The following is a 72,089-nucleotide window of genomic DNA, read 5'->3' on the forward strand; positions in this document are numbered from 1 at the left end:
TATTTTTTCCCTAATATTTTAATGAGATATTCATATTCTTTTAATTTAAAAAAAATGACTAGCAGTTAATTATTATAGCAAGCTATTTAAAGATACTATTTTAACAAGAAAAGTGCTACACAAAAGAATTATAGTAATTCTCAAGGCAATTTGAATAGCTGGAATCTGAGAACAAACATTTGATTTAGTAAGGCTCATGCATTCTCTAAAATATACCAGAAATAAAAATATTTTAAATGATTAACAGTCTGTAAAATTATAGCTAATATTAACTAACCTGTCTCTAATCTTTATGATTCAGGAAGTGTCCCTTGATTTCACCAACAAAGCAACCCAAAACAAAAAGCACAACTTCTACAAACCACATTTCATCCTTCTCTTAAACTTGACTCTTTAATGTCCTTTAGCCATATCTCTTTACACTCCTCTCTGTCAGGACATATCAGGTTCCCTACAACATTACTGAGACTTGAATTCAAGGGTCTGTGGTATATTAAGAGTAAGATATACTCTTTGGAAAAATGGGTAAAGAAGCAGTAAAGCAAGGAAGGAAATGTACACTGAAGAATGATGATTTTCAGATAAAGTCTAGCCTTAGTCTGGTCTGCAGGGGGAGGATGCTAGACCATGAACCAGAGTTGTGCCTTTTACCCACTCATCTATCCATCAATTTCCTACTAAGTGTGTGGTGTGAAGAAATCTTAATTTCTGTTAGCTGTATTTATGAATGTATTTGTAAGTATGTTGTTAAAACTTAATGAAATTTAGTATACATATTTCTTGAGATTTTGCTTTCAATACTTTCTCAGTGTGGCTTGGGGACTGTTACCAGTATAGAGGTTTATGTCACTCTTTGTAAAAGTTGTATAATATTCCAAAACAAAGTGTCATCATGTTATGGTTATAAATTCTCCACTGTTGTAAAAATTTTACAAATATTTAAGTACAAAAATTAAAGCAATAAACAAGATTCTAGCTTCCCTTTGTGTATATTTCTATGGAGGGGTGCTAGACTGTTAATACACTGATGAGGGTAGAGGAGATGAAGGGTAAGTATATTTTTTTTAAAAAAAATTCTTATTTCCCCCAACTGTTTTTTTTTTTTTTGTTCAGTTTTCAGAACAAGTATTCTTTTTTAAAGTAGAAATAATACTAAGAATAAGAGTTGACCAAGGGGTAATAAAACCACAAATTAGTAACAAAGCCAGATAACAAACCCTCCCTAGAAAACTTTGAAACTATTAAGGCTTGCATCAAAGAAACTGAAATTGAGGAAGTTCTAAAGATAATGACAGTGAAAGCCTTTGTGTCACAATCTAGGGAATACAATTAAGCAGAGTACAAAAGAAAACCAATAGTATTAAGTGCTTATAGGAAAAATGAATAAATGGATTAATGCATAAATAAAATATTTTAAAAGAAATAAAAAGTGAGCAAAACAGATGATAAAAAATAAAATATTAGGAAAAGAAAAATAACAAACCAATAATTGAGCGGAAATAATTTAAAATCATTAAAATGTAAAATCCTAGAGAAATTGAATCAAGAAGAAGGGGAAAGAAACATATATATAAAATAATAAGAAAATAATCTACTTAATGTCAGAAAATTGTTTAAAACATTTTTTTAAAAAAATTTATTATAGTCAGAGAGAGAGAGAGGCAGAGACATAGGCAGAGGGAGAAGCAGGAAGCAGGCTCCACGCACCGGGAGCCCAACGTGGGATTCGATTCCGGGTCTCCGGGACTGCGCCCTGGGCCAAAGGCAGGCGCCAAACCGCTGCGCCACCCAGGGATCCCTGTTTAAAACTTTTTAAGAAATTACTTTGTAGCGTTAATTAAATTTGAAAATATAATGTAATAGATGGTTTCTTAATAAAAATAAAATTCCCAAGATCAATCTCTAAAAGAAAGTTTAGTTATATCAGTTTCTATACAAGAAATATAAAGTTATCAATTGACAAAAAAAAAAACCACTAGGAATAAGAGGTTACACAGGGGACTTCATTTTTGTCAAAATTTCGTCTTGGTCAAAATTTTCAGTGAACAGTAGCATTGCTTTACATTTTGTTGAATATAAGTTGGGTGGGCAATCTTTTCCTGTGTGTCATGGACAACTTTGTTTTTACATATACTATTTGTTGATTAGGTATGTTGGCAGTATTTTATTACAGTCTGTTACATGCTTTTTAACTCTGTTATAGCTGCTTTTAAACAGAATTGCGCAATGTTAATGTAATCAACCCTGTAGTCTTTCTTTATGGTTGAGTTGTTGCTCTTTATCAGTAAAGACTTCTTCACCCCAAATTAGAAGCAAAAGAAGTTCCCCTTGTGTTTTCAATACTTTAAAAGTATTCTTAAAAAAATAATTTCTGGGATCCCTGGGTGGCGCAGCGGTTTGGTGCCTGCATTTGGCCCAGGGCGCGATCCTGGAGACCCGGGATCGAATCCCACATCGGGCTCCCGGTGCATGGAGCCTGCTTCTCCCTCTGCCTGTGTCTCTGCCTCTCTCTCTCTCTCTCTGTGACTATCATAAATAAATAAAAAATTTAAAAAAAATTTAAAAAAATAATAATAATTTCTGAAATCTGTCTGGGATATATTATTGCATATTATGTGACATAGGATCTAAACTTAGGCTTTCCTTCATATATATCCCATTGTCCTAATATTATAATTAGTATTTTCAACAGAGAAACTCTTGGCTTTAATACAATCATAAATGTTATCCTTATGTATTTCTCTGGAGCTCTGTTCCATTTAATTATTTGTCAACTTCTGTACTCACTGGCTGACATTTTATATCTTTGTAGTATCTCCATTAATTTTTCTAACATCTATGAAATACATGCATAAAAGGTAAATTAGACATTAGAGTAAGATCATAAGGAAATACAGTGTCTCCTGCTCTGTTACACTCAACTGCCAGAGGGAGGTATCACTTTCAACTGTATTTTTATTGTTTCTTAAAGTGTACTTCTAAATTATACAAATAAATTTCAATTTATCGATATATATATATATTAACCTTATGTATTAATTTTATTTCCTGAATAGTTAGTTTGCTTTGATTCTCCTTGTTTCCTCTCCTTCATCCCAATGTATTCACATCACTAGTTTTAGGTATTTTATTGTTTTGGGTAGATATCATTTTTGGAACCTGAAAAGATATAGTTACTCCTTTATTTTTGTTCCATTCATCATGAAGTAATCTCTTAAATCTTACACTACGATAGAAGGGTATCAGCATTTCTAGAACTCATCTCTTTCATTTTTCAATTGCTTTCCCTTCTTAACTGACTTTACCCCTTAACTTTATAAATTGATACTAAGTCAAATATCAATAAACAGTATTATGGCTACATAAATATTTCTTACTGAAGATCAAAGTAGTTGATAGTAATGCATTTTATTTCTCATGCATTTATTTCTCATTCTCATAAATTAAAAATAAGGTTATTTTAGCTACTTTTTTTTTACTTCTTTATTAGAGTCCAGTAGTTACTCTAGTATTTCTAGAATAATGTCAATGTGTAAAATCTCTTTTTTGCTTGCAAACACTTCTTCAAATACTCTGCCTCCTGTCTTGGTATGTATCTAGTACTCACTGGACCTATTGTTTATCCCAAGATGTCTCATAATAATTCTTGCTCAGTGGATTCTGTTTTTGTTTTGTCTCCTATATTTTACTTTGTTTCAATTCTCCTACTTTTACATTAATTTATGTGGTAAGAAACTTCTTGCATGTCTGAAATGTTTATATTTGCTGTCATACCTTATTCTGCACTATATTCTATATTCCAGTGGGGCTTTTCAAATTGTTAATGTCATTGTGATTGCAAAACCTTTATAAGTGATGAATTTCTTTCTTCTCTTTTTCTCTATCTTTTGGAAAGTTTTATGACTTTTCCTTTGTTAGACTTCTGAAATATTGTGTCAATGTATTTTGATGGAAGCCTTTGTTAGTATATTTTTATTTGGGTTACTGAATATTGAATGATTTTCTTAATTTTTAAAGTTCATGTATTTCCTTTAATAAGAAAACCAGTAACAACAACATTAATAGAATTGGTATTTGCATAGCACTTAATGAAGGCATAGACATTGTACAGTTTATTGAATTTTTATATAAGCCTATAAACATATTGAATACTGTGCTTGCTCTTGAATGTTCCCTTGTACTTCTTTCTAGTCAATTTCCCTACCTGGCTACACATAACTAGTATTCTGATTTCTATCTCTATAGAATACTATTGACTCCTTTGAATTTCATAGGAATGGAACAACAAAACACACTTTTTGTGTCTGGCTCTTTCCATTATCACATTTTTTGTGACTAATACAGTTAGATTAATCATTATCCATGTTTATTACTGAGTGGTAATTTACTGCATGGATATACCATGGATTAGTCATTATTTTCTTGGTGGATATTTGATTTTCTTCTAATTTTTAGTTATTTAAAAAAAATGCTTCTATGTACATTTGCGGTAAGTCTTTGACCATGTGCTTTTCCTTACCTTTGGTAAATAACAGTAGAAAGTTTGAGATATATGGTGGGTATATGCTTAACTTTTTAATAAATATGCAAACTTGTCCAGAATGATATTACTATTCACATTTTGTCAAGTAGTGCGTGAACACTACATTGTTTCAAATCACATCAACACTGTGGTCATCTTTTTAATTGCAGACATCCTAATAGGTAGTTACTATGGTACTGTGGTTGTAATTAAACTTAATGGTAACTCTTTTTTAATGGGCTTGCTGGGCATTCATATATCTACTTTGATAAAGAATATGTCTAAATCTTTTGGTCATTATAAATAGTGTGTTATCTTTTAGAACAGTTTAAGGTTCACAGCAGAATTGAGGGAAAGGTACAGATATTTCCCATATACTTCTACTTCACATATGCATAGTGTCCCCCATTATCGACATCCCTTACCAGGGTGATGGATTTGTTATAACTGATGAGGCTACATTAATGAACATCAATAATCACCCCAGTCCATAATTTGTTTTTGAGTTTACTCTGATGTTTTATGCTCTATTTGGTTGGGAAAGTATGAAATGATGTGTATTTATCATCTTGGTATCATGAAAGAGTTTTGTCACTTCTCTAAAAATCCTCTGTGCTATCACTTACTTACCTCTACCCACCATCTCCAAACACTGGCAACCACTGGTCTTTTTATTTTCTTCATAATTTGCCTTTCCCAAAATACTATGTGTTTGGAATTATACAGTATGTGGTCTTTACAGATTGGTTTATTTCAAACTCATAATATTCTCTTAAAGTTCTTCTATGTTTTGTCATGGCTTGATAGCTCAGTTCTTTTCAGCACTTAATAATAATAATTAATCAGTTTTGTGGATATACTACTGTTTATTTGTTCATTCACCTACTGAAAGGCATCTTGGTAACTTCCAAGATTTATCAAATATGAATAAAACTACGAATATTCATGTGCATATTTTTATATGTACATACATTTTCAGTTCCTTTGGTTAAAAACCAAGGAGCATGATTTAGGTCTTTCTCGATCTGTATCGTTTTTATTTCCTTTCCCTGTCATATGGCATTAGCTAGAACTTCCAATATGATGTCACAAAAGGATTTGTGACAGAGGACATCCTTACTTTGTTACTGATCTTAATGAGAAAGCATGAGTTCCTTATGTATGATGGTAGCTCTAGGCTTTTTGTGGATCTTCTTTTGAGTTGAGTAAGTTCTCCTCTATTCCTACTGAGTCTTTATCATGAACAGCTATTGGATTTTATCAAATGCTTTTTCTGCATCTATTGATACGCGGCATGTGATTTTTATTTTTTAGGTTATTGGTGTGATGGTTTATATTCATTCATTTCAAGTGTTGAAATAGACTTGAATATTAGGGATAAACACCACCTGATCGTGATTTATAATTCTTAATATACTCTTAATTTCAGTTTCCTTTTCTTTTGAGGATTTTTATATCTGTCTTCAAAAATCCTCATGTCTTTGAGGATTTTTCATCTGTCTTTCTTTTGAGAAATTTTATATCTGTTTTATAATTTTTTTCTTTGTTATGTCTTTGATTTTTGTATGAAGATAATGCTGAACTCATACAATGAGCTAGGAAGTATTGCCTTTTTATCCTATGAAAGAGATATAGAGAACAAGTATAATTGTTAAATGTTCATTAGAATTCACTATTGAAACTAGCTAGACCTTGTACTTTCTGTTTTTGAGGGTTATTATTTATTTAATTTCCTTAATAGATAGAGGCCTATTCAGATTGCCTATGTGAGTTTTGCAGGCTATGACTTTTGATAAATTCCATTTCCTCTAGATTATCAAATTTGGATTGTTCAGAATGTTCCTTCATGATTCTTTTATTGTCCATAGGATCTTTATTGGTCCTTCCTCTTTCAACTCTGATATTAGTAATCTGTGCCTGTCATTATTTTCTTAACCTGACTGCTGCCTTATTTGTTTGATATTGATATTTTCAAAGAGCTATATTTTGGTTTTATTGATTTTCTCTATTGATAATCTGTTATCAACTTCACTTATTTCTAGTTTTTTTTCCAGCTTACTTCAGATTAATTTGCTTTCCTTTTTTTCTAGTTTCCTAGTTTGCCTTTTTTTTTTTTCTAGTTTCCTTTTTTATAGTTTCCTAGTTTGCCCCCTAAAGGGGACACTTAGATTGTTGGTTTTGGATCCTCTTTTCTAATAGATGAATTATATGTTATAAAGTTCTCTCTAAGCAGTGCTTTTGCTGTACTCCACACATTCTGATAAATTATTTTTATTTTCATTTAGTTCCTTCAATTTTAAATTTCTCAGTATTTCTTCTTTGACCATATGTTATTTGGAAATGTGTTGTCTAATCCCATGTGTTTTGGCATATACTAATTATCTTTGTGTTATTAAGTTCTAGTTTAATTATTTTGTGGTTGGAGAGCACATGCTGTTTTCTATAGTTTTAAAATTTTTAAGGTGTATTCTCTTGCCCAGAACATGGAATATCTTGGTGAATATTTTTTGTGAGCTTGAAAAGAATGTGTATTTTTCTCTTGTTGGGTGAAGTAACCTATGGATGTCAATTATATCCAACTGATTGATGGTATTTAATTCAACTACATCTTCACTGGTTTTCTGCCTGCTGGGTCCAGTAATTTCTGATAGATATTGAAATCTCCAACCATGATAGTGAATTCATCTATTTATTTTTGTAATTTTATTAGCTTTTGCCTCCTATAGTGTGAAACTCTTAGGTTTGTTGCATACTTGCTTAAGGATTATTTTGTCATCTTGGAGAATTGATCTCTTTATTATTACCCAACACCCTTCTTTATTCCTGATAGCTTTCCTTTCTTTGAAGTGTACACTGTCTGAAATTAATATAACTATTTTTATTTTCTCTTGATTAGTATTAGCATAGCATATTTTCCTTAATATATTTACTTTTAATCTGTGTTTCTATATTTAAATTTGGTTCCTTGTAAGGAAACATATAGTTGGGCCTTGTTATATTTACCCTGTTAAACTCTTCAAATTGTTAAATTTATACTGTTGATTTTCAAATTGAGTATTGATATACATGGACTAATATCTATCTTATTCATACTGTTTTCCAGTTTCTGCCTTTGTTTTTAGTTTCTATTTAGTCTTCCACTTTTTTAAATTACCTTTGTGGTTTTACTTTTATTTTCTTTAAATATATATATTTGTTTTATTTGAGAGAAAGAGGAGAGAAAATACAAGCAGGAGGACAGGCAGAGAGAGGAGCAGGTTCCCCACTGAGCAGGGAACCCAATGTGGGGCTCAATCCCAGAACCCTGGGATGACCTGAGCTGAAGCAGACACTTAACTGACTGAACCACTCTGGTGCCCTGACTTTTGTTGTTTTAAAAAAGAATTCCATATGATTCCATTTAACCTTCTTAGCACAGAAGTTATATTCCTTTAAAAAACAATAATTGCTCTAGAATTTGCAATATATATTTACAGCTGATACAGGTCTACTTTCAGATAATATTATACTACTTCCAAGGTAGTTTGAATATCTTAACAAAAATATTCTAATTCTCCCCTTTTGTTCCTTCTATCATTGTTCATTTCACTTATATATAAGCATATATAATAAGCATGTTATGTACATAAGCATACATAATCAAATACATTATTGATACTACTTTGAACAAATTGTTTTCTGTTAGATTAATTAGTAATAATAAAAATTGTTTTATCCTCATTAACTCTTCAATATTTTTCTTTTGTTTATGCAGATCTGAGTTTTTCACCTATATCATCTTCTTCCTCTCTAAAGGTCTTTAAAAAATTTCTTAAAGATTTTGAGAGAGAGCCAGGGAGATAGAGCATAAGCAAGGGGAGAGGGAGAGGGAGATGAACAAGCAGACTGCCCAATGAACATGAATCCTGATCCAAGGTTTGATCCTAGGACCCTAAGATCATGACTTGTGCCAAAGTCAGATGCTTACCTAGCCAAGCCTCCTAGGTGGCCTTTAAGATTTTCTTTTAACAGTTCTTTCAAAGTAGGTCAACTAGCAACAAATTTCCTAGATGTTGATTTGAGGAAAAAAAATATTATTTTTTAACTCACTTAGGATAATCTTGCAGGGTACAGAATTCTACTTTGGTAGTTTTTCTCTCACCAATTAAAATACTACTACTCTCTTCTTGCTTGCATGATTTCTGGGAATAACTAGGGACAATTACTGTCTTTGCTCTGCTATGTGTAAGGTGTTTTCTCCTCTGACTCCTTTTTGGATTTTTTCTTTATCTTAAATTTTCTCAAGTTTGAAAATGATAGCCCTAAGGGTAATATTTTAGGATATGTATTTTGCTTGTTGTTCTCTGAACTTCCTGGATCTATGTCTTGATGCCTGGCATTAATTTGAGGAAATTTCTGTGACTATTGTTTGAAATACTGTATTTGTTCTTTCATCTCTTTTTTTCTAGTATTCCCATTATACATATGTTATACCTTTGTAGTTGTCTTGCTGTCTTTGTTCTTCTCTAAGTCTTCTGTTTGCCTTCTGCTTTCAAAGATTCTATTGATATATCTTCTCACTCAGAAATTCTTCATCAGCTGAATCTTGTCTATTACTATTCCCACAAAAGACATTGTTTGCTTCTATTACAATCCTTTATACTTACACCATTTTTTTTAGTTATTTCTTAGCATCTCTGCGCCTATGCTTACATTACCCATTTGTTCTTATATGTTGTTTATTTTACTCATTAGAGCTGTTAACATATGAATTATAGCTGTTTTTAACTTCCCACTCTGATGATTTTGATATCTCTACCAAGTCAGGTTCTGATACTTCCTCTGTTCCTTCATGTTCTTTATTTTTCTTCTATCCTTACAGCTTTTACTTTTTCTTGGTAGCTGTGCATGATATACTGGGATATAAAGGAACTTTTATAAACAGACCGTTAGTAATATGGTGAAGTGTAGGGATATGAAGTCCTTTTTTTTTAATGAGTCCTATGCCTCTGGACTGTGAACTTGACAAGAGTTTTTCGGGAATTTTCTCCCATCTTACTTGGGGCAGGATGGATAGAACTGACTGGGTATTTCCCTTCCCCCAGTACAGTTAAATTTTAACAGTAGTCCAGCATATTACACTCTGGTTAAGTAGTTTACTCTTGGGGCAGGCCTTAAGAATAAAGCACGCTGGAGTATTTAGAAATAGTTCTTTTTCTCATTTCCATGCCAGATGCAGAAAGGAATTTTTCTGTGACATGTGCTATGAAAACCTGGTCAAGTTTCTGTAGTGAATTTGACAATATTTTCCACCCACCCTTGACTAGGCCTACTGGTGTTTTTAATTCTAAGATTCATTTGCATTAAGCCTACGCCAATTTTTTAATTACATTTTAGTGTTTTTTTGTTTTTTTTTTTCTACAGTACTAGGTGATTCCATGGTTTCTGCTTATGAGTTCTGTGGTAAGTTGAGACTTCCTGTACATCCAGTCTGTAAGCAGTGGTTTTCCCTGTGTCCTCTTGTCTCGTGAATCCAAGAAGAGTTTATTTTCCAGCCTGCTCAGTTTTTACTTGTTTTTCTGGAAAGAGTGATAACCTCTAATTCTTCACATGTGGAAATAATAAGGAATTCTGCTCATTATTTTTTTCAAACTGGGTTGTGTGCTTGTTTTATTTAGTTTTGGATTTTCTTTATATACAATGAATAGATTTCTCTTACTAGACCTCCTATTTATAAGTACCTCATACTTTCTTAAAACATAGGGCTTGTCTTTTTGTTAAGAATTTCAAAGATCAAAACTTCTTAATATTGATAAAATTTAATAGTTTTATGTATTTGTGTTATGGAGCATAATTTGGGTACCACATGGAAGATCATTTGTCTTAAGGTCAGGTTAAAAATACTTTCTCTTTTCATCTTCTTTATAGTTTTTGATTGACACTTTAAAGTTCATTTCAAGTAATTTTAAATAAGGCAATAAATATGGTTTAAAATGATTTTGTGCATATTTGTATCTAATAGTTTCAGCAGTACATTTGAAAAGACTGTCTTTTCCCACTGAATTTTCTTTTCTTATGATTTTATTTATTTATTCATGAGAGACACAGAGAGAGAGGCACAGACACAGGCAGAGGGAATAGAAGGCTCCTTGTGGGAAGCTTGATGCAGGACTAGATCCCAGGACCCCAGAATCATGACTTGAGCCCAAGTCAAATGCTCAACCACTGAGTCATGCAGGTGCCCCTCCACTGAGTTTTCTTTGCAACTTTTAAACACAACCATTTGCCATATATGTGTGGGTCTATTTCTGAGCTCTCTATTTTGCATTAGTCAGCCAAAATCACATTGTCCTGATTATTATAGTTTAAAACACTTATTGAAGTAGGTAGTATAAAGTATCCAACTTGTTTCTTCTTTTCAAAGTTGTTTTGGCTATTATAGACCTTTAAGTTATTTTGCCTCTTCCAGATGCTGTGCATTTTCATTCAAATTTTAGAATCAGTTTCTCAATTTCCTCAAAGACAACTGCTGAGATATTGATTAGGATGATATTGTATCCATAAGCTAGGCAAGAAAAAGGTTTTATTTTTAAAATTTTAAGAGTTCAGATCATGACCACAATATGCCTCTGCATTATTTGGGTCTTTTATATTTCTATAAACAGTGTTTTCTATTTTTTGGTATGTGGGTCTTGCACATCTTTTTTTTTTTTTTTTATGATAGTCACAGAGAGAGAGAGGCAGAGACACAGGCAGAGGGAGAAGCAGGCTCCACACACCGGGAGCCCGACGTGGGATTCGATCCCGGGTCTCCAGGATTGCGCCCTGGGCCAAAGGCAGGCGCCAAACCGCTGCACCACCCAGGGATCCCTTGCACATCTTTTATTTGGCTTATCCTTAAGAGATTTTTACTATTATGTTCTTAAAAAATATATTTAATTTTAATATAATTGTCCTTTGCTAGAAAGAAAATCGCCTCCTCTATATTGATCTTGTATCCTGTAATGTTACTAACCTCACTTATTAGTTCTATGTTCTACTTGATTTTGTGACAAACATGTCATCTGGAAATGGTTGTACTTCATCTTTTAATTTTATCACTTACCTAGGTTTGAATAAGAAAGTACTCTAAAATGTGATTACGTAAAACAGTGATTAATTATTGCTTATAGTTTGCATACTGGTGGAGTGGTTTTTCTACTGGTTTTGCTTGGACCTACCCATGTAACTGTATCAAAATTGCCTTTGGATTACAAAGTTTCTATGGACAAGAGTAGACTAAGAAAATGTCTTAGCTGGTAATAAGATTTATTTATTAGTGAAGAGAAGATAAGTTTAAGACCTCTTGATAGGAGAACCACAGAGAATATTTCTATGTTTATTAGAATATTCATATATTATTTTCTATATATTCGATTATATTATTTTAAACTAATAACACTCTATTTTTGAGGATTCTTGCCTAATAAATGAGCATGTTCTGTAGCTCTAAAAATATATGTTGATAAACTAATGAAATATCAGTGGATATTAATGATCCAAGATTAATAAATCTAAGGATATATAGAGATAGCCCAACCTTTTTGTTGACATTGGTTATTCTTTTTTTTTTTCTACCTAATCAGTCTTGGAGGGTGGTTATTACTTTTATGAATCTTTATTAAGAATTTTTTGGCTTTCTCAATTTTCAGTGCTGTGTTCTATTCCAATGACTTGTGGTCTTTACCTATGCATTTATTCCCTTCACACATTTGTGTTCATTTTGTTCTTTTACTATACCCTTTTACGAAGGATAAATTTATCTTTTAACAAAAACATTAAAATCACAATTTTTATTTTTAGCAATTAGCAACATTTCAGATTTTTATGCATTGTCTCTTTAATATAATTTTCGTTAAAGTAGTTCCCAGTGGATTATTAAGAATTGTGTTGTTTAATCTTTAAAATTTGAGTGTGTCTAGATATATTTTGTTATTTCTAATTTGATGTTTTTTAAAGTCCAAAAGTATATTCTTTATAACTTCAGTCCCTTGGGCTTGATTGAGACTTGTTTTATGGTTCAGAATATGGTCTATCTTTATAAGTATTTCATATACACATGGAAATAATGCATTTCCTGCCATAGTTGAAAATAATGTGCAATAAATTATATGATAGTTAGGCAGTTTCTTACAAAACTAAACATATACTCACCACATGATCTAGCAATTGTATGCCTGGGTATTGACCTGAAGGATTTGAAAACATGTCCATATAAAAAAAATGCACAGTAGGGGCACCTGGATGGCACAGTCAGTGGTGGTCTTGAAGTCATGGGATGAGCCTCTTTTGGGGCTCCACACTCAGCATGGGGTCTGCTTAAGACTCCCTCTCCATCTACTCTTCCCTGCCTCTCTCTCTCAAATTAATAAATATTTTTTTAAGAAATGCACACTAATGTTTATAGCATCTTTATTCATAATTGCCCAAATCTGGAAGCAACCAGGATGTCATTCAGTAGGTGTACAAATAAATAAACTGATATATCCAGGAAACAGATTATTATTACTTGGCAAAAAGAACTGACCTATCAGGCCATGAAGACACATAGAAATTTAAATGCATATTGCTAAGTAAAAGAAGCCAATCTGTAAAGGTTATATACTGTATGATTTCAACCATATGGCATCAGGGCAAAGCAAAGTATGGAGATAATAAAAAGTTCAGTAGTTGATGGGTTGGGGAGAAGATCAGAGAGAAATGAATAAGCAGAGCTCAGAGGATTTTTTTAGGGAAGTAAAAGTACTCTGTATGATGCAATGATGACTATATATCGTTATACTTTGCCCAAAACCATAGAATGTAACACTCAAAGATGAACCCTAAAGTACTGGACTAGGTAATTATAATGTGTCATTGTAGATTCACTCTTGGTAAAAACGGACCATTCTAGTGAATGATGTTGATAATGAGGGAAGGTATGCCATGTGTAGGGCAGGGAATGAGTAGGAAATCTCTATTTCTCCCAATTTTGTTATGAAACTAAACCTTCTCTAAGAAAATAAAATCTTAACAATAATACATTGAGTCATGATGGCTGGAAGAGTTTCATCCATTTTATATCCTCACATTCTTGAGAGAGAAGTTAAAATCATAGGGTATGATAAGATTTGTCTATTTTTTCCTATTCGTTTGTTGATAAGTGATTATATTATAGGTATATTTTAAATAGCCAATAGGAATTAGAGTTGCCATTTACTAAGTTGAGATAGAATGCTGTATATCTGATGCTGATATCTCCTGATATCAATGGATCCAAGAGAAAAAGTGGTTTAGACCACGTTTATGGGTAATACATGTGGAGAATAAAAAAAGTTATTGAAGTTGAAAAGTTAGAGGGATTGGAGTTTGGGAAGAATTAATGAAATTTATTATTACTGTGATGAACTCAAAATTCTCCTTTGAAATATTTATTCTTAGCTTTTTAGTATTTTATTTTATTCATTAACTATCTTTGTAAAAATTTTTAAAAATAAATAGTTATAAATCTATTTTACAACTATCTTTGTAAAAATCTCTTTTGCATTTATTCAGCTAAAACATATTATTCAATTTGTTGACATATTACTTTGATTTACTTTTGTACTGTTTTCTATTTGAAGTCCACTTTAAATGTTAAAGCCAAGTATTTTGTCATGATTTTTTATTTCTGCCTGATACCTAGACAGCTCTCTAATCTATACAAACTATAAATTTATTAATCAAGAAACACCTTTATTGAATATCAAAGATCATCTAATCTGTCATCTATAGTGAGCATCCCTACAACAAAATACAAAGGGTTGATTAGCCTTTACTAATAAACTTCCAGAAATGAGAATGCATTCTACCTTGTGGCAGGTAATTCCCATATTGATCTACCAAAAAAAATATTCAACATTGACTGAAAATCTTTTAATTACTTTGTAAAAGTAATCAAAATGTAAGTATCCATAATTTTTAGAAAATACTACATGTAGTAAAATCTGCTATACGAAATAGTGAATGACGGGCCTGATAATTTGCTATGTCTTTGAGTATCTACCCATACAAGTAAATGTATATACATACAAACTAACAAATTTAGGTATTAGAAAGAATTCTGTTTCCAGGGCAATTGGACAGGATTTATCCAGCAGCATGGGAGAATATTGTCAAGATTCAACTTTAATTCAATCAGGAACTTGATAAGCAAAATCAGTGAATGAATGCATGAATGGATTGAGTGAGTGAATGAATTCTTTATCGGCTCAAATAACTTATAAGTTTATTGGTCATGTAAACTACAAGGATTACAAATAAGTTTGGGTGGTTGTCCAGAAAACATGTGCTTTAAATATTGTTTTTTTGCTTTATATTCTCTTATCAGAAGGGAGAGTGGACAAGGAAATATAATAAACCTCCACTAAAGTGAACAAGAATTTATTATAAGGAGTGGATAGAAAATTAATTTCAGTAACAGGAAGCAACAAGATCAAGTCTGTTTTGTAATAGAGCTTGTTCCAAGTTGGTTCCCTAGGGCCTTGATAAAGTGATGGAGCAGCAGCAATGGCCATGGCCCTGTTCTCAAATTACTTTATTAAGACAGTGACCAGAGTTTCAGACAGAAATAAAGAAATTCAAGCCATATAGTTCAGCTTATCATTTCCAGTATATGATAGCATTTCATTATTGTTATGAAACAGTATACACACACACTGAATCTGTAAAAAAATCTATTCAATATATTTTATCATATAATACATTATGATAAATAATTTACTGCACTATTTGTATTAGACCAGATGCTCCAAGTAGTATAGTTACTGGCAAGTTAACTTCCATTGATTGTATAGTGGTGTTAAAACAATTTTAGTAAACCTCTTTTGTCAAGAAAATTTGTTACTTTTTTTAACTTTTAAAGAATAGTCATCCATTAAACTAACAATATGATCCACTGGTTCAAGATTAAATATTTAGTATTAGTTTATTTTTACTGTTCTACAACTGTTTGTTTTTTTTTTCTCAATGTAGGTTGTTTTACTTGACAATAATCTTATTTAAATAAGCAGTCTTTCTTGTGTTCATATGGAATGGTAGTCTCTAAGCATTTCTTATGGTTCCTTGGTGGGATGGTCACTTAATGATCAAATTAGAGCTCATTCAACCAGAGCTGTGGTAACAATAGTTACTAGACTACAGTTCTCCTTTTCAGACTTAAAGAACATCCAGGTGGAGTTCATTATTGTGAATCACCCAGCATGGTCCCCTGGCAGCAGATTAAGAAAACAGTCTAAATTAGAGATGGCTGCACTGCTAAACTTATTCCTCGTTCAAAATGTAAGGCTACCCCTACATTTAGCCACATACATCTTATTTGTAGTAACCTTCTATCCAGGGAGGTCTCTATAAGTATTTGCTGCTGCATGTGTACAATACCTAAAATATTTATGAATCTGAAAGTTGAAAAATTACAGATTTGTAGCTAATACATTCTGCAGCTGCACGTCCTGGTTTGCAAATTTATAACTGGGAATTTAGTACTAACAAATTCCAGCTTTTGAACAATTGGATGTATTTCTCCAACTGTGTTGCCCAGCCTCTTTTTACTCTCATTCCCCAGGCAGGACGGCTGCAATGGTGGTACAGCCTCTGGGGAGGTAGGGAGGAGGGATGGATGGAACTCTTTGCCATCAGTCACCAACAGCCCCTCTGGCTGATTAAGTAGCAGGTGTTAATAGGAACCCAGGGGAGTGCTCTCCAGTTCCCTTTAGCTGGAATGATAGTGACATGATTCAAGGCCTGAAGGGTTTAGGGCCCTTTTAGGGAGTAGAGGAGAAAAGTGGACTTGTAAAGTGGAAAATAATAGAAGGGTATGTTGTTTTGAAATACTTTTCTTAATGCTTGAATAATACACAGTTTTTGAAGATTTGAACATGGAAATTTCTGATACTTATGTGTCTAACATTAAGAAAAGGAATGAGAGAACATACTAACCTTTAAACCGACTGCTCACTCTATAATTTTGATTTCATTGGAGTTGTATAATGCACAGTAAGATTTCATTGTTTTAGATATTAGGTAGATAGACAAGGAAATAGATCTTATGAAAATATGGTGGAAGGATACCACAGCTTCTGGAAAATTACAAAGCATAAGCTTATACACACAAAGCGCACAAAATCAATAGATGTGGTTCATAATCCAAATCAGTGATGACTGTTAAAATCTGGAGTTTATTATGGTTAATCTGTATATTCATTTGAATCTTGCATCTGTCTCAGAGGAGGTTTTTTAAGAACATGACTTTTAAATTTGATATGCACAATATTAAAATATTTTAAGGACTTTATCAATATTAGCACCACCAAAATACCATCATACTTACTTCTGCTCAACACATGTCACCCCCAAGTAGCTATTAATACTGTTAGCTGTATTGATCAATTTTTGTATTTTATAGGAAATTTTATTCTTTACATAATATGTTACATACTCCTTTGTGCCTAGTTTAGTTAATATATTTGTGAGACCCATAAATATTGCTGTGTGTAGTTATAGTTCATTATTACTTTTATATAGTATGTAATTGGGTGAATAAGCATATATCACACAATTGGTGGTTATTGAATCCTTCCCAAGTGGATATTTAGTGTAATATTGATGTGAACATTCCAAAGCATGTCTTCTGGTAAGGATAGGCACACATTTCTACTTGTTATAAACCTAAAAGTAGAATTGCTGGATTGTAGCGTACTTTAGCATTGAAGTAAAACACATAAAAGAAGGATAAATGGATATTCTAGAATTTGAAATTAGGTTATCTTATAATTTAAAAAAATAAGTGAATTGAAAAATAAAGGTGGCAAATGAAAGTGTCAGCGAAATTGAAGATAGCTTAATAGAAATCATTCTACTCAAAGCAGAGAGAGATGAAAAACTGAAAAAAGGTTAACAGAGCCCAATGTCTGGTGAGACAATATCAAGTGATCTAACAAACATGTTACAATGTCAGAAGGACAGTATAGATAACAAAAAGTATTTTACAAAATAATAGAATGTTCCCAAATTAAGGGAAAACATCTAAAGATTCAAGAATTTTATCCAAATACATACAGACAAGATAAATACAATGAAATCACACCGAGTCATCCCATAAACTCCTAAAACCCACAACTACAAAATCCTTGAAAGTAGAAAAATGATAAATCACATACATTTGAGGAAAGCTATGAATGATGGTTGATTTCTTCTAAAAAATACTGAGGTCAGTAGACAATGAAACAACATCTTCAGAGTGCTGAGAGAGAAATGTCAGATTTTTATAGCCAGTGAAAACAATACACAAAAATGAAGGTGAATCTAGTAGTTTTCTACTGCTGTTGTAACAAATTACCACAAACTCAGTGTTAAAGCCACACAAATACAGTCATTTTGGAGGCCAAAGTCTGAATAGACGTCACTAGGCTAAACAAGTTGAGTGTATTCCTTTTGGAGCCTTCAGAAGAAATTCATTTCCTTGCTTTTTCCAGCTTGTATAGACTGCACACATTTATTGGCTCTTGGTTTTCTTCAAAGCCAGCACCCACACTGCTATAACCTCTCCTAGTGACATCATATCTCCTCTGGTTCTAATGCCCATTTCACTTCTAAGGAGTTCTCTGATTACAGAATGTGTAATAAGACCCCTTTGGGAGCCATAATTCTGCCTTTTCCACATCTAACGTTGAATTAAAAACTTTTTCAGATATATACGTAAATCAGAGCATTCCTGGCCAGGATAGTAGGAATCTCTGGCCTGTTTACCAGAATCTGGGCCTCTAAGAAAACAAAACCAAAACGAAAGCAAAACAAAACAAAGCTAAAGAATTCTTCAGGCTGAAAGGGAATACCACTACAAAGAAACTCCTATTTAGAAGAAGGAACCAAGAGCATTAGAAATGGCAAATATTTACTATGTTGGCAAACATCTTAATTGATTTTGTGATTATCATCTTTTATACCATGTTTAAACAATCTTTGGCTTTTCCAAGGTCATGTATTTTCTATATGAACTATATATTTTTAGATTTAGCTATCTATATAGAATTCATTTTTAGGTATAGTGTGATATCATGATTAAAACACACTTTTTTCATGTAAATATTTACTTGACTCAGCAGTTATTAAAAAGACCATCTTTAAAAGAATTATCTTTCTTTACAGATTCCTATTTTCCATTTATGCTCTTTATATTTTTCTTCTATTTTGTCCATCTTTTCTTATATTTTAGTTAACACATGGGCAGATATTTCAAAATCCCTTGCTGCATCTTTAATATCTCAATCATCTAATGGGTCTGTTTCTATTCTGTTTTTTCACTTGAATAAGTCAGTTTTTCTTTACTTTTCACAGTTACGGGAATTATTAGGTATATGCTAGAACTTGCCTATAAATTAACCATGGGCTTCAGATGATCTTATCTATAACTAGAAAAATTTTTCTTACATTCTCTATTAGGAAGTTGGGGTGTGGGATAGATATCAATCCACAATCCACGTAGTGATTGATGTAGTTGGGGATATTTTCCAGTAAGTGAGATTTGGTGTTTTTATGGTCATTTGGAATCCTAGAATGCATCCTTTGGAACTTTTCCCCAGGCCTGAAAGAGTACTGGAAATTGAGCTCTGTTCTCAACACACTTCTTCAGCCTAAAACACCAACAAACTTCAAAACTGGTACATACCTTGAGAGTTAGACTACCATGTGCTTGAAACTTACCTCTAGTCCCACCAAAATATTTGTTTCCTAAGCATTTATGACTGTGGGAGATGAACTCCTTTTAGAAGTTTTGTCCTAATTCTTCAGTATATTGTGCTGTCCCAAAAATTCCTGGCTCACCGCCAGTTTTATGCAGCTAGGGTTTGCTTCTCCCCTCCCCCCCCCAATAGAGACACATTGCTTGTATGAATCACACACTTCAATTTAAGCCTACCATTACCAAATGCCTTAAGGAAAAAAAAATGGTTCTGGAAGTAATGTCTAAAAGGTTCTTTACTCTCTAGAAATTTATCTAGTCTTTGTTGCAAATGCATCCCTGTGATGTCTTTATTATTTTATAATTTAATTGAATCTTAGTTTTGAAGTAGAAGCATTATCTTATCATAGCCTACTATACATATACAAGGACAGAAGTTAAAATAATATTATTTGTTAGATCCAAATATATGCTGTGTCTTTATCCATATTAGAAAAAGAGCAGTACTTCCTTTGTAACTTTAAATCATGGGTGTGCTGGTTATTGTGTGACAACCAGCTATCCAATGAGAAAGGGAGTGAGATGAAAGTCATATTTATAGGTTTGTTTATTTCCATGATATAAATCTTCCCACCATGATCAATTTCAGGCTACCCATATGATGTTACCAAGTGCAGATTTAGGAATAGGTATAGTCGTGCTTAAATCATTACTTAACGTTGCGATATGTTAAAATGATTTTCTGTAACCATGAAGGGTTGAAATCATAATTTGCTCTTTTATTATTTTGGAATTTAATTATGTTGAACTTTTAATCAGAAAAAAATTATAATTCAAAAAAACTCAGTCTTTGGACTTTGTGAACAAAATTAAATATTGAAAAACAGTAAATATGTTTTTAGTCATTAGTATCTAATGTTTCATAGGTATTATTTCTCAACATTATGATAATTATCTTAATGTATTGTCTGTTACCAAGATGATTACAGCAAGAAACATTAAATGAAATTTATATGCATAAAAATATTTGTGATGTCTCAGGCATTTTTCCCTTGAACTATTTATAAATAGCAATAGTTATAGAAATGTGTCAAAGATATTTTTAATTGAAGAGTATTAAAATTAATTATGACAGAATGCTGAGAAAGTAAATCAAAGGATTCTTTAAAAAAAAAGTGTATTACATTCAAAAGACCGCAGATTTTACTATGTTACAAAATGTTGAGAAGTCCTTTTCTTGGGGATCCATAATTAGAAAATAAGACTAAATGGTTAAGAGAAACAGGCAAGTTGCCCACATTTTTAAGAGAGAAGAAAATAATTGGTTTTGGGGCTACTAAAAGTGACGGCCTGTATGCCTAGCATAGGACATCCGAAACTACCACTCACCCTACTGGCTGCTCCTCAGTTCTGAATTTAGTCCTGCTGTACCTACTATCACTGAAGAATATTGCATATGATTAAGGGACCATATAATCTGTTGCCCATACTGGGATTCTCAAGGGTAAGGGTTTATTAATAGCAATAATTACACTGGACAATAGACAAGCACCAGAGCTGTCTCCGGTAAAACAGGATATATGAACATACTTCTTAGGCTTCTTATGTTGCCATGGCATCATCCAAGGCCTCAGATTGGAGAAACCTCAGTTACAGGCCCCATCCAAACTGACAACAAACCAACACAGTGTATATCTACATTTTCAGGTTAGAAAATGTAGATGTTTCTACATCTTAGAGGTGAGAATTTGCCTCATTTGATGTGGAAATTCCCTCTAAAAAAGAGGTTCCATATGCTGGGTGTTCAAATTGAATGACAAATATAAATTGCATAAGTTTTAAAGTAACTTCTTGTTTATCAAAACTGGTCAATTGAATTAAAGTACATGCACATTAAAAAACATTCCCATCCAAATGACCATACAAGTTCTTCAATATTTACTCTGTACTCTAGCTACAGAAATTCTGGAATTTTACTTAGTTGTCAGTTTAGAGTGATACTATAGCATAAAAAAATGTGCTTCTAAGATGATTTAATTAGTTGATTTTCTAATAGCATATTTCACCCAAGATTAATATTATTCAAGTAATGATATTCTTTTGTTAAGCATACAATTTGTCTTTTCAGCCTGGACACTGAAAGACAAGGTTAATTAATGGAGGTGTTAAACCTGATTTTATTCCTTAAAACTTACTAATTTTCTCCCAGGTAATTTTAACATTTTATCTGAGAAAATGTATCATAACTTAGTCTATTTGGACATTTCAGGAATAGTTACATAATTGTTCACTGCTCATAAATACTCTTTTTACCCTCACTCCTTGCTACCTCCATTACTACATACAGTTAGCTTTCATTTGCTCTTCACATCTCAAGTTTTATAGCTTTAGACTCCTATGGTAAATGTGTTCATAGCGCCATGTGACATTGTATAGTGCTATTCATGGTTCTAATTTTATGGTTATTTTTGTATTTATTTAATTATTTGTAGCCACCTACCAGATAGTTAATTCCAAGAGATCAGTGATTTTTTTTATTTTGTTTATTGGAGAGAGAGAGAGAGACAGGGAGAGGGAGAGAGAGAACAACAAGGAGGAGGGCAGAGAGAGAGGGAGAAGCAGACTCCCCACTATCAGGGAGCCTGATGCCCAGCTTGATCTTGGGACCCCAGGATCACAGCCTAAGCAGAAGGCAGATGTCCAATGGATTGAGCCACCCAGGCACCCCCCCAAATGATCAATGATTGTATCTTTGGCTTTTTTTCCTGTGATAAGCAGAACACCTAATGTACAGTAGGTGCCTAATAAAATTTGTTAAATGGATGGATAAATTAAAAGTAAACACAAAGAGGAGCACTTGGGCTCAGTCAGTTAATTGTTTGGTAATTTCAGTTCAGGTCATGATCTCTTGGGTTGTGGGATCCAGCCCCACATTGGGCTGTATGCTCAGTGGAGAATTTGCTTTAGATTCTCTCCTTCTGCCCCTCCCGCACTCTTACGCAGATGTGCTCGCTTGCTCATTCCCTCTCTCAAATCTTGAAAAAAAAAAAAAAAAAGTAAAAATACAAAGATAGTTCTTTTGATTAAAACTAAAATGTGATCAGATCTATTTCAAATCAGTTAAATGATTAAATATACTTACCATTTAGGATATTTACCCATCAACTTTTATTTCCATATTAACTCTGAGGGTTTTTTAATACAATTTTAGTTAGGTAGATTAAGCTACCAATATTATTATCACTGGACAGAAGAGAAAATTTAGAGTTTAAGAATGAGGATGATTTCTCATGAACTGTTTATCAAAATAGTGACTAGATGACATTTACTAAATGGTAATAAACTTCTACTAAGTTCAGTGACCAAAGAACTGATTTAAAATACAGATCTCTTTTTGTCTCTAAATGGAAATTTATTGCAATATTTAGACTTTTAGGTTTGCATGTGACTAAATGAATACTTACTAATAACTAAATAAAAAAGGAATGCTAATATTTGCTATGCTAAACTAAACTTAATTTGGTAAATTTTTCCATAACTCTAAGTATTTTAGTACAAAGTCTCACTACCACACAGTAATTGTTTGGCACCAAAATAAAGGTCCTACTGTACATGTGTATTTATAGATAATTGGAATTTTTACAACTCATGCAGAGGACTTTCATCAGTACATCACCAGAATTATTTTAAGTGTGTTCTGGTATTCTATAACAGTTATTCTTGCAAACGATTACAAATTATTGTAGATTTATGTTCCTCATTATCCATTCAGTTTGTTGGATTGTGGATTGAATAAACACCCCCTATTGGAACGACTTGTTGGACCCTGGCTCACCGGGTGCCAACGTGGCCCGGTGGACGCCCCAGAGACCCAGACCCCAGACAGGCAGATGCAATTAGCAAGAGGGTTTATTGAACGTTTGCGCAAACGGGCTCTCCGCCTCCGAGGAGGAAAAGAGCCCCGATTAGCAATTACAGGGATCTTTTAAAAGGCAAAAGGAAAGAAACTGCCTAAAGACAAAAGAACCGCGGGAGTCGCATGGCATCCAGGTTGATTTCGGGGAGGGTCAACATGAACCTATTCAGGGACATTCCAATCAGGGTGTGTGTGGGGGGGGAATGGTTTTTTTACTGTAAACAGAATGCTTTTAGTTGCTAAAATTTCAGGAAGAAGCCTGGATGGGCTGCCTCTGGATTAGGGCTGGCCCTACTTACAAGGGGGGAGGTTTCTTCATTCCCTCCTCTTGTTTGGGCTGATTTTAACCTTAAAATCTTAGGGAACATTTATTTCTTCAGTTTGGAGGACCCGACATTGCTGAGTTAATACCAGAGCTTGGGTAATAGACAATCTTTCTCGGATGAACTGGAGCAGCCGGTTGAGGACGCAGGGGCCGAAAGTTAGCAGCAGGAGCAGGATAACTAGAGGGCCCAGAATGGTAGAGATTAGGGTGGTCAACCAGGGAGACTGATTAAACCAGCTTTCAAACCAGCCCTGCTGGGCCTCCCGGTCCCTTTGTCTTTTATTTGACCTTTCCCTGAGTTTGGCCATGGAGTCTCTGATGACTCCAGAATGGTCTGCATAGAAACAGCATTCCTCTCCCAGGGCCGCACACAGTCCTCCCTCTTTCAGAAATAGTCAATCCAAGCCTCTCCTGTTGTGAAGTGCTACTTCTGAAAGTGAGGTGAGGGACTGTTCTAGCTTAGAAACGGACTGCGCTAGTGTCCGTAGATCCTCATCTACAGCTGTTTGGAGTTCTATATAACGTCGTGAGCCCCGGATCGGAGCAGCTGCGCCAGTACCCACCCCAGCAGCGACCCCTAGTCCCAACATAACGGCTAAGGTTAGGGAGACAGGTTCGCGCCGAAAACGGGTGGGATGTTTATCATACTGATTTTCTAGAGTTTCAGCAGGGTGATAGAACACCCTGGGTATGATCTGCACCATGACACAGAAGTCGTTTGAGCTATTTAGAACCTTAGCCGACACACAGGGGGTGAGGCCTTTGTTGCATGCCCACCAAGTTCCCGGCTGGGGCTCCAGGTAAGAATCAGTCCCCAAAATCGGGGTGGTAGTGTTGCAGAGTCTCTGGTAGCCCCGGGGGGGTGTTCCTATGCAGGTTCCCTGTCCTGTAACTTCTGTTAAGGGTGAATTGTGGTTGGGAGTCGGGTGTGCATCCCTGAGTGCTAGTGATGTTATTATAGGTCCCTGAAGTAGCAATTCCCTCATAATAAGGGGGGGGGGGGAGCAAGGCAGAGCCAGCAGGATTTAGTTACATCGGGGCTGGTTCGATTAAGGGCCAGGAATGCCCCTATGATAAGATTAAACAGTCGTTGTCCCGTCTCGGGTGACGACCGAGGGGTTGGAGTGACCGCGAAGTTAGTGGGTGCGGCACTCCCTGCGGCTAGGGCCGGGGCAGCTCTTTGTTCCCCGAGGACCGCGTTAGGCCCGATCGCCACGGGGTCTGGGGATTCTATTTTTAGTTTAATTCTGAATATAAAACCATCATCTGTTCTTTCTTTGTATAACCTGAGTCCCCACGTATATCCATTGGCCCAGTAAGTAGCCCTTTTTCCGGGCTCCGTGAAGGATATCCGTAGGGGATGACACCACCCTTGGCAGGGCCCATAATTAAGGGTTTTCCATTTGCTAAATGTCGGGTGAGTATAGTTAGCCTTGACAGTGATATAATCCCAGGAGGAGGAGGGCCTCCATTCTGTATCCCCAGTAGTTTCGCACCCCCAATTTTTACAATAGAAGTATTCCCCTCCTCCACAGGTGGGATTTAGCCTGCGATCTCTGTGGTGCCCGGGACAGACATAAAAGGGAAGAGTGCTTAGCATGGCCCTTCTGTCAGGCGTGCCACATCCTCCCCATGGGTCTAATCCCAGTCGCCCTGGAGGGCTTTCTTGGTTAGGGGCTCTAGAGGTGTCGAAGTATCCCTCTAGGTCCCATGGGCTAGGGGCCCCTATGGTTAGCTTGCATAGGTCAGGATATAGGTCAGGCCACCAGGTTCCCACGGGGGCGGTCTTAGTTATAGACCAGACCTCGTCACCCCCAGACGTTAGTACCTGCCAGGTTAACCTTTTGAGGGCATGAGGGTCACCTTTGGCGGAGGTGAAGAGCGCTAGGAGAGGTAGGAATATAACAACTGTCATTGAACAATTTTTGAAAGTCTTATCTTGAGCGGGTTTTGGGTGCGGTGGAGCTTCCATTGGAGTGGCTCGTCCGGTCCGTCCTGGCTGGCGTCAGCGGTGCTCGTTGATGGGGCGCGCTGGACGTGTGAGGCGTGGACCCAAGCAGCAATGCCGTCTACCTTTAAGGCGGTTGGGGTGGTCAGTAGTACAGTATATGGGCCCTTCCAGCGGGGCTCAAGCGTCCTGGACTGATGTCTCCTGACGTAGACGGAGTCACCGATCTGGAACGGGTGTGGGCCGGTTGTGTCTCCGGGGCGGTAGACAGCCGCAAGGGGTTTCCAGATCTGGTGCTGGATAATCTGGAGCGCCTTTAGCCTGTCCTGTAAACCGGGAGTGTTAGCAAGAGGGTCAATAGCAGAATCTAGTAAGTCCGTTACTGGTGGGGGACCTCCATAGAGAATCTCGTAAGGAGTTAGCCCATGGCGCGCGGGAGTGTTCCGGACTCGGAACAGAACCATAGGGAGGAGTTGGACCCAGTCTCTAGTGCCAGTCTCCAATGTCAATTTAGTTAGGGTCTCTTTAATTGTTCTATTCATTCTTTCTACCTGACCTGAGCTCTGGGGTCTGTATGCACAATGTAATTTCCAATTTATCCCCAGTAATCTGGCCACCAACTGACTTACCTGGGAGACGAAGGCGGGCCGTTGTCCGACCCTATTACCTTGGGCAGTCCAAACCGGGGGAAAATTTCTTCCAGGATTTTCTTGACAACCACCTGGGCGGTTTCTCGCTTGGTGGGGAATGCTTCTGTCCAGCCTGAAAAGGTATCTATAAACACTAGGAGGTACTTGTTACCATATTTACCTGGCTTGATTTCGGTGAAGTCTACTTCCCAATTAGTTCCGGGTCTTTCTCCCCTCATCCTGGTTCCCTCAGGCATCTTGAGGTGTTTGGTATTTACCTTAGCACAAGGTACACAAGCGTCGGTTACCTGTTGGATCAGGGAGGGGAGTTTGGGAATGTAATAGGTCTGACCTTCTCTCCGGAGGAGTGCTTTTAATTTTTTGTGTCCGAGGTGAGTCCATCGGTGGAGGTGAGTCACCAGTTCTTTGGCCCTTTTCTGGGGCAGGACCGTCTTCCCTTGGTGTTTCCAGACCTTCATTTGCTCGTCATATTTTGCCCCTATTTGCTGGACGATATCTAGGTCGCTGTCTGAGTACTCGAGAGAGAGTTGCCCCGGTGTCCGGACAGCCTCTGGTACTTGTAGGGAGAGGGCCTGTGGGCCTAGTGCAGCGGCCCGTGCTGTCTCATCGGCCATCCTGTTCCCCTCTGCTACTGGGTCATTGCCTCGCTGATGCCCAGGACAGTGAATTATACTCAGTTTTCTCGGCAGAAAGAGGGAATGGAGAAGATCTTGTATTTCTTCTCTGTTTTTGATGTTTTTACCTGCTGAGGTTAGGAGACCCCTTCTACGGTATATTTCTCCATGAACATGGGCAGTTGCAAAAGCATATCTGCTGTCAGTATAAATGTTGACCTTTTTGTCCTTAGCCTTTCTTAGGGCCTGAGTTAGGGCTATAAGCTCTGCCCTTTGAGCTGAAGTCCCAGGCTCTAAGGCACTGGCCCAAATGACAGCTTTCCCATCTACCACGGCTGCCCCGGCTTTACGCTCACCATTTCGTAGAAAGCTACTCCCATCGGTGTACCAGGTTGCTTCAGCATCTGGCAAAGGCTGGTCCGTCAAGTCCCCTCTGGTGCCATGGACTTCAGCTAGGATCTGGTGGCAATCATGCATTACTAGGGAGGGGGACTCGGTTTCTGGAAGCAAGGTGGCCGGGTTTAGAGATGTAGCCGTTCCAAACCGTATCCGCTCAGAATTCAGTAACATGGCCTGATAATGGGTGACCCGGGCGTTTGAGAGCCATCGATCAGGGGGCTGGCGGATGACTGTCTCTACGGCGTGGGGGGCCACCACAGTGAGGGGTTGGCCGAAAGTCAACTTGTCTGAGTCTTTTACCAGGACTGCCACAGCCGCTATTATTCGGAGACATGGGGGCCATCCTGCAGCCACGCTGTCTAATTTTTTTGAAAAGTATGCCACGGGCCTTTTCCAGGGTCCCAGTTTTTGAGTTAGGACCCCTTTGGCTATTCCATTATGTTCATCAACATATAGCGTAAAAGGCTTGGTTACATCTGGGAGGCTCAGGGCAGGGGCGGTCAATAAGGCCCTTTTTATTTTGTCAAAAGCCAGTTGGTGCTCCTTTCCCCAGTGGTAGGGGGTGTTGGATTTCGTGAGAGATATAGGGGAGCCGCCATCTCCGCAAACCCGGGTATCCAGAGGCGGCAGAACCCAGCACTGCCGAGGAACTCTCGTAGTCCTTTGGCATTAGTGGGTGCTGGGATCAGGGCTACAGCCTTTTTGCGGCTCTCCGTCAGCCACCTCTGGCCTCCTTCCAGGAGATATCCCAGATAGGTCACTTGTCTCTGGCCTATTTGGGCCTTTTTGGCGGAGGCCCTATACCCCAGTTCTCCCAGTCTCTCAAGCAGGGCCCCCGTACCTTTTACACAATCCTGTTCTGTCCTAGCCGCCAGGAGCAAATCATCCACGTACTGCAGAAGGACGAGGTCCGGATGGCCAACTCGGAAATCTGCCAAATCCCGATGCAAGGCCTCATCGAACAAAGTGGGGGAGTTTTTGAATCCCTGCGGCAGCCTTGTCCAAGTGAGTTGTCCTGAGAATCCCGTCTCAGGATCTTTCCATTCAAAAGCAAAAATAGGCTGGCTTTGAGAGCTTAACCTTAGGCAAAAGAATGCATCTTTTAGATCTAACACCGTATACCAGACATGGCTTGGGGGTAAGGTGCTGAGCAAGTTGTAGGGATTTGGCACCGTGGGATGTATGTCCTTTGTCCTCCAGTTAACCTCTCGTAAATCTTGTACCGGCCGGTAATCTCCTGTGCCGGGTTTTTTTACGGGTAATAGAGGAGTATTCCAGGGCGACTGGCAAGGTATTAAAATGCCCAATTGTAATAGTCTCTGTATATGGGGCCGAATGCCTTCTTTGGCCTCTTTGCTCATTGAATATTGCCGGATCGATATGGGGGTGGCCGAGGGTTTTAAGTTTATAATTATGGGCGGCTGGTTTACAGCTAGTCCCATTCCGGCCGTTTCCACCCAGGCCTGAGGGTAGTTAGTGAGCCATTCAGAATCTAGGGGCTGCACGGACGGTGGAGAGTCCTCGTGCAGCCGGTGTTCATCCTCTAGGCGCAAGGTCAGTACCTGGAGGGGCTGCCCTCCTGCGCCAGTAATAGTGGCCCCTTTTTGCTGAAAATGTATCTGGGCCCCTACTTTTGAAAGAAGTCTCGCTAGGAGAGGGTAAGGGCAGTCTGGGACCAGTAAGAAGGAATGCGTTACTTGCCCAGTGCTCAGGTGGACCTTCCGTTCGGTTGTCCATCGATATAACTTGCCTCCAGTTGCCCCCTGAACCCAAGACGTTTTAGAGCTCAAGGGTCCTTTTGCCTCAGTTAAAACTGAATGTTGAGCTCCCGTATCGACCAGGAAGGTCACCGGCTGTCCCCCCACTTTAAGGGTTATCCGAGGCTCAGGGGTGGGTTCCTGGCCCTGACACCCCTAATCTTCATCTTCTAGGGACAAAACAGGAATGGGCTTCTTTTTAGGTCCCTGCGTTTGGCCCTTCCTTGGGCAATCTTTAACCCAATGTCCTTTTTCCTTGCAGTAGGCACACTGGTCTCGTTCAACCCGTGGTCCTCTTTTGTCTCCCAGGTCCCTACTCTGTCCTGACTTACTCTGCCCTGAGCCCTGTACTACGGTGGCCAGTATCCTAGTCAGCTCTTTATCACGTCTTTTATCTCTCTTATCCTCCCGTTCCTCTTGCTCTTTACGGATCCTTTCCTCCCTTTCCTCTAGAGTTTCTCGCTTGTTAAAAACCTTCTCTGCCTCTTTCACTAAGTCCTGTAAGGTGTACCCCTGAAGTCCCTCCAACCGTTGTAACTTATTACGAATATCCGAGGCCGACTGTCCAATGAAGGACATAATTACATCTGGTTGGCGGTCTTCAGCCAAGGGGTCAAAGGGAGTATCCATGCGGTAGCCTTCTATTAACCTCTCCAGAAAACCTGCCGGCGTCTCCTCTTTTCCCTGCACTATAGCACGTACCTTTGCCAAATTGGTGGGGCGACGCCCTGCCCCTTTGAGACCCGCTAGGAGTACCTGGCGATAGAGACGGAGCCGCTCCCTACCAGCAACAGTGTCGTAGTCCCAGGTCGGGCGAACCAAGGGGAAAACATCCTCAATCTCATTAGGCAGCTGGGTCGGCCTCCCATCCGCCCCCGGGACGTTTTTCCGAGCTTCGAGGTAGACGCGCTGTCTCTCCTCCGTGGTGAGGAGAGTCTGCAGGAGCTGTTGGCGGTCATCCCGGGTCGGCTGGTGGGTCAACAGAATTGACTCAATTAATCCGGTTAGCGCCTGGGGGTCTTGGGAGAAGGAGGGGTTATGAGTTTTCCAGTTGTAAAGGTCCGAGGCAGAGAACGGCCAATATTGCATCTGGCCGCCTACTGACCGGAGGGGAAATGCCTGGGAGGTCCAGACGTCTTCCGACTCTCCCCCGCGCTCTCGCCGAAAGCGGAGGCGACTGGCGAGCGGGGGTGAAGCGAGGGGTTGCCCCTCTGCCCCCGTAGAGTCGGGGGACGGAGCTGAGGGAGCGAGGGTAGGGGCCTCCGAGCGGGGCGTTGGGGGTTGGGCATAAGGGGGAGGGGAGGAGTCCAAGAGAAGGAGACTGTCCTGGTCCCCTGGGAGCACAGGCGGCTCCTTAGGTTTTGATTCAGGAAATTTTAGGGGGCAAAGGGTGGAGGGAGAGGAGGGACGGGGAATTGGGGGAGTGTGGCAGGGAGGGAGTGAGGGTCTCGGGCCCGGTCCCCCTTGAGAAGGGATAAAGCATTTTATCCAGGGGGGTGGATTCTTAGCGAGATCCTCCCATACTATGATGTACGGCACCTGATCGAGGTGTCCATTGGGTCCTGGCTGGAAGACCAGGGCCTTCACCTGCAAGATAATATCAATATTAAAAGTTCCGTTCCTGGGCCCCCCGACGTTGAAAGCCGGCCACTCTGAGGAGCAGAAGGTGACCCATCTTCGTCTTCTGACTTCGACCGAAAGATTGTGTGCCCGGCCGGCGACTTCTTTCCAGTGATCTAGAGTGAGGCTTAAAGGGGTGGTTACAGTCTGCCCCATGGGTGTAGAGAAGGGGTGAGCGGTGAGGAGGAGGACAGGAAAGGAAGAAAAACACGGAACGAACAGACGCACACGAACGACAGGACTGGCGCGGCAGATTCAGATGGGAGCGGTCGCGAACCACGACCCTCCCCGAAGAGGAGGGAGTGCCGGGGCTCCGTTCCTCTTCCAGACCACTCCGGAGTCCGACTCCGGAGGGGGACCAGGGGTCTCGGGCACGTCTGCCTCCCCCGCTGGTCCAAATACAGAATACAGAGTACAGCGTCCTGCAGGCACAATACAGACCCGGCCAGTCAGACAAACGGACGAGACAGATAGGACATTTAGCGAGCTCGGTCTTACCTCCTACTGGTTTTAGGATTGAGTCTGGGCGTCTCAGATCCCGGACGAGCCCCCAAATGTTGGACCCTGGCTCACGGGTGCCAACGTGGCCCGGTGGACGCCCCAGAGACCCAGACCCCAGACAGGCAGATGCAATTAGCAAGAGGGTTTATTGAACGTTTGCGCAAACGGGCTCTCCGCCTCCGAGGAGGAAAAGAGCCCCGATTAGCAATTACAGGGATCTTTTAAAAGGCAAAAGGAAAGAAACTGCCTAAAGACAAAAGAACCGCGGGAGTCGCATGGCATCCAGGTTGATTTCGGGGAGGGTCAACATGAACCTATTCAGGGACATTCCAATCAGGGTGTGTGTGTGGGGGGGGAATGGTTTTTTTACTGTAAACAGAATGCTTTTAGTTGCTAAAATTTCAGGAAGAAGCCTGGATGGGCTGCCTGTGGATTAGGGCTGGCCCTACTTACAAGGGGGGAGGTTTCTTCAGACTAACGTAGTAATTTTCTTATGTTAGATTACCATAACTGAAGTTATCTTTCAGACTTCACTTATTAATTGCATTAAGAATATTATTTTTAAATGTTCATCCTAAGTCATTCAGTAAGTGTAGAGCTTGGATTTGTAACCTATTGATAACATAAATATTCCAAAAAGATTTTACTTTATGTTGTCCAAGGACAGTACTTTAAGAACTAGTGATAAAAAGTATGGCACATATGCTGTTCAAATGAGAGAAATTATAAGCCTATTCCTGAAATAAATAATGGTATTTATTTATTCCTTCCCTCAAGTTGCTTATCTTTATCATCTCACCTCAGTGAGATTTTTCTACCGTTCCAACTCCTATTAAAAAAAACCTTTTAGACCATTATCCTAAACAAATGAATCCAAGCCACAGAGTTTTATCATACTTTTGTACTAAAGTCAGCTGGTAGTCTTTCAAGTTATTTATCAGTAATAATAAAGTTATGAAGTTTGAAAATGACTTATACATCATAATATACCTACATATAAATATTAGAGTAGGTTCAAAATTGTATCATTAAACAATCATCCTTATTCTCTTTTACTGACATCTCCAAACTTCTGTATTAGTACAAGGGAATTAACCAGTACTGATCAAGGTAATTATGAAGGAAAAAGCACATTAAAGTTAGTAAGACTTGAAGACTGCTCTTTTTCCAAATATACACAACTATACATAATTATACTTTATGACAATGAATAGTCAACATATTAATATTTTCTGGAAATAGAACAGTTTACCAATTACACCTCTTAAATCAGACTTTTGAGGGCATTGTCAGCATAACTTGAACAACTTCTCATATATATGAAGAGTAAGTTTGGCCATAGCTTTAGTTAAATAAAATAGATGCAAATTGAGAAAAATAACAATCTCAAACATGCTAGAAAGACAAATCTTCAGAAACTCATCAAATAATTATATTAAAATATATTTTCATTAATATTTACAGAAGTAGTGGTCTGAGAAACTTTGGAGGAATTGGAAATAACTTATTAGAATTAAAAGTTATAAAAAATCTAAATTTGAAGTTGTCCTTGGAATTCTCTACAAAAGAGTAAACCTGGGTTGAATTCAGTCTTTACCAATTAATTTTTTATACTACAATCCACCCCACAGTTTCTCCAGGTTTAAAGCAGGAAATATCAAATGGAAATCTTAAGCTTTTCTGGGGAAATGAGAATAATTCATAACTTAAACTGTAACTCAAAATAACAGAGACTTTAGAGTAAGTTCCCCCAAAGTTACTTATCATTAGTTGTGTAAAATCTATAAGTTTTCTGTAATTTTCTCTGATGGCTTTGAAGAATTAACTCCTAAGCTCAGGCATAGTTCTTCTCATATTGATGGAATTCCAGTTAATCAAGTCTTACCATATGAATCATAGTTTCCCAAGTTGCATTCTGCATAAATGTGTTTCTCGGAGTCATGATGAAGGAGATATGAATGGAATGAAGTTAAGTTTCTTCCAGACCCTCTAATAGCTTATGTGCATTGAGAGTTCAAAGTATGTGTTGGGAGCATGGAGAGAAAGAGAAAGAGACAGGAAGGGATATTGGCAGCATAAGCTAATTTGAACTTGTTGTTTGGAAATTGCAAAGTTTATTGTGTAATTTCTTCTGAAATAGCAGTCACATTAAACTTTGCTAACTTACTTTCTTCCAGATCTGTGAATCATCAAGCTCACTTCATATCTATTTCTCTTTAAATTTAAGAACTTGAACCTTAATGAGGCTCCATATTCCTCAGAGATCCAAAATCTTTAAAATATTATTTATTGATATTTCCTGCCTTAGAAAGTTTTCTATAGCCTTTTTTCCTTCTTTTTTTTTTTTTTTTACAATTTTCCAAAAGTGCAGGTGGCTAAATCATTTCTTTTAGAAGTATGCAGATTGCTGCTCCTCAAAGCCTGTTCACTCAATGAGGCTAAATACATATCCATGCAAGATGAGGATAGTATTGAGTCATAAAAATCTTGAAGGACCAAGAGACTAAAATAAACATGTTTTCAACTCTTCTGACATCTGGTACTCAATGTGAAATAGCAATATTGAAAAATTACTAAAAGATGCTTGTTTCAAAAGTTTGATTCAAATAATTACATATTAGTATCTACCAGTATCATTGACGTAGTGATAAAGAGGAGATCATCACTAGTGTGTTCAAATTGACAAAGCTATTCTTAAAATACTACTTTATTATAGTATAATTTAGCCATGATGATTCATTTAAAAATAGTTTTTGTTGAAAAGAAGCGGACATTTCCCCCCAATTCCTTAATTGGAGGATATAGAGAATACTTTCTGTGGCTATAAGCTAAATCATTTCATATTGCTCAGCTCAATGTGGCTCTTGTGATAATTGTTCAGAATTGTATTATAGTTAAAATTACACTGTAATAGAAAAATGTCCTTCTTTCCCTTTAAAGCAAAGCTTTGTCCTGGCAGAAACAAAAAATTCTAAGTTGGGAAATCTTTGTTTCATTAGCCAGAATGCTAAAAAATGCCTAACTAAGAGTAAATCTGCTAAGAAATTATTTTCTGTATAATCAGGCTAATTGATTTTTTGGTTATTTGCTTTGTTAATTATTCACTCAACATTAATTGTGTGAATATTTATTTCTCACTATCAGAAACTAGATGGCAAAGAACAGCATAACATTTACTGAGTATATTTTAGTGGAAAGAAATGGAATTTTACTAAAAAATTGAATATTAGATATTGGAAAATTCTAGGCAAATTGATTATGTGGCCATTTTACATTGGGAGTCAGTAAGAAAGTATATCACGCAGAGTGAGAAGCTAGCACAAAGATCCTATGGCAAAAACTAGCTTGGAGGAATATAAAGTCCAATGCGGTGGAACAAATGGATGAAAGGAAAGAGGTAGACATTGAGAAAAAATAAATAGGCACCAGAAAGATAATTTTAAGTCAAATTAAGGATTTTTTAAATGATTAAGAAAATCGTTTTTAAGTTTTTTTTAAATAAAAAATCAGTGTTTTAAACAATGAGTGATAATCTTTAGAAATTTTTTTGTAGGGGTACAACTATAAGCAAGGAACTGGAGATGAGTGCAGTAGGCACCAGATGATGGTGTAATTTAATAGCTTTGTGGTGTTGCATTAGAAAGAAGTGGACTGTTGAGGGAAATGTACTGGAAATAGAGTCCCTGAGAAGTGGCTATGGGATTGGACATCGCATGGAAAAATAAAGATAATAATTCAGAGTCAGTAGACCAGTCTCACCTATTCACTTACTCAGTTGTTTTAACCCTATTTTGGAATATTTTGGAAAAAAAAAAGATCTAAATTTATGTTTACCTCATAAAGAACAGAGAAAAAAAAAGATTATTGAGAGGAGCCAGACAGATTTGAAGAAGTCAGAAGAAGGCAATGAAGCCAAAAACAAAAATGCAATAAAGCAGTATGATTCTCTAGATTTAAAAGCTTCTTGTACTTACTCCGTGTTAATATTGGAAAATTTCAGTTATCAACTGGAACAATGAGAAAAGTACCATAATCTCTCTTTTATACCTAGATCAAAATTAAAAAGGACAATATGCGTTATCTTCCAAAGTGCATTTTTTGGAATGCCAATCCCATGCAATGGTGTGAATACATTTATGAAATATTGTATATTTGTAAATGTATATGCATTATTTATAATATATATGCATACATATTTACGTGTGTATTACATATATATAAAATAAATAATATTAACATTTAAAATGTAAAAGTTTTTTTGAAAAAAGCTAACATAAAATAATGCCCATGGTAGACTATTTATAATTATCATTATGGTGTAGTTTTGGAATATAGGTGAGGTTTTGTGTGGTGAGATCCAGAGCCATGACCAAGAAAGAATTCTTGAGATGTCTTTGATGGAAAATGATGGTTTTATTAAAGAAGGGGACAGGACCCATGGGCAGGAAGAGCGGCTGCCTGGGGGTTGTGAGGGGTGGCTGATTAAATACTTGGGAGTTGAGGGAGGTAAGGAAAAGGGAGATTTTCAAAATAATTTTGCATGATAAAGAGAACCTAAAAGATACTGGAGACCTTGCCATTGTCAAATTAGGGTTGTAAAGAATTAACATTAAGATAGTTGGAGGTTTCCTTCTGGAAGTTAGGTTATTGATAAGAATGCTTTTATCTTGTAAATCACTAAGACATTTTGTAAACTCTGGGAGACTCAAGTCTAGAGGAATATATAGACTAAAGTCTAGAGGACTAACTCTGTAAGTTAACTATTTGTTTTCCTTTCCCTTAGTTTCAGGGCAGCCAGGAGTGCCTGACAAATGCCACACATATCCCCACTCTGGGTTGGGGGGGGTCAGTTGGGGGGTGTCAGCTTGTGGTTTGTCCTCAGCTAGCCTTCTGTTCCCTCATCAATTATATTATGGAGTAACAAAACCATATTACATATTACCTCCCAGAATTTACAGATCTTCAGGAAAACATTAAATTCACTCAAAACAGGAGAACTATCTTCTCTAGAAGTTACCTTACGTAACTTAGGTAGGTATTTATGTAAGAAGTTACCTTACATAACTTAGGTATTTATACCACCAGAGGTACAATCTGAGGTCTCTCTGCGAATTAATACCCCAGATATCTAGGTCTCTGTGAGATGCTAAAACCAAGTAATATTTTGTCATGAATATTAAAATCAAAAATCAATTCAGAGTCATAGCAATATGAGTACATAGCAGTTACTAATTTGCTATGCCTCCGAATAAGATACAATATGATGAACAAGGATGGAGATTAGAATTTTTCCACAGGTAGGAATAAATGGCATGGTAAACTTTAAGCCCGTTAAGAATTGCTGCTAAAGATTTGGATTATTTCAATCTTTCTAGAAGCTTATTTTATTTGAGTAAACATACTTTGAGTTGAGTAAACATACTTTACACTAAGTTTACTAAGTTGAGTAAACACACTTACACTAAGAACAAGAAAGTATATTTCTCAGTTGCCTTTATTGATGAAAATTTAATCTTGGGAGTGGAATGGGGAACATTTGTTTGGTGTGCCTCATGATTGAATTGTAGCCTTAATTATGGATTTTATAGTTTAAAGGCCACTGGATCTCATCTTTCATTTCAACACTGCTATCTATGAGTTGATACTCTAGCCATTTTGTATCAAAGTTATCCTGTTTTCAAAATAATTAGAAATGATAACTATGTTCATCTGACAGATGAGGCTGTGTTTTAATAAGATAATACATATAAAAACACTTTAAAACTACAAATTTCTGTACAGCTATGTGGTGTTGTTACTATTTTGATTGTATGTGCCTCAAGATGTGAGCCTTTGGCAGAAGAAATATGAAAAAGATTGAATGTAGGCATCGGATTGTTTGAATTTGGGAACACTCACTTTTTGCTCTGGATCCCTTTAAATACTTAAATTATTGAGGACACCCAGCAGGCTTGTGTGTATGTATTATGTATACTGTTAAAATACAAAACAGAAACTGACTAAATTCAACTTATTGGCTTCCTTAAACAATTCAGGAATCCGGCAGCCTCCCACCTAGCAAGTAGAGGGGGATTCTAAGGAGTACAAAATGGAGGGTTTTTATAGGAGGGTGGGATGAGGAAGTTATTAGCAGAAGAAAGGGATTTTTCTAGGCATGGTTGCTTTCCCCTAGGAGGAAGAACAAGGGCATTTATTATGCAGATTTACCTCATCTTCCTCTGGGGGTTGGAGAAGGCCCCTGTAGCAGATTACTTCAATGGTATTTACTGGAAAATTCTTGACTAGTGAAAAGTAAGTTTCTGGGAGAGGTTAAAAATGCAGTTAGATTAGGTATTAAGCTCCAGTTTGAAGATTCAGCCTCAGTGATGCCATTGTGAGCTTGTGGTCTGATTTCTTTCTTTCTTTCTTTCTTTCTTTCTTTCTTTCTTTCTTTCTCTCTCTCTTTTCTTTCTCTTTTCTTTCTTTTCTTTTTTTCTTTCTTTCTTTCTTTCTTTCTTTCTTTCTTTCTTTCTTTCTTTCTTTCTTTCCTTCCTTCCTTCCTTCCTTCCTTCCTTCCTTCCTTCCTTCCTTCCTTTAAATTCCATTTAGTTAACATATACTGTATGTTTCAGGGGTAGAATTTAGTGATTTATCAGTTGCATATAACACCCAGTGCTCATTACCTCAACTGCTGTCCTTAATGCCCATCACCCAGTTACCCCATCCTTCCAACCCACCTCCCCTCCAGCCACCCTCAGTTTGTTTTCTAGGGTTCAGGGTCTCTTATGGTTTGCCTCCCTCTCTATTTTCATCTTATTTTACTTTCCCTTCCCTTTCCCTTTGTTCATCTGTTTGTTTCTTAAATTCCACTTATGAGGTTTTTTTTTTTTTTAACAATACATTGATAACCAGCTAGAGGTTAAATCAGAAATTTTTTTTAAAAAGTTTATATATAACAGCCATAGGAAACCTATTATTTGTTAATATAAATAAAACATTTTTTAATAAAAAAGCCTTATTTTTGAAAGCCAAAAATTAGCAAGAAGAATGGCATTGTTTAAAGTTTTGCAGTTTCTTTAATGTCTGGCTTATGAGAAGACAGCTGAATTCTCATATCTATTTCTGCATTCATTCTGGTGACATGTTACTTGAAGTACTGAAAGAAAATTCATTCTTACACAGGTATGTGACCAGAAAAGGGAGTTCGTCTTGGACTGCTCATAGCTCTTAGGGACCACTAAGCATTTTCTCACTAACTTTAAGACCTGCTGCGCAAGAAAAAGATAATTGAAAGAATTAACAATATCAGAGTTATACCACTTAACTCCTTATTTCTAAGTGTTCTGACATAAGGGTAGGCATGAAAACTTTGATATTTTGGCTGATGGAAATCATTTTATCCCAAACTTGACCTTTTTATTACTTTCAGGGAACAGCTCTTTGATTTTGAGGGAAAATACAGTTTTTAATAAGAGAAAAGAGCTTTAAGTTGCCAACTGAATTCAGAGTCACACTTTAAAATCTAATGTAACCTTAGGTAAATTTTACTTGCTCTTAAGGGATTTTTCTGAGAATCAAACAAGGTAGGCTGTTCTGAATAAAGAAAAGTCTATCTTTGTTATCCTTCAATTTGGAGAGAGGCCATCCACAGTTGAGGTATTGAGATATGGGAATTGAGATATTGCATGCCCCATTTGCTAAATGTGACATACTGGTTTAAAAACTATTGCTCTCTCAAAGGCTAGTTCCAGTAGCCTTAGTTTGAAGTAGAAATTAATGATTGGTTTACTGCTTATAGGTGGAGTAGGTGGTGGACACTTACCTTCTGGTCAAATAGGGACTATTGGGTCTGATTCAGACACTATAAACAACAGAAGGTAATGTGACACAGTATTTGGTCTCTCCACCTACAGTATTTCCTCAGCCTTCACAACAATTTGGAAATGAGTCTGTTATTTTATAATTATTAAAGAGGTAAGGGATTTGAGACCTGTACAAATTGACTCTCTCCCTCAAAAAATCCCTGATCTGGTAAGGAGCAGAACTTGAAATTGTCCCACACCTTTGAAGCCCATGTATTTTCCTAGATCATTTTTAAAGATATTTAGGAAAAAATGATTTCCCATTTTTAAGAATTTACTGAAATGGGGAGAAGGGGGAAGAGAGGTTTTTAATGAAGTTAGATGCCCAAAGTGCAAGCATGCGATTTGTGACAGCAGTTTCACAAGAATTTGTGCTATGCAGAAGTCTGTTGGAAGTATTCAAGACTTCATGGCTCAAAACCAGAATTGAACACAGATTCAAAATTTCTCAACTACTGCATTTTGGGTATTTAAATCATACAGTCTGAAAACCTCAAATACAGAAACATGTTTGTCACTGACAAACCTCGTTAGGTTCTTGAGCTATAAGCTGCACTCTGGGAGAGAGGCTTTATTACTATGAGGCAAAGTCAAATTTGGCAACTAAAATATTAAGAAAATAGAAGGTTACTGGTTTGCAAGTGGTCATGGGGTGGTGATCTGATTGATCAATTAGTGACCTATGTAGGTTGGGTCTAATCCTCACCTGTGTGCGTTCTAGAAACTTGTGGGAAGAAACCTGCTTTGATCTTGTTAGGACAAAACAAGAGTAAAGACTAGAGTAAAAGATGATCATTTCTCTCAAAGTATGGATGAGGATGGATAGAGGAACAATAGCCATGCCTTCTCTAGATTTACGGACAAAGTCACTGTGGTTCTGAGCTCCAGACCTGATGTAAGCTCTAACACTGTGCATTCCTTAATGTACCTTTGTGAATATATCCACTTTTAATTCCGTAATGATTCAGATGTACTTGATTTAACTCTTCTGTTTCCTTTTTGGCATAGAGTAGGTCATTTGAAACTAAGGCACATAAACTACACACATGCACACAAATACAGACTTAAGGTTTTAGAAGCAGAGTCTTTTTGAATGGCATTCCATTCAAAAAGGGGCAAGATGGCGGAAGAGTAGGGTCCCCAAATCACCTGTCCCCAACAAATTACCTAGATAACCTTCAAATCATCCTGAAAATCTACGAATTCGGCCTGAGATGTAAAGAGAGACCAGCTGGAACGCTACAGTGAGAAGAGTTCGCGCTTCTATCAAGGTAGGAAGACGGGGAAAAAGAAATAAAGAAACAAAAGGCCTCCGAGGGGGAGGGGCCCCGCGAGGAGCCGGGCTGAGGCCGGGGCGAGTGTCCCCAGGACAGGAGAGCCCCGTCCCGGAGGAGCAGGAGCTGCACCAACCTTCCCGGGCGGGCGGAAAGGGGCTCGCAGGGAGTTAGAGCAGGACCCAGGAGGGCGGGGATGCCCTCGGGCTCCCGGGACACTAACAGACACCTGCGCCCCGGGAGAGTGCGCCGAGCTCCCTAAGGGCTGCAGCAGGCACGGCAGGGCCGGAGCAGCTCGGCGGGGCTCGGGCGGCGGCTCCGCGGAGGGGGCTGCGGGGCGGGAGCGCGAATCCAACAGCGCAGGCCCCGGAGCACAGGGCGCCGGGACACAGCCCAGGATCCGGCCTCCCCCGGGACAGGCAGAGGCCGGGAGGGCCCAGGACAGCAAGGACACTCCTGCCCCGAGCTGAGCAGATCAGCGGCCCCGCCCCGGAGCCTCCAGGCCCTGAGGACCGAGAGCCCCGTAGTTCCTGCAGAGGCTGAATCCAGGCTTCCAGAGCTGCCATAGCCACTGGGGCTGTTCCTCCTGGGGCCTCACGGGGTAAACAACCCCCACTGAGCCCTGCAGCAGGCAGGGGCAGAGCAGCTCCCCCAAGTGCTAACACCTGAAAATCAGCACAACAGGCCCCTCCCCCAGAAGACCAGCTGGACGGACCAGTTCCAGGGGAAGTCAAGGGACTTAAAGTCTACAGAATCAGAAGATACTCCCCCGTGTTTTTTTTGTTTTGTTTTGTTTTTGTTTTTTTTTTTCTTTTTTCTTTCTTACTGATTTCTGATTGCTTCCCCCACCCCCTTTTTTTCACCTTTCTTTCTTTCTTTTTCTTCTTTCTTCTCTTTCTCTTTTCTTTCCTTCTCTCTCTTTCTCTCCTTTTCCCAATACAACTTGTTTTTGGCCACTCTGCACTGAGCAAAATGACTAGAAGGAAAACCTCACCTCAAAAGAAAGAATCAGAAACAGCCCTCTCTCCCACAGAGTTACAAAATCTGGATTACAATTCAGTGTCAGAAAGCCAATTCAGAAGCACTATTATACAGCTACTGGTGGCTCTAGAAAAAAGCATTAAGGACTCACGAGACTTCATGACTGCAGAATTTAGATCCAATCAGGCAGAAATTAAAAATCAATTGAATGAGATGCAATCCAAACTAGAAGTCCTAACGACGAGGGTCAACGAGGTGGAAGAACGAGTGAGTGACATAGAAGACAAGTTAATGGCAAAGAGGGAAACTGAGGAAAAAAGAGACAATTAAAAGACCATGAAGACATATCAAGGGAAATAAATGACAGCCTAAGGAAGAAAAACCTACATTTAATTGGGGTTCCCGAGGGCGCCGAAAGGGACAGAGGGCCAGAATATGTATTTGAACAAATCCTAGCTGAAAACTTTCCCAATCTGGGAAGGGAAACAGGCATTCAGATCCAGGAAATAGAGAGATCCCCCCCTAAAATCAATAAAAACCGTTCAACACCTCGACATCTAATAGTGAAGCTTGCAAATTCCAAAGATAAAGAGAAGATCCTTAAAGCAGCAAGAGACAAGAAGTCCCTGACTTTCATGGGGAGGAATATTAGGGTAACAGCAGACCTCTCCACAGAGACGTGGCAGGCCAGAAAGGGCTGGCAGGATATATTCAGGGTCCTAAATGAGAAGAACATGCAACCAAGAATACTTTATCCAGCAAGGCTCTCATTCAAAATGGAAGGAGAGATAAAGAGCTTCCAAGACAGGCAGGAACTGAAAGAATATGTGACCTCCAAACCAGCTCTGCAAGAAATTTTAAGGGGGACTCTTAAAATTCCCCTTTAAGAAGAAGTTCAGTGGAACAATCCACAAAAACAAGGACTAAATAGATATCATGATGACACTAAACTCATATCTGTCAATAGTAACTCTGAACGTGAACGGGCTCAATGACCCCATCAAAAGGCGCAGGGTTTCAGACTGGATAAAAAAGCAGGACCCATCTATTTGCTGTCTACAAGAGACTCATTTTAGACAGAAGGACACCTACAACCTGAAAATAAAAGGTTGGAGAACCATTTACCATTCAAATGGTTCTCAAAAGAAAGCAGGGGTAGCCATCCTTATATCAGATAAACTAAAATTTACCCCGAAGACAGTAGTGAGAGACGAAGAGGGACACTATATCATACTTAAAGGATCTATCCAGCAAGAGGACTTAACAATCCTCAATATATATGCCCCGAATGTGGGAGCTGCCAAATACTTAAACGAATTATTAACCAAAGTGAAGAAATACTTAGATAATAATACACTTATACTTGGTGACTTCAATCTAGCTCTTTCTACCCTCAATAGGTCTTCTAAGCACAACATCTCCAAAGAAACAAGAGCTTTAAATGATACACTGGACCAGATAGATTTCACAGATATCTACAGAACGTTACATCCAAACTCAACTGAATACACATTCTTCTCAAGTGCACATGGAACTTTCTCCAGAATAGACCACATACTGGGTCACAAATCGGGTCTGAACCGATACCAAAAGATTGGGATCGTCCCCTGCATATTCTCAGACCATAACGCCTTGAAATTAGAACTCAATCACAAGAGGAAGTTTGGAAGGACATCAAACACGTGGAGGTTAAGGACCATCCTGCTAAAAGATAAAAGGGTCAACCAGGAAATTAAGGAAGAATTAAAAAGATTCATGGAAACTAATGAGAATGAAGATACAACTGTTCGAAATCTTTGGGATGCAGCAAAAGCAGTCCTGAGGGGGAAATACATCGCAATACAAGCATCCATTCAAAAACTGGAAAGAACTCAAATACAAAAGCTAAACTTACACATAAAGGAGCTAGAGAAGAAGCAGCAAATCGACCCGATGCCCAGCAGAAGAAGAGAGTTAATTAAAATTCGAGCAGAACTCAACGAAATTGAGACCAGAAGAACTGTGGAACAGATCAATAGAACCAGGAGTTGGTTCTTTGAAAGAATTAATAAGATAGATAAACCATTAGCCAACTTTATTAAAAAGAAGAGAGAGAAGACTCAAATTAATAAAATCATGAATGAGAAAGGAGAGATCACTACCAACACCAAGGAAATACAAACGATTTTAAAAACATATTATGAACAGCTCTACGCCAATAAATTAGGCAATCTAGAAGAAATGGACGCATTCCTGGAAAGCCACAAACTACCAAAACTGGAGCAGGAAGAAATAGAAAACCTGAACAGGCCAATAACCAGGGAGGAAATTGAAGAAGTCATCAAAAACCTCCCAAGACACAAGAGTCCAGGGCCAGATGGCTTCCCAGGGGAATTCTATCAAACGTTTAAAGAAGAAATCATACCTATTCTACTAAAGCTGTTTGGAAAGATAGAAAGAGATGGAGTACTTCCAAATTCATTCTATGAGGCCAGCATCACCTTAATTCCAAAACCAGACAAAGACCCCACCAAAAAGGAGAATTACAGACCAATATCCCTGATGAACATGGATGCAAAAATTCTCAACAAGATACTAGCCAATAGGATCCAACAACACATTAAGAAAATTATTCACCATGACCAAGTAGGATTTATCCCCAGGACACAAGGCTGGTTCAACACTCGTAAAACAATCAATGTGATTCATCATATCAGCAAGAGGAAAAACAAGAACCATATGATCCTCTCAGTAGATGCAGAGAAAGCATTTGACAAAATACAGCATCGATTCCTGATCAAAACTCTTCAGAGTGTAGGGATAGAGGGAACTTTCCTCGACATCTTAAAAGCCATCTACGAAAAGCCCACAGCAAATATCATTCTCAATGGGGAAGCACTGGGAGCCTTTCCCCTAATATCAGGAACAAGACAGGGATGTCCACTCTCACCACTGCTATTCAACATAGTATCGGAAGTCCTAGCCTCAGCAATCAGACAACAAAAAGACATTAAAGGCATTCAAATTGGCAAAGAAGAAGTCAAACTCTCCCTCTTCGCCGATGACATGATACTCTACATAGAAAACCCAAAAGCCTCCACCCCAAGATTGCTAGAACTCATACAGCAATTTGGTAGCATGGCAGGATACAAAATCAATGCCCAGAAATCAGTGGCATTTCTATACACTAACAATGAGACTGAAGAAAGAGAAATTAAGGAGTCAATCCCATTTACAATTGCACCCAAAAGCATAAGATACCTAGGAATAAACCTAACCAAAGAGGTAAAGGATCTATACCCTAAAAACTATAGAACACTTCTGAAAGAAATTGAGGAAGACACAAAGAGATGGAAAAATATTCCATGTTCATGGATTGGCAGAATTAATATTGTGAAAATGTCAATGTTACCCAGGGCAATTTACATGTTAATGCAATCCCTATGAAAATACCATGGACTTTCTTCAGAGAGAACAAATTATTTTAAGATTTGTGTGGAATCAGAAAAGACCCCCAATAGCCAGGGGAATTTTAAAAAAGAAAACCATAGCTGGGGGCATCACAATGCCAGATTTCAGGTTGCACTACAAAGCTGTGGTCATCAAGACAGTGTGGTACTGGCACAAAAACAGACACATAGATCAATGGAACAGAATAGAGAACCCAGAAGTGGACCCTGAACTTTATGGTCAACTAATATTCGATAAAGGAGGAAAGACAATCCACTGGAAGAAAGACAGTCTCTTCAATAAATGGTGCTGGGAAAATTGGACATCCACATGCAGAAGAATGAAACTAGACACTCTCTTGCACCATACACAAAGATAAACTCAAAATGGATGAAAGATCTAAATGTGAGACAAGATTCCATCAAAATCCTAGAGGAGAACACAGGCAACACCCTTTTTGAACTTGGCCACAGTAACTTCTTGCAAGATAAATCCACGAAAGCAAAAGAAACAAAAGCAAAAATGAACTATTGGGACTTCATCAAGATAAGAAGCTTTTGCACAGCAAAGGATACAGTCAACAAAACTCAAAGACAACCTACAGAATGGGAGAAGATATTTGCAAATAATATATCAGATAAAGGGCTAGTTTCCAAAATCTATAAAGAACTTATTAAACTCAACAGCAAAGAAACAAACAATCCAATCATGAAATGGGCAAAAGACATGAAGAGAAATCTCACAGAGGAAGACATAGACATGGCCAACATGCACATGAGAAAATGCTCTGCATCACTTGCCATCAGGGAAATACAAATCAAAACCACAATGAGATACCACCTCACACCAGTGAGAATGGGGAAAATTAACAAGGCAGGAAACAACAAATGTTGGAGAGGATGCGGAGAAAAGGGAACCCTCTTACACTGTTGGTGGGAATGTGAACTGGTGCAGCCACTCTGGAAAACTGTGTGGAGGTTCCTCAAAGAATTAAAAATAGACCTGCCCTACGACCCAGCAATTGCACTGTTAGGGATTTACCCCAAAGATTCAGATGCAATGAAACGCCGGGACACCTGCACCCCGATGTTTCTAGCAGCCATGTCCACAATAGCCAAACTGTGGAAGGAGCCTCAGTGCCCATGAAAGATGAATGGATAAAGAAGATGTGGTTTTTGCATACAATGGAATATTCCTCAGCCATTAGAAACGACAAATACCCACCATTTGCTTCAACGTGGATGGAACTGGAGGGTATTATGCTGAGTGAAGTAAGTCAATCGGAGAAAGACAAACAGTGTATGTTCTCATTCATTTGGGGAATATGAATAATAGTGAAAGGGAATATAAGGGAAGGGAGAAGAAATGTGTGGGAAATATCAGAAAGGGAGACAGAACATAAAGACTTCTAACTCTGGGAAATGAACTAGGGGTGGTGGAAGGGGAGGAGGGCGGGGGGTGGGGGTGAATGGGTGATGGGCACTGAGGGGGACACTTGACAGGATGAGCACTGGGTGTTATTCTGTATGTTGGTAAATTGAACACCAATAAAAATTAATTTATAAAAAAAATAAAAAATAAAATACCCTAGGTCAGTTCTAGATAAAACCTATTATTTTGTCTCAATTACAGATAATCTTAAGAACAAAAACCAGTTATTTAATGGCTTACTACAAATACAACAGCTTTATTTTCTCTCTAAACTAAATTACTATAGTATTGCCATTTTAATATAACTTTTTAAAGATATGATCAAGGATATGATTTCTTCTTTATTTCCATTCTGCATTTCCGTTTATTTACTTTTTAAGATGGTCCTTTACGTTAATAACTTAAAGATATTCAAGTACTATAGATAGCTAGAGGCATTGTTGTTAGACTTGAAAATATGTGGGATCCTGATCCTTCACTGGGCTTTATTGATTTAGTCATAAGGCACCTAAACACACAGTACTCTTTTGTACTATAAGTTGAAAAGCTTTTCCCATGCAGTTAATGTTGCAACTTTTGCCCCAATCAATATTTAGTTAGCAGCCCGCAGGAATGGTGGTAAACTTTGTTCTACACCAGTATTTTAGGTAATAAAATATTAAATCATTTCTTGAAATATAACAAGATTTCTTTTTCAGATTTAATGTGACAAGATAGTATTTTATACTGTTCTTATTAGCAGTATAACAAATGGTGAGTAATAAATTCAGATACAGTGGAGACAGACTTAGGCTGTCAGAACTAGTGGGGTGGCTTTGTCTGGCTCTTAGAGCACAAAACCCGTAGGTAGGATACATACAGAAAATCTGTTTGTTGTCAACAAATGACAAATATTTTAGGGTTCAGTTTATAGTTATTTTCTGTAGGTTATTACTACTCATATAAAACACATATTCCAGGATATCCAATTAGACACAAAATGTGTATAAATTATTTTCAATTTCTATAGAAATTAAACATTTCCTAATATCCTTATATGGCACTATTTATAGATGTTTTGGAGGGAGAGACACAATATCATACCTCCTCTAACTTTTCATGTTACCTAGAAAAATGTTATGTATTTGTATTTATTGACTAGCCAGTATTTGGTACTCAACTGTTTGCTGGAAAAATGTGAAGCAGAGAATTTCTAAGAATGGTGCAATCACATCTGCATTAGAAATCTGGAATTGCCACTCACTGGTTATGTATATTTGAATAAGTTACTTAAAGCCTCTGGATTTCAGTTCTCTCATCCATAAAATGAGGCAAGATTTTTTGAATGTACACTTAAATATCTAGCAGTATTTCCCCCTAAGATGGTAAAATGGCCCTATTTAAATCTGTTCCTTTTCAAGACACCTTAAAATGAGAACAAAAAAGTGGTGGGTGGTAAGAAAAGGAACCGTCACAAATCTTGAATTCTAGGTTATTATGTGCATCCTTAGTTATTAAAGGAAAGTGCACTGAGACATGAAAAGGACTGAAAAATTGTACCAAAATAAAAAAAAAAACACAATCAGGCACAGTTTATTCTCCTGTAGACTGAATCTCAGAGATAGTCATTTGTCTTCCGGACAAATATTTGAGTATTCTGGTCTAGATAATTTATATTAAAAAATCTTAGAAAACTAAAATAGTTGATTCAGGTTATGGTAAAAGCCCTCTCCCTTTCTGGCAATTGAATGTCACAGAATAATGAATCAACCTACAATAATACACCTCAACCAAAACCTGCTACTTTTCACACAGAGCCAGTACTTAACTTTCTATTACTCATTTAAAAATATTGTACTAGTTTCTGCAATTGAATGAATTTTTATGCCACCCTCTCATCAAAAAATTTTATATGTTGAAATCCTAACCCCACTATTGTGATGTCATTATGAGGTAAGGTTTGGGGAAGTGATTAGGTCATGAGGGAGATCCCATAAAAGTGGAATTAGTTCCTTATAAGAGAGACCCCAGAGAGCTCTCTTGTCCTGTATACTATGTAAAGATACAATAAAAAGTTTGTAACGTGGAAAAGGGTGGATCCTCACCAAAATCCATACTGACACCCTGACCTTGGACTTTCAAGCTCTGAAACTATGAGAAATAAAATGTTGTTGGTTATAAGATGCTCAGTCTATGGTATGCTGTTATAGGAGCCCAAAACTGATTACACCTTTCTCTAGGAAGGTTGTAACAAATTACCATAAACTGAGTGGCTTAAAACAGTGGAGATGTATTTTCTCACTGCTCTGGTGGCCAGAAATTTGAAATCAAAATATCAGCAAGTCTGTGCTCCCTTCAAAGACACTAGAAGAAAATCTTTACTTGATTCTTGGGGTTTTTATGGTAGCCTTAGGTTTTAGTGGCTTGTGGCTGTGTAACTTACATATCTCCTTCAGACTCTTTGTGAGTTATTCTTCTTCTATTGGTCTCAAATTTCCCTCTTCTCTTTTTTTTTAATGTATTTATTCATGTGAGACACAGAGAGAGGGACAGAGACATGGGCAGAGGGATAAGTAGGGTTCCTGGGGGGAGCTGGATGTGGGCCTCAATCCCAGGACCTGGGATCACGACCTGAGCTAAAGGCAGATGCTCAACCACTGAGCAACCCAGGCATCCCTCCCTCTTCTTTTACTTATAAGAACTCCCATTATTATACTTAGGGCCCACCTGGATGATCCAGAATGATTATCTCAAAATCCTTATTATGTCTGCAGAGACCCTTTCTCCAAATAAAGTCATGAATTGTAAGTGAACATATCTTTTAGAGAAGCCCACTTTCCAATTCATTAAAGAATGAAAAAGTAACCAAAAAAATCACACTTTTGAGAAAACTATTAAGAAAACAAATATAAAAATATAAGGGGATTGTGATTTCAATATATCAGTATTTTAATCAGACTGCCCAGAATTGTAAACTAGTAAGGAAATATACATAAATATATTTTTGATGATAGTGAAAGATGACTGAAAATAGACATAGGATGACATTATACCCTTTTCCCTAAGTTTTTAAGTTTTATTTTCACTATAGTGAACATGCAGTGTTATATTAGTTTCAAGCATCCTATATAGTGATTCACCACTTCTATACATTACTCAGTGCTCATTGTGATGAGTGTGCTCTTAATCCCCATCACTTATTTTACACAGTCTCCCTCAACTCCCCTCTAATAACCATCCATTTGTTCTCTATAGTTAAGAGTCCACTTTTTTGGTTAGTCTCTCTCACCCCCTTTTCCTTTGATTTTTTTTTTGTTCCTTAAATTTCAGATATGTGTAAAATTATGTGGTATTTGTCTTTCTCTGACTGATTTTTCTTGACACAATACTCTAACTCCATCCCTGTTGTTGCAAAAGGCAAGATTTCATTCTTTGTACAGGCTGAATAATATTCTTGTGTTTGTGCATGTGTGTATGTGTTTATGCATTCATCTATGGTTGGACACTTGGGCTGTTTCCATAATTTGTCTGTTGTAAATAGTGTTGCAATAACATAGAAGTGCATATATCCTTTCAAATTAGCATTCTTGTATTCTTTTGGTACTATGCAGTAGTGTGATTACTGTCATAGAGTAGTACTATTTAAAAGTTTTGAGGAACCTCCTTTCTGTTTTCCACAGTGACTGCACCAGTCTGCATTCCCACCAACAGTGTAAGAGGGTTCCTTTTTCTCCACGTCCGCACTAACACTTACTGTTTTTTGTGTTTTTTATTTTAGTCATTCTCACAGGTATTAGGTGATATGTCATTAGAGATTTGATTTACGTTTCCCTAATGATGAGAAATATTGAGCATCTTTTCATGTATCTGTTGGCCATGTGGATGTCTTCTTTGGAGAAATGTGTATTCATGTCTGCCCATTTTTTAAAGGTTTATATTATTTTAGAGGTAAAGAGAGAGAGCTCATGGGGTGAGAAAAGGCAGAGGAAGAGAGAGATTCTGAAGCAGATCCCCTGCTGAATGTGGAGCCTGACTGAGGGGTTGATCCCACAACCCATGAGATCATGACCTGAACTGGAAATCAAGAACCCTACACTTAACCATCTGAGCCACCAGGGTGCTGGTCTTCTGCCCATTTCTTGATTGTTTTTTGAGTGTTTTTTTTTTAAGATTTTATTTATTCATTCATGAGAGACACACACACACAGAGAGAGAGAGAGGCAGAGACACAGGCAGAGGGAGAAGCAGGCTCCGTGCAGGGAGCCCGAAGCGGGACTTGATCCCAGGTCTCCAGGATCATGCCTTGGGCCAAAGGCGGCACTAAACTGCTGAGCCACCCGGGCTGCCCCTGAGCTACCCCAGCTGCCCTGTTTTTTCAGTTTTGAGTTGTATTAGTTCTTTATATATTTTGGATACTAACCCTTTATTTGATAATTCACTTGTAAATCTCTTCTCCCATTCTGTTAGTTTTGTTGTGTCTTTCATTTACTGTACAGAAGCTTTTTATGTTAAGGTAGTCCCAATAGTTTTTTTTGCTTTTATTTCCCTTGCTTCAGGAGACTTGTCTAGAAAAATTTTGCTACGCCAGTGTCAGAAATTATTGCCTGTATTCTCTTTTAGGATTTTTATGGTTTTGCACCTCAGAGGTCTTTAATCCATTTTGAGTTTATTTTTGTGTATGGTGTGAGAAAGTGGTCCAGATTCATTCTTTTGCATGTAGCTGTCTAGTTTTCCTGACACCATTTGTTGAAGAAACATTTTCTCATTGCATATTTTTGCCTCTTTTATCAAAAATTAACCATGTAACCATTTCTTTCTGGGCTTTCTATCCTGTTCATCAATCTGTGTGTCTATATTTGTGCTAGTCCCATACTGTTTTGATTACTCTAGCTTTGTAGTGTAACTTGAAACCTGGATTATGATATCTCCAGTTTTGTTTTTCCTTTTCAAGATTGTTTTTGGGCTATTCAGGGATTCAATTTTAGGATTATTGGTTCTAGTTTTGTGAAAAAAAGGTGTTGGTATTTTGAGAGAGATTGAATCTATGGATTGCTTTGGTTAGTATGGTAACCAAATGTTAGTATGGTAACATTTTAACAATATTTGTTCTTTCAACCGATGAACATGGAATGTCTTCTCGTTTGTGTCCTTTTCAGTTTCTTTCACCAATGCTTTATAGTTTTCAAAGTACAGATCTTTTGCCTCTTTGGTTAAATTTATTTCTAGGTATTTTATTCTTCTTGGTGCAGTTGTGCATGGGATTGCTTTCTTAATTACTCCTTTTATTGCTTCATTATTAGTGTTTAGAAATGCAACATGGGCAGCCCCAGTGGCTCAGTGGATCAGCCCAGGGCGTGATCCTAGAGTCCTAGGATCAAGTCCCACATCAGGTTCCCTGCATGGAGCCTGCTTCTCCCTCTGCTTGCGTTTCTGCCCCCCCCTCTCTCTCTTTCTCTTTTCCCTCTCTCTGTGTGTCTCTCATGAATAAATAAATAAAAACTTAAAAAAAATGCAACAGATTTCTATATATTGAATTGATGTCCTATGGCCTTCCTGAATCCAATTATCAGTTCAAGTAGGTTATTTTTGGTGGAGTCTTTAGGGTTTTCTATATATAGTATCATGTCATCTACAAATATTTTAAGTTTTACTTCTTCCTACCGATTTGGGTGCCTTTTATTTATTTTTGTTGTCTGATAGTTATTGCTTGGACTTACACTACTATGTGGAATAAAAGTGGTGAAAATGGACGTCCTTGTCTTACTCCTGACCTTAGAGGAAAAGCTCTCAGTTTTACACCATTGAGTATGATGTTCACTGTGGGTTTTCATATATGGCCTTTATTACATTGAGGTATGTTCCCTCTAAATCTACTTTGTGGAGGGTTTTTATCATGAATGGAGGTTTTACTTTGTCAAATGTTATTTTTGCTTCTGTTGAGATAATCATATGGTTTTTATCCTTCCTCTATGGATATGTATCATGTTGACTGATCTGCAAACATTGAACCACACTTGCATCCCAGGAATAAATCTGACTTGATCATGGTGAATGATTTTTTTAATGCATTTTTGGATTCATCTTAGTAATATTTTGTTGAAGATTATTCTATGTCCATGATAGATAATGTTCTGTATTTCTCTCTCTCTCTCTCTCTCTCTCTATTTATTTATTTATTTATTTATTTATTTATTTATTTATTTATTTATTTATTGATGAGTCTGGGTAAAGGTTTATCAATTCTATTGATCTTTCAGAGAACCAGCTCCAGGTTTCATTGATCTGTTCTATTGGTGTCTTTGTTTCTGTTTTGTTTATTTCTGCTCTAATATTTATTATCTTTGTTTTGCTTGTTGGAGTTTCATTCTTTTTCTAATTCCTTTAGGAGTAAGGTTTAGATTGTTTATTTGAAAAAAAATGTTTTAAAGATTTTATTTATTCATGAGAGGCACATAACAGAGAGAGAGAGAGAGAGGCACAGACACAGGCAGAGAGAGAAGCAGGCTCCATGCAGGGACCCCGATGTGGGATTTGATCCCAGGACTCCAGGATCATGCAAAGGCAGGCGCTAAACCTCTGAGCCACCCAGGGATCTCCTTATTTGAAAATTTTCTTTTTGAGGTAGCCAGCATTGCTACAGACTTCCCTCTAGAACAGTGGTTGCTGTATCTTAAATATTTTTGACCATTATGTTTTCATTTTCACTTGTTTCCATGTATTTTTAAATTTTCTCTTTGATTTTCTGGTTGACCTGGTCATGGCTGAGTAGCATGTTATTTAACTTCCATGTATTTGTGGTCTTTCCAGATTTTTTCTTGTGGTTGATTTCTACTTTATAGCATTGTGGTCAGAAAAGATAAATGGAATGACTTTAATCTTTTTTGAATTTGTTGAGACTTGTTTTTCTGGCCTATTATGTCATGTATTTTAGAAGAAAGTTTTGTGTGCACTTGAAAAATATATTCTGTTTCAGGATGGGATGTTCTGAATGTATCTATTAAATGCATCTGGTCTTATGCGTCACTCAAAGTATCTATTTCATTATTGATTTTCTATTTGGATAATATACCCATTGATGTAAGTGGAATACTAAAATCTCTTACCTTTAATGGATTACTATCAATTGGTTCCTTCATGTATGTTATTAACTGCTTCAGGTATTTGAGTGTTCCCATGTTGTGTGCAGAAATATTTATAATTGTTATATATTCTTGTTTGGATGTCCCCTGAATGATTATATAGTGTCTTCCTTTGTTTCTTGTTATAGTCTTTGTTTCAAAGTCTATTTTCTTTAATATAAGTATTGCTACTCCAGCTTGCTTTTTACATCCATTTGCATGATAAATGCTTCTCCATCCTTCCATTTTGAAATCTGCATATGTCTCGAGGTCTGAAATGCCTTTCTGTACAGATGGGTCTTGTTTGTTTTTTTAATCCATTTCTTCACCCTGTCTTTTGATTAGAGCATTTATTCCATTTACCTTCAAAGTAATTATTGGTATGTATGTATTTATTGCCATTTTTGTTACTTGTTTCATGTTTGTTTTGGTAGTTTTTCTCGGTTCCTTTATTCTCTTGCTCTCTTCAATCACAATTTGTTGGGTTTCTTTAGTAATTTACTTGAGTTTCTTTCTCCTTATTTTTTGCATATCTATTAAAAACATGGAACCCTTCACAAATTTGCGTGTTGTTTTTGCACAGGGACCATGCTAATTTTTTTTGTATCATTCCAATTTTGTATATGTGCTATGAAGCAAGCATGGCATTATACCCTTTTGGAAGGGAAAGTACACTGGATAAATTTTACTTTTGTCTGTGAGGGTCCTCTTCTCCCAGAGGGTACCACCCAGTTTAACTTATATAAGGTTGGTTATATTTGAGCAGAAATCTCATTAAAACCTATTCCTACTGGTCAGAGGAATTTGCAGGAAAGCTGGAAAGTGAGGGGAAAAAAATCAAGGAGAGAAAAGAGTCATGGTGCGGGGAGGGGCTCAAATATACGTGTCATCTCTGTCTAAATTGTTGGCTGGTATCTGAATAAACCTGTGTGGGTGAAGTCCAGTAGTGGTACAAAGGAATAGGAACAAGGTTAATAATAATTAGCAAAGACATCAGCTGCCTTCCATGGCAGGTTTATTCTTTTTTGAGTTGGAGTCCTACCAATTTAGGTATTGAATAAAACAAAAACTAAAGGGCAAGAACAACAACAACAAAACCCAGAATTCTTCAGAGGTAACTAATATATGACGGAATCTATCATTCAAATGTTCCACATGCAGGAGAAAATTCTAGACCTGTAAAGAAACAGGTTCATGTGACATGTAGTCAAGAGAAAAAACAATAATAGAAGGTCACCCAGATAACAATATCTCGATGTTGGAATTAGTAAACAAATGTAAAGGAAGGAGTATAACTGTTCTTCTATAAAGATGACACATTGTCTACATTGAAATTTATAGACTGTTTGAAGTTATTACTAGACTAATAAGTGAATTAAACTGGATTTAAGAATCAGTATACATATATTAAATACATATTTGAAAACAAATGGGAAGTAAAATAAAAGAATTTTTGAGGGGGGCATAATTTTAAGAAAATAAAGGTTTAAATAATAGAAAAGGAGCCTGGCTGGCTCAGTCAGTAGAGAATATGACTCTTGATCTTGGGGTCATGAGTTCAAGTCCCACATTGAGCACAGAACTTACTTTAAAAATTGAATGAATGAATAAATAGAAAGATATACCATGCTCTTGGAATCAAAGACAAAATGCTGTTCAGGTATTTTTAGCCTAGTTTCTTCCCAAATTGGTCAATAAATTGAACACCTCAGCCATAAACTTATCTAACTTTTTAAATTGAAAATTGAAAAATTGTTCTAAAATTTATAGTTACTTTCTAAAATCCACTTTTACAAGTGACATTGTGTAGCCAAAACAAAATTAAAGAAGAAAAAATAATGTAGGAAAGCTTACAATAGACATTAAGATTACTATAAAGTTGGATTTAAGAAAATGTGTCACTATTTAAAGAAAGAAATGGATCACTATAATAATGAAATTTGAGAAAAAGACAAACCCATATGTGATTCATTCATTTCAAATCTGATGTCAAAAATATTCCATAGGAAAAATATCTTCAATAAATAGTGCTGGAACAACTACATTTCCATTTGGGTCTGGAAACAAAACTTGATATCCATTTTACATATACACAAAATTTTATTTGAACTGAATCGTAGACCTAAATATAAATACTAACACTGTAAAGACTTGAGAAGAAAATGTAACTAAAAGGATTAATTAGCCTGGTCACAGAAAACAACTGTAAAGGACAAATGATAAGTTAAACTTTATGAAAATAAAAATCTGATCCTCAAAAGATACTTATTAACAAAATAAAAGTAGGATAAAAACAAACTGGGGTAAAATATTGTCAAAATACTTATTTTAACAAAGAATTCACTTCCAGAATACATAAAGATTCTCTAAACTCCATGTAAAAGACTAACAACACAATAAAATTTGTACAAATTATTTGAAAACATCACAACTTGCGTGTGTGTGCGTGTGTGTGTGTGTGTGATATATTAAAACATCTGTTAAAACACTGTGGATACATCATGTAAGGGAAAATAACTGGATACAGAGTAGTAATTTCATTGACATAAAGTCTGTATAGCTGGTGAGAATGACAGTTACCTTTACCAATTGTAAAGTAAGATGGTAAGCCTGCCACATCTCTTTGAGGGAGAATTCCAGGATGTTATTCTAAAGGACAAGAATTTTTCCACCAGAGATCTATTGTGAGTCTATATATAGCAACTATTTTCTACATGCTTTGTATTCAGAGTTTGTAGCTTTATTGGGCCATGTGGTCTTTTCAAAACACTTAATTATACATGACTGGATATTAGAAAGATGTCATTTTCTGGCTGGAGCCAGGGCTTGATCATAGGGTCTAGGTTCGATTAATGGGATTGTTTCCCCTGAATTTTGAAACTCCAAGGAATGAATGCAAGATACAAGAACAGAAAGAAACTATTCTAGGTGGTAGTAGTGGTGGAGAGAGAAAAGTTCAGCTTATCAATAAAGTGTGTTAATGGCAGTAGCTTTGCCAACATAATTTTTAACTTAGGTTTTCTATGTTGATTCTTGGTTTTCCTTTTTGTACCTTACTTCTATTTCTCAAACCTGATTTTCCAGTTTTTCCATAATCCAGTCTGCCATGCCCTAGCCTTTTAGCAAATGCATTTTCTAATTAAGTTACCCAGAGCCATTTTCTGGTTTTTTTTTTCAACCAAGTTTGCAAGGATGTTATTACAACCTAATTGTACACTTACATAAACCCCAGTACATTTGAGCATATAAGTTTTAAGAAATTCTCTAACTGAATGGACATGAATAATTCTCAAATCTCTATCCATAGCAATTTTCAAATACTGCATTAGTTTGCTTAAAAATGCAGGTAGCTAATCTAATGGCTGCACAGTGCTCCCTCTGTTGGGTGCCACCTGAATGAGAGTCAAGGGGTTGGTGGTGCAGGGAAAGGAGAATGCTGCTTGTCACATGTGCCTTCTTCTGAGTCCCACAGCAGGTTTACTGAATCAGAATTTTTAATATGTATATGTATTCAGGTACATGTCAGAAGTTGAGGTCCACTGCAATATATATATGCTAACTTTGATTTCAAAGTGAGTTGTTTTCTGTTAATTTTATTACATTTTTAGTACACATATGAACAGGAACATTTATGTATGTATGCATGGTATGTATTTATTTGTGTTTTTTAATCTGCCCAGAAAATGTGCTATTTGAGTGACCTGATATATTTCAGTTGCTTGATACTAATGTTTGTGGTGGAAAAAAAAAAAAAAAGCAATTTGAGGTCTTTAAAAACAGGCGATGTGAACCGGTTAAGGATTAGGAGATAGCAAGAGTGGGTAAGGGTTGTCTGACTCACTGTCTTAATGAGTGGGTTCCTGTGGGGGTGGGAGGGGAGGGAGGAGGCTGACCAGCTGTTTTCCATCTCCACTGAAGCTAGTCAAAATAAATACAAGTAGACTGTTCTTGGACTAGATGTTAGAAGCTGAGGTAAGGTGGGTAAAGGGAAGAGGAAATGGCTTACTCAAATAGCTTTAAATGTGGGAAAGAATACTAAGATGAATACTGAGGTACATTTCTGACTAAAGAACAATGAGATAGCTTAAATGATCTCCTTAGTTTCCTTTAAGCCCTTGGAGCCCAGAATTCAGGATCTGAGGGGAACATCCAACTTCTTAGCAGCCAAAGAAACTATATTAAGGAACACATTTACTACTAAATTGTTACTGAATTTAAAGGGAGCTGATGAATGGCTGGCAAAAGGAGGCTGTCTCATGATGTTCTGAAAGCAAAACCAGTTAAGAGGGTCAGCAGATCTCTAATTATAATGGAGCAGTTAACACCACTATAATTAAAGCTGCATCAGCATTTCCATTGCAAACTAATGTTTTTCATGGGTTGAAACTCAGCTGTAAAGATTCAGTCTTGGCTGAAAGTTGGCATATAGGGCTCAGGAACTCAGCAGGGAAGGGGCAAAGAAGGGAGATTTTTAAAAATTTATTTACTGAACTGTCAAACACAAAATATAGCCATTAAGATCTGTTGAGGAAATAATAAATAATACATTCTCTCAAAATTAGTATGCATAGCAAACCCTGGGTGCCATAGGCATGGTGGAAAAAAAAAACATTTTTAAGTTATACAGATTGGGAAACAAAAAAATACTTGAACTGAAGGATGAGTTTTTAATCCTGTGAGTCGTGTCTCTTTTACAGAGAATATTTAGATGTTGCTAAAAACATATTTAGTGTTCTTAAATATTTATTTGCCCAAGAAATTTAGATGACTCCAATGAAGCTGCAAAATGTACACCAGCACAGTGGGGTTAGTTACATAGGACGTTATATCACTTTCTTCCTCTGATTCTTATGATAGATAACTTTAATCTAAATTCCCTCATTTCTATGAATGTTAACACTTCTTTTTATACATGACTTTCTGTATGTTTCTTAATAATGATACACTGATTTACTGTGATGTGTTAATTTTTATACATACTCCATTTTTGTACTTTAAAAGGTACAGTTAATAACTCATGAAGGAAAATTACAAGATGTTAAGGGTCTACTATGCACCAGACACATACCTAGTGGCTTGTTTTTGACTTTATGATTCTGCTTGGAATTATTTTTATTTTTGAATATTTACATTAAAAATAATTTATATTATTGCTTTAATTTATGTTACTTTATTATTACCTTGATTTTTATTTTGCACTGTAAAATCTCAAAGCTCTTTGTTCTTTGAATGTAATGACACTATTTAGGTAAGGGTCAGTTTGATCATTCTTGTCTAATCTATAACTTTATTATGGTCAAGATTATAAAACCAAGTAAGAAAATCTCACAGAAAAGCCATTTCAGAGAACTTTGATATCAAGGAAAATAAGTTGAATATTCATTATATATTGACAAATACCTGGAAGGATAATAACCAAACTGATAAATGTGATGTGACAGGAGACAAGTAGGTGAGAAATCAGCTTAAGGATGATAATAAACTGACTTTAAACTTAACTGTTGTTATTTTCAACTTTCATGGAGAAATACATTTTTGTACTTTTGTGTTTCTGAATGAGTTTTAACAATAAAAATTGAAAGAAAAACCTGTTCTAGCAAATGTGGCAATTTAAAAAAACAGAAGATATGAGGTTCAGTTGTATACATAAGAATATCTTTCTCTTATCTGAACCTGCATATATGGTTCAAAAGACTTTTAAATATATGTTAACTCAGTAGGAATAAGGAAACCTCTTACAGAATAAAAACAGCCTACTGGTATCGTAAAAATGTTCTACAAACTAATCCAAAAGTATTTTGTGTTTTGCTTAGACCTTGCCAATAAACTTCCTGCTGAGTATGTGGTTTATTGCAATTAAAAGAGAAAAGATGGTAGATAATGGATTGGACATATCTTGTGGCTTTCCTTTTTCTCTTCCACCATTTTCCCTCACATGTGTTCCAAACTGTGCTTGACTGGCTACCTCTCTCTGGCAGCCATTCCATTAACAAATTCTTTGGAATACTGACCTAAGTAGTCGCTCTCATTGCCTGTAAGTTATCAGCAGGAGGAAAGTGGTGGTTATTAAAAGTCAGCTAAGAATTAAAAAGTAGATTTTAAAGGCTGTGGACATGGAGGGGGGGAGGGGTCTTTGGAGTAGATCCAAACCAGGTTGGCCTGAATTGAGCAGCTATTAACTCTACAAAAGTTTTCTGAGAGAAAAGTTGCCATTCATATTTCAATTTAGACAGAGAAGTCAAGAAGTTAGCCAAACAATATGTAGATAATCAAGAACAACAGTTTGCAAACCTCAAGGAAACCATGGTGGAAAGGGGGGAAAATGGATATGAAAACCTCAAAGAAAAACCTAATCAAATCAGACTTCTTGAAGGTCCTGGCTCCTCATTCATGGAGTCAGTTACCCAGGCGATGAAAGTATTGAGCATCTATTCCATGTCATTTTTGATTCTGGCCTGGGGATACAAAAATAAATGAGCCATGATGTGACTTTCATATTTATGATCATTTAAAATACATTTTCTCACTTTAGATCACAACTTCCTGCTGAAAGCTAGTTTGATATAGGACTGGTCAAAGTTGAAAGTTGTTTTAGGATTGTTATCTTCTCTGTTTAGTGCTTTACTCTTCAAATAATTCTTTTTCCTTCTTCAAATATTCAGTTTCTGACTTCACTTAAGTCTCATGTCAATGTGTACATAAAAACATGTTCTCCTAGGATGGATTCAACCTATTAAAGGGTAGACAAAGCAATTTATAGGCAAGGAATCAACATTAAAGACAAACAACAAAAGAAGGAATAAAATGAAATGACATTGAATAAGGTAGAAAATAAAATGAAGTGAGTTTCTAGTGGTACAGGTTAGCATATACTATGTTAGCATATATTTGTATACATATATTCAACTATATGTGTATATTAATTTATGCCAAAAATGCTTTCCTCCTTATGGTTATTTATATTTTACTTTATTTCTGTTTCTAGAATGTTATTTACATCATTAGTGGATTATAGGAAATGATGGTGATGATTTTCATTTTTTAACAAATACCAAGAAGATACTGCCCTTTTTTTGCCTATACATAAGGTCATGGTCTCACAGTTTTTATTAGGAAAAGCTCAGCAATTTCTGTGAGACTTTATTTATCTCAGAGAGATAAAAATAAGCATCTTTTCTGAGTATTTTTGAGTGGGGAAGAATCTTTAAAATGTCTAACAAGATTGCCTGGTTCTTCTATTTTCCTAGGGTTTTTTATTTAGCTTTGGTTAAGTCAGGACCTATCAGTCACTGATAAAGAGTCATGGAATATTTTGCAGGATTGATTTCTACAGAAATATGAGTAAAATTAATATATTTCAGTGATCCTTTGATTACAAAAACTGAAAAACTACCTTAAAATAAGAATGGGGCATTTTGGTTTACGGAATTGAACAGCACAAAATAAAGTCAGATTCAGTACCCTGCCAGGTCTATTGGCTCAGTGTCATCAATAAATAGTGACTTGTTCGGCCTATGTTGTCTTTTTTTTTTTTTTCTTTTGTGATTTTACTCTCAGGTGTGGCCTCTCATCATATAAGAAAAGTATCTACAGCTGTAGACTGATATATTTTCAGTTTAACAACTGTCTAAAAAGAGTGTTCTCTTCTAGTAATTTCAGCAAAATCCAGTAGACTTGATTAGCTCTAATTGGCCTTATTTGGGTTACATTTAAAAACCTGAAGGACGCCTTGGTGGCTCAGCAGTTGAGCATCTGCCTTCGGCTCAGGGCGTGATCCCAGTCTGAGGATCGAGTCCCGCATCGGGCTCCGTGTGAGGCGCCTGCTTCTCTCTCTTCCTATGTCCTTGCCTCCCTCTCTGTGTCTCTCATGAATAAATAAATAAAATCTTTTAAAAAAATGAGCAAATCACCACGTCCAGGAGGATGCTATGCCTACATATGACCAATTCAGTCATTGAACGGGGAGAAGAAAAATCTAAATCATTCAAAGAAAACGAATATTTATGTTTCTGGGAAGATGGAGTAGATATACTTAGCAAGAGGAATACAAAAGTACAACTAATAACTTTGGCTATAATATGTAAAATATAAGGAGACAAAGATGGACAGAAGAAGGCAGACCAAGGAAGGATCTTGAGATTCCAAGGGAAGACAAAGTGATGAGTTCCCTGGGTTTTCTTTTAACTTGATATACCTCAGATTGGCAACTGAAGAACTGGCAACCTGGGAAAAGCAAGGAGTACACAAAAAATATCTCAAGAAAAGGATAGTCTTTCTAGTCAAAGGATCGCGAAATGGGCTGGCTGGCAGGACAAAAAACTGGGGTATATCTTCTCTGTACAAGACAAATGAAACATAACCACAAAAAGAAGACAAAACAGCAGAGGCTCCATACTCTCTCTCCCAGCAAAGGTGAAGTAGAGAGCCTGAATATACAATCTAGAAAGCAGTAATAAACATCACTTATGATGTCAAGATGTCATTGTTGACAGCCTTTTGGACTAGAGTTTGGTGAAGAACATTAGCCATGATACCAAAATATTGATCTAGGCAAGAAAAAGATAAATTGGGCTTAATCAAAATTAAAATCTTTTGTTTTGGGAAAGACCATGTTGACAGGATGAAAATATAAACTATAGGCAGGGGAAACTATTTATAAGGTGACAAAAGGATCATAAGTAAACTATTTAAAGAGCTCTCAGAAGTCAAATAAATAATCCAATTAGAAAATGGGCAAAAAAAAAAAAAAGAAAATGGGCAAAAGATATGAAGAGATACTTCACCGAAGAGAGTATATAGATGGGAAATAAGCACATATTAAGATATTCACATCCTGAGCCATTAGGGAAATGTAAATGAAGGTGATGATGACATGCTATCCCCTTCAATAACAGGTAAAATAAAAACTAGTACTAATATCAAATGCTGGTAGGGACACAAGAATAGTGGATCTCTTGTACATTTCTGATGGGAATATAAAATGGTAGAGATGATCTAGAATATAGTTTGGCAGTTTCTTAAAAACTAAACACACAGTTACCATATGACCAAGCAATTTCACTTTTCTTCTTTTGACCAAAAAAATAGAAATTTATCTTCAGAAAGATGTGTATATGATTGTTCCCAGCAGCTTTGTCTTAATAGTTCAAACCTGGAAACAAAATAATTTTCCTTCAGTAGATGAATAGCCCAAAAAAAACTATGGTATATCCACACCATGAAGTAGTACTCAGCAATAAAAAATAATGCACAATGATACCTGTAACAACTTTGAGAGATCTCAATAATGTGCTGAGTGAAAAATTCAGGATTTTATGTGATCCTATCTAAATAGTACTCTAAAAACAATAAAAGTTATATAAATGGAAAATCAGTAGTTTCTAGGGTTTAGGGGTGATTTGGACACAGGAGTGGGTGTGACTGCAAGGGAATAGTAAGAATAAGATCTTTGTGGTTATGAATTAAATAATATTATATCTTGATTGCAGTAGTGGCTGCACAACCCTACACATGTGATACAGTGATAGAGAGCTATACACACACATTGTACCAATGTTACATTCATGTTTTAGATATTGCTCTACAGCTACGTACCATGTACCTACTGGAGGAAATGGTGCAAAAAGTACAGTGGACCTCTGGACTATCTTCACAATTTCTTGTAAAATATAATTATTTCAAAGTATGTAAAAACTTTTTAAAAAGAAACAACAAACCCTGAAAGTCTGGTGATGCTATTTCAAGATGAAGGTAAGATAGAGAAATCAAACCTCTATCTACTACAGGGAAAAGACAAATTATTTGGTATTTGGTTTCTATCTATATTTACTTCCAAAGGAAATGATGTTACTTCATAAAATTAACAATTAAAAAAAGATATTACTTTCATATTTGTTTTCCTTGAACTACAAATTAATTATGAACTACAATTTAATTATGGTATTATGATAATTGCTATTATTGTTATTTTAGATTATCAACTTTCTTTTATAAAGTCAAATTTGAAAGAGAGAGGAAATGCTGCTTAGAAATCTTTGATACCAGTGTGCTCTTTCCAATTTGTCCAATTTAACATGCCTGCTATTTCTGTTCTTCTTTTCCCTCCAAGTGAAGTGTGTTAGTGGCAGTCACTAAATAATCATTTTATTTGCTTTTGTGAAATATGTCATAATCCAATGTGCAATGTGTTTTGAGAATAAAATGCTATTTCTGTGCATTTAAAAGTAAGGGAAAACGAGAGGATTCACTATTTTACCAAATGAGTAGCAAATTTTGATGAATTGGAATATTTTTCAAGTAGACAATTTTAGATCAGAATTGATAGGCCTTTAGAAAAGTTTGTTATACCTTCTATATTCAGAAATCAATAAGAAACATTAAAATAGCGTGCATTTTTAAAATAATAGTCACTATTTTTATCATCTAAACATAGATTATATGTAGAATTTTCCTTGAACAGGCAGTATTGTTAAACTGGTGCACTGATCAGTTCCTAATGAAATTATTTTTAAAGTTAGTTTAGAGGCATTCCTAACCATCCAAGTCATTGCATAATGATATATATAATATATATAATATATTATTATATATATATATATATAATATATATATAATATATATAATATATATACAGGCACTGGCAGAGGGAGAAGCAGGCTCCATGCAGGGAACCCGACGTGGGACTCCATTCCAGGTCTCCAGGATCACACCCCAGGCTGAAGGCGGCGCTAAACCGCTGAGCCACCAGGGCTCCCCTAATAAAAAATATATTAAGGAACTTAGAAAAATTAATCAAAAGGATTTGGTAAAATTTAAGATACCTTCAGAAAAATTTTTCACCGATATGTTCAGTTATCACACTACTCAAGCTTATACATATCTTTAGTTCTTATTTTATCATTCACAGATATCACTACTGAATGCCAGATTTCAATATTGTCAGGGTTCATGATTAAATGATGTAACATCCTCTTCCAAGTGGGAAGATTCGCTATTTGATAGTGGCCCTGAGAGAAAGGTACTAGAAATGTGTATCAATTAAGTTTTTATTGACTATTCATAAAAGCTTATAATAACCACCTGGATCCAGTAAACTGCACGGTGGGTGTTCAACTATATTTACCATCAACTCTGTTAACAATATGTATACTTTAATGTCAGGTTCACTAGCAAAAATTATCATCCAAAAATTGTACATCTTAGTGTTCCAAGCCAAAGTTAAGAGAAGGCACAGGAAAGCAAGGAAATAGTGTACACTTAATTTTGGATCTTTCAAAATGAATAGCATTGTCTTAGAATCCCAAATACTTGAAAGAACTATTTACATTTTTCTGCTGACACATATGATGAATTCCAGCCTTCCATATAAGCCACCTTAATACAATGAACGAGAACAGTAGAATCTTTTCAAGTTGTTCAGACATTTATACTATAGTGCCAGAAGATAAGAACCTTGTAAAGTTTTCAAAATGTTAAAAAATCATGATTTTTGTTAAATATTAAACATATCAAGTATTTTATTTAACTCTTTCATTTAGGGAATCAGTAACGTGCTACAAACTGAGAATTTGACTTAGATTTATTACTACTGGACAGTGTTCATTTGCATTGTTAGGAACAAAAATCAGTTGTATTATCAGTTTTCTGCAATTTAATGGTTATACTATTTGTCAAACACAATTAAAAATGCACATGTTTATAGAATCAGATAATCCCCAGAGGCACCACTAGTCAATGTGATCATTGCATTTAAAAGATAATCAGTAAATCTTTCGTCTTTTTATTAAGTGTGACAGTTTCTCTTGACAACCTTGTCTCTTCAAGTTTATGTAACCACACATAGAATTGTGCTTTGCTCAATATGTGATTTCTATTTACTGAATGAATAGGTGAAAGAAGTCAAAGAAACTGGTAACACTTTTCCAAAACAAATGAAAAATCCAAAAAAAAAAGACTTCTACTTTTAGAAGGTACAAATTATTTTAGTGGTCATTTATCATAAATATCAGGTATGTAATATATCATAATTATAGATATATATGTTAGAATAAGTCATACTGAAGTTTGGCTCATTTAGCAATTGTTTTATTATCTAAAGTCTTTAACTGATAAAACCCTTTCAAGCCCATAGTTTATATTATACTAACAATAACATACCCGGTCAGAAATCATGTATCTTTGTTCATCTTTTGCCTTCCTTTTTCTGAGTTTCAGAGCCATTGAGGTCAAATGCAGTCACATCCTTTCAAATAGGAATTTTTCCTTCAAAAAGTTCAATTTTGCATTGAACACTCATTTCTTAATTAGAGAAATCAAAAGAAGAGGGAGACAGGAACAAGAGGGAAGTAAGATAAAGTAGGGGAAAATGAAGGCTTATTGATTAAGGTTTAATCAGAAAGTCTCTCTGTACTTCTCTGTTTAATTCTCGAGATAACTCAATATTTTAGATACTAAATAAATTCACAACATGGGTTTAATTGAAATTTTTTTAGTATGCATTTAACAAAGTCACTTTGGGTGGATTTTATGAACTGCAAATTGACTGAATAAGTGAATACAGGCAAAATACACATTTGCCATCAGGCAGTTACCTATGACAATGTCTTACTATATGTGAATCAAGTGAATGTGTTAAGATTGTGTTTTGAATTTGAATTTGAAAGTCCATCCATTTGAATAAGTTTAAAAAATAAGCAGAGATAATGCTTTGTGATGGGTACTTTTTGCATAATATAATTTTTGGGATTTGTAGTTGCTAATTCAGAAGTGTTGTCTAAATCTAAGATCATATTCCCCTAGAATATCATATGTACCATATGATTGAACTAGATTTTTTTTCAGACATGATGTACTTTCTTCTTCAAAAATGCTGCATAATAATCATTATCAACTAAGTATCTTATACAGTACGTCGTGGAGAGGGAGATTTTAAATAGCAATTACTATTACTTGAGGTTCATTAAATAATTAAGGGTTGTTGAATGAAAGTGGTAGGTATAATTTTTCAAAAGTAAATCTTTAATATAGGTAAATTCTGAAGAGTATATTTACATGTGGAAAATGAAAAAGAAATGTTTTTCCCTGATAAGATGATATGTTTCTTTTATTTATAAACTGCTAGGGATAACTTTTACATTTTGATCATCATGAGCACTTACTATTCACAATAAAACATCAAACAACCTTGTGAAGAGACAAAAGACTATAAAGAAGTCTTTTACACATTGATTTTTATAAAAGCATTTTTCCTGTAGAATCGATAGATGCATAAAGGAATAAAGGACAACTGATTTTAGAGTATGAAAAGGGAGTTTATGAAGAACTGGTCTCCAACTGCAGTATATTAATACTCCTTTGGGCATTCGTGCAGGGATTTAGGTGTTAAAGGAAATCCTTTAGAAATTTTGAGTTAATCTGTGTTTTCTGTATATGTTATTGTATTTTACTACTTATTTGAATTGTAACTATAACTTGGACTTTGAATTGTCACATGTAGAAAGTTGAATTGAAGGAAAGAATCAAGAATCTATTTTTTAGGGATGCCTGGGTGGCTCAGCGGTTGAGCATCTGCCTTCCACTCAGGGCATGATCCCGGGGTCCTAGGGGTCCCACATTGGGCTCCACATAGGGAGCCTGCTATCCCTCTGCCTAAGTCTATGCCTCTTACTCTGTATCTCTTGTGAATGAATAAATGAATGAATGAATGAATAAATAAATAAACTTTTAAAAAAGAATCTTTTTTATTCAGAGTTGTCAGAGCACTGGAGATCATGTATCTTTTAAAATATTCTTGAAATATGGATATAGTTTAAGAAATATACTAAAACTGCATTATAAATAATGGTTGAAATAAATTTGAATTATATTGCTTAAAATATTAAGAATCTACTAATATTTATCTTTATATTTGTTCACAAAAATATTTAAGAACAAAAAAATTACTTTGTTGAATAGCAATTGTACTTTATAGTGTTAAAGTTAAGGGACAGACCCATAAAACTTGAAATCTAAAAATTGTAAGTTACATTCATACAGGTCCCAGTTCCTTTACCTGCATTCAACTTTGTGGGGTTATATAGGTTCTATTTATATAGAATAAGCCTCTAGACAAGCACTAGACTCCAGATTAAAAAGGAAACAGGTGCCTTTGATCCTCCATTACATTTATATTTTTGATTAATCAAATTAGTCATCTTTCCCTTAAGATCTGTTCCTTCTACATTCCACATTTTGGAATTCCATATTTTGTGATATTTCCATGTTCCTCTTAGGCAAGCCGATAGTAGTTTTGGGGTAATTAGTCCTCTGACATTCTGACTCTCATTTTATCTAGGCCAGGTCCTTTGTATTTTATTTATTAGGCTCACAGTTCCATCTGTTTCAATTCTACACTATTCTCTACTAATCTTGCTTTGTTAGGACTTTTATTGTGTGTCACCTGAAGTTTAGTAGTTTAATTCATCTCCCCACCTCCAATATCAGTACATCTTTCAATCTGCTAAGAGATTTAGATATGATTATGTTACTTCTCAGCTCCTAAACCTAATGGGTGTACCTGGTGTTCAGAGAATAAAATATTTTGATGTATCACTTAGATTTCCCTAAGACCTGATCCTTATCTATCTTTGTAGCTTTTTCTCCCACTCTACCCATTTACTATAAGTCCTATTCATATATATATATGTGAATAGCTTACATATATTTGTCTGTATATATATATATATATATATATATAGAGAGAGAGAGAGAGAGAGAGAGAGATGTGAGATATCTATATCTATATATCACACATCTTTTTTATCCATTAATCTATTGAAGGACATTGTGGCTCCTTCCACAGTTTGGCTATTGTGAACATTGCTGCTATAAACATTGGGGTGCAGGTATCCTGTTGTTTCACTATATCTATGTCTTTGGGTAAATCCCCAATAATGCAATTGCTGGGTCATAGGGTAGTTTTATTTTCAACTTGTTGAGGAATCTCCACAAAGTTTTCAAGAGTGGCTGCACGAGCTAGCATTCCCACCAACAGTGCGAGAGGGTTCCCCTTTCTTCACATCCTCACCAACATTTGTTGTTTCCTGTCTTGCTGATTTTCACCATTCTCACTGGTGTGAGGTGGTATCTCATTGTGGTTTTGACTTGTATTTCCCTGATGGCAAGTGATGTGGAGCATTTTTTCATGTGCTTATTGGCCATGTGTGTAGATCTTTGGAGTCTGTCCATGTCTTCTGCCCATTTATTGACTGGATTGTTTGTTTCTTGGATGTTGAGATTGGTAAGTTCTTTATAGGTCTTGGATACTAGCCCTTTATCTGATAGGTCATTTGCAAATAGTTTCTCCCATTCTGTAGGTTGTCTTTTGGTTTTGTTGACTGTTTCTTTTGTTGTGTGGAAGATATTTCCCTAATGAAGTCCCAATAGTTCGTTATCGCTTTTGTTTCCCTTGCCTTTATAAGTGTGTCTTCTAAGAAGTTGCTGTGGCCAATTTCAAAAAGGTTGTTGCCTGTATTCTTCTCTAGGATTTTGACATTTCCTATCTGACATTTAGGTCTTTCATCCATTTTGAGTTTATCTTTGTGTCTGGTGTAAGAGAATGGTCCAGTTTAATTCTCCTGAATGTGGCCGTCCAATTTTCTCAGCATCACTTATTGAAGAGACTGTCCTTTTTCCAGTGGATGGTTTTTCCTGCTTTGTCAAATATTAGTTGGCCATAGAGTTGAGGGCCCATTTCTGGATTCTCTATTCCGTTCAATTGATCTATGTGTCTTTTTTTTGTGCCAGTGCCACACTGTCTTGATGATCACAGCTTTGTAATACAGCTTGAAGTCAGGCATTGTGATGTCCCCAGCTTTGGTTTTCCTTTTCAACTTTTCTCTGACTATTCAGAATCTTTCTGATTCCATACAAATCCCTAAACTTTTGCTTCTTGGGAGGTTTTTAATGACTGCTTCAATTTCCTTGCTGGTTATTGGTCTATTCAGGTTTTTTTATTTATTCTTTTTTCAGTTTTGGTAATTTGTAGGTTTCCCAGAATGCATCCATTTCTTCCAGATTGCCTAATATATTGGCATATAGTTGGTTGCTCCTAATACATTTTTAAAGTTGTTTGTATTTCCTTGGTCATCTCTCCTCTTTCATTCATGGTTTTATTAATTTGAGTCTCTTTTTCTTTTTAATAAGTCAGGCCAGGTGCTTATCTATCTTATTAATTCTTTCAAAGAACCAGCTCCTTGTTTCATTGATCTGTTCTATAGTTCTTATGATCTCTATTTCATTGAGTTCTGCTCTGCACTAATCTTATTCTCTTCTGTTTGGTCTGGGCTTTATTTGCTGTTCTTTCTTCACTTCCTTTAGGTGTAAGGTTAACTTGTGTATTTGAGATTTTTCCAATTTTTTGACGGAAGCTTATATTGAAATGTACTTCCCTCTTAGGACCGCCTTTGTTATAGCCCAAAGATTTTGAACAGTGGGGCTTTCAATTTTGTTAGTTTACATGAATCTTTTTAATTCTTCTCTAATTTCCTGGTTGACTCATTCATTTTTTAGTAGGATGCTCTTTAACCTCCAAGTGTTTGAGTTCCTTCCAAATTTCCTCCTATGATTAAGCTCTAGTTTCAAAGCATTGTGCTCTGAAAATATTTACGGAATAATCCCAATCTTTTGGTATCAGTTGAGACCTCATTTGTGACCCAGTATGTGGTCTATTCTGGAGACAGTTCCATGTACATTTGAGAAGAATGTGTATCCTGCTTGTTGGATTGGGTGGAATGTTCTGTATATATTTGTGAAGTCCATTTGGTCCAGTGTGTCACTCAAAGCCCTTGTTTCTCTGCTAATCTTCTGCTAAGAAGATATGACTTTGGCTGAGAGCAGAATGTTGAAGTCTTCTATTAATGTATTATTATCTATGTGTCTCTTTGGTTATTAATTGGTTGATATAATTGGCTGTTCCCACTTTAATTGTTAGGTCTTCTTGTTGGATATACCCTTTAAGTATGATATAGTGTCCCTCTTTATCTCTTAGTACAGTCTTTGCTTTAAAATCTAATTTATCTTTTATGAGGATTGTTACTCCAGCTTTCTTTTGAGTTCCACTTGTATGGTAAATGATGCTCCACTCCCTCATTTTCAGTCTGAAGGTGTCCTTAGGTCTTAAATGAGTCTCCTGTAGATAGTATACAGATGGGTCTTGCTTTTTTATCTAGCCTGATACCCTGTCTTTTGACTGAATCATTTAGTCTATTCATGTTCAGAGTAACTATTGAAGGATATGAATTTAGTGTCATAGTATAACCTTGTACAGTCCCTGTTTCTTCAGATTGTTTCTTTGGGCTCCCTCTTTGCTTATTGGGGTCCCCCTTAATATTTTTTGCAGGGCTGTTTAGTGAATACATATTATTTCAGTTTATGTCTATCCTAGAAGCTCTTTCTCTCTCCTTCTATTCTGAATGACAGCCTTTCTGAATAAAGTATTCTTGGCTACATGATTTTCTCATTTAGTACCTGGAATATATCAAGCCAAGCTCCTTCTGGCCTGCCAGGTCTCTGTAGATAGGTCTGCTGTTAATCTGATATTTCTTCCCATATATGTTAGGAATCTCTTGTCTTGAACTGTTTTTAGGATTTTCTTTTTATCTTTGAAATTTGCAAGCTTCATATTTTATGTCAGAGTGTTGATCAGTTTTTGTTGATTTTTTTTGGCGGGGGAGGGTTCCTGTCTCCCTCTCCACGCCCTCTGGAATCCCAATTAGTTGGATGTTCTTCTTCTCTAAACTATCACTTAATTCTTGGAGGCTCTACTCATGGGCTCTTAGTTGTTTTTCTCTCTTTTCCTTAGTTTCCTTCCTTTCCATCAACATGTCTTCTATGTCACTTACTTTCTCTTCTGCCTTACATACCCTAGTTGTTAGAGCATCCAATTTAGACTATATCTCAGTTAAAGTACTTTTAATTTTGGCCTAGTTATATGTCTTTCCTGCAGTATAAGATTCTCTAAAGTGTTTTGTGCTTTTTCAAGATTCACCGGTAATTTTATAATTGTAATCCTGAATTCTATCTCTGACATCTTACTTAAATCCATATCCATCCGATCTGTGGCAGTGAGTGTTACCTCTGGTTCTTTCTTCTGTGTTGAATTCTTCCTTCTAGTCATCTTATCCAATGCAGAATGACTGTAGGAGTGAGCAGAGTCAAAAATATCAACCACAGCCAAGCAAAATACACACTTGCAAGAGTGGTCACTTTTCTATTTGTAGCATTCCAGCTGTTCTCTCTTTACCTCTCAGGTTGAATTCATAGGTGTTCAGGATGGTTTGAAAGTTATCTAGCTAAATTTGGGAGACCAGATGAAATGAGGACCTCTACTTTTCCACCATCTTCCCTCTCTCCTTTGTAAGTCCTATTCTTAAATAATTCAGTGGTCCTGGAATGGAATGTATTCCTTCTACCACAGTTTCAAAGAAAATGTTCTCTTATTAGCCTCAAAATCAAGCGGTGTAGTAATTTTAGAATTTAAGCTAATAAATAGATGAATACATGATACTTTTTTTGTTTTTTTTTTTCATGATATGTTTTAAGAGAAAAAATCTTCAGGGACATAACATCTAATCACATTAACAAAATATATTGGAAAATGCACAAAATTATGTAAAGTTAGTTTTGTTCTAAATAGCATGAGCCTGTAGATGACTGATGAAATGTAGATGCCCTGATACCAAATAACTGAAAACCTTGAGCTTCAGGGCTCAAGATAAAAGTGAAAAAGTATATGAAAAACATGTCAGGTGACTCTATTTATTTGTCAATTTTTCATATTACTTGAATAAATGCATTTTGTAATAGTTTTGGTAATTCTTCCTTTAAAAAGTTTTTAGAAAGTCACTAAATACACAGTAATGTAATAGTCTGCATGAAACTTCACAAACTTTAGGAGACTCCAGTTTACAAAAAGTGAAGTATACTTGAAAGTTTTTTTCATTTATGTTCTTTGTTGAGTAAAATATTAACTTTAAAAGTTAATAACTTACTTTTTTGTTAAATATCTTAAGTCATTTATTGACATTTTTTTGA

At 36.5% G+C, this 72,089-nt stretch overlaps 1 protein-coding gene and 1 non-coding gene across 2 annotated transcripts; both read right to left on the minus strand.

Moving 5' to 3' along the window:
- Positions 1-25,256: 25,256 nt before the first annotated feature.
- On the minus strand, positions 25,257-27,606 carry LOC129501609 (uncharacterized). The gene is made up of 2 exons (XM_055312759.1): positions 26,235-27,606; positions 25,257-25,750 (listed from the first exon to the last, which is right to left on the minus strand). The coding sequence occupies exons 1-2, from the start codon at positions 27,256-27,258 to the stop codon at positions 25,644-25,646; spliced, it is 1,131 nt and encodes a 376-aa protein (XP_055168734.1). The 5' UTR covers positions 27,259-27,606; the 3' UTR covers positions 25,257-25,643.
- A 25,950-nt stretch (positions 27,607-53,556) lies between these two features.
- On the minus strand, positions 53,557-53,661 carry LOC129501711 (U6 spliceosomal RNA). The gene has a single exon (XR_008662800.1). It is a non-coding gene; the product is annotated as a U6 spliceosomal RNA (small nuclear RNA).
- Between the last annotated feature and the right edge of the window lie 18,428 nt (positions 53,662-72,089).

This window comes from Nyctereutes procyonoides, unplaced genomic scaffold (genome assembly GCF_905146905.1).
Source record: "Nyctereutes procyonoides isolate TBG_1078 unplaced genomic scaffold, NYPRO_anot_genome, whole genome shotgun sequence".
Lineage (NCBI taxonomy): Eukaryota > Metazoa > Chordata > Mammalia > Carnivora > Canidae > Nyctereutes > Nyctereutes procyonoides.

Excerpts from the sequence above, each read along its gene's own strand:
- LOC129501609 (XM_055312759.1), bottom strand. The coding sequence starts at position 27,258 with ATGTTACTGAATTCTGAGCGGATACGGTTTGGAACGGCTACATCTCTA. Across the intron at positions 25,751-26,234 it reads CTTCACCGAAATCAAGCCAG|GACAGGCTAAAGGCGCTCCA; the intron begins GTAAATATGGTA and ends CCCGGTTTACAG.